Below are 63,935 nucleotides of genomic sequence, written 5' to 3' on the forward strand. Positions count from 1 at the left end.
TCAGTGAAGTAATTTAAGTATTGTGGGGGGGGGGGGGGGGGGGGGTTGGAACATAATACTTAAATGATTTATCTAAAAAATAAAACATCTTCTAACTATCAAAACAATTTTTCTTGTGGATTTAAGGAAGATTTTTTTATAACTTTATTTGAAATTGTAAAGTGAACTGTTAGTCATTCCAGTTCAGTTTGTACAGTAGACATACAGGGCAAATAGGAGTGGATTTCGGGAAAATAAAGAGACGTACTCTAAAAACGATGACGAACGATCCAGTGTAACGCGGTGATTGGCTGATCGGCCTGCGACTCAACCGAGTTCTCCGGAGACGGAAGGGGCGGGACAAGGCGTTAGAGGCGGGGTACAGTGGAATTATCATGGCGGGATGCATGAAAATCATAAACGGTTTTATTTCAGCAAACGCTAGATTCATGGTTCTTGCGGTGCTCCTTATGTGTTTACCTCAAATCTCACAACAGGATACGGGTAAGAAGCGGTCTTGTGAAGCAGAAACATACACCGCGAGTTACACGGGGGCATATTTCGAACTGGTTTTGCTCAGGCTAATTATTGTTAGCTTGTGTTCAGTCTTTGAGTCAGTGAGACCGCAGAAAGGTTATTGTATGGTGAACATTGGTGGCTATTTTCTAAGATTCCTACATCTTGATTATTCCCTGGCTCCGGTTGTGTGTTCGTATAAATAATAAATTAGACTAAACATTATTTATGCAGCTCTTTCAGATTTGTTAGGTTTAAATTTGTCGAACCGAAACCCTAGAAACCTGCATGAACTTGCCCGAAAAGAGGTTGCAGTTAACACTTGTATATTTTCCTTAACGGAAACAACTTGAATGCTTAGCCTATAATTTAAAGTAAATGCAAATTATTATTAACTCTGTCCCAAAACTGAAATATTTCCTGAGAAAAACTGAGTATTTTTTGCCGTGTGTCGTTTAAATAATGAGCATTGTTTCCATTATTACACTGCCATTTGCTATATTTTGTAACATAACTAGCGGATAATGCAACAGTGTGAAAACATATAGAACATCCCTACCAGCAAACAAAATCATTAATAATAATGATAAAATAAAAAGTCTCAACCACACATGGGTAATTGAGTACTTTTTTGAAAATTAAAGGGCAACTATGTTGGGTACCCTGACACCCGGTGGGCCATAGCACTGTGAAATATTAGAGACATTAAGTGTGAACTGATATAGTTGCAGGTTTTTGTCTTTTCTTGGGATTTACAGACACTACAATTTTTTTATAATGTTTGTATTATACTGTAAATGCTGTAAACAATGAGAGTTCAAATGTGTTCTGGTCAAAGGTTATTCTTGCACAAACAATATTGCTTATAAGGTACAATGGCAGTTGCAGTCTTACTATTTATTGGCATGCATCCCAGGTGAAGAACATGAAATAACTAATCTGCGGGATGGTGACGAGTATGTCATGTCAGGATCCAACCGGTTCTGTTACAGAAACACCGTATTGCCAACCTGGAGGCAGACATGGACAAGAATTCAAGTAGGTGAATCTGCCAGCCCACAACTGGTAAAATACTGAAATCCTTTCTTTCTTTCTTTCTTTAAAATCATCCCTCAGTTTGAGTATTTTAGTGGTCTAATGTAATCTACTCTAACATACTTCAAATTTTATTTACAGCTTGACAGTCAGCTAAAAAGAGCCTCTGGATTAAATTTGTGAGTGATATAATATTACCAATATCTGACAGGTCAAAGTGTGGAGTTCAAAGGTGTTTAAGGTGGACACTGTGGAAGGTGAGGAGGAGCTGCAGGAGCTTGATCGCTTCAGTTTTTGGGGCTGGTTCCAGAGCCTGCTGCGAGAGAAGCACAATGAGACTGTTATTAACGTCAGCCTGTTCAGCAAGAAGACGTGCTTCAAGGTTGATCCTATTGGCAATGCGCAATACACTGTCAAACCCATTCGCAGTAAGTGGGATGGGGGTATAGAATAAAACAAATTTGCTGGTTATTGGCAGTTAAAATATGGGTGTTTTACTGTTCTTCATTCCCTTGCAGAGTTTGATATATATCTATTCTTGTTATTCCTCGCTGGAGCATTGCTGTTTTTCTTTGCAGACTCACTAAGCAGGTAATTTTTTCTCATGGACTAAAGTTTCTTTTTCAGGTTTGTTGGGTTTATCATAGTAATTGATATATTTTTTCACCACCTGTATGAAGGAGTCAGGCTTTCTTCTATTCTGCTGGTATGAGCACTGGCATGATTGCCTCTCTCATAATCCTCTTTTTCATTCTGGCACGCTTTTTACCAAAGGTAAAGTTTTTAATTTTTATCCAAAATCCAAGTTTTTTAAAAATATTGAATATCTCTAATATGTTTGATATTTATACCATTTGTGTTTGTTCCTTCACACAGAAAAGCCCCTTTTATGTGTTGATAGTTGGAGGCTGGTCATTCTCTGTGTACGCAATCCAGCTTGTGTTCAGGAACCTCAGCATTATTCTTCGAGAGCACTGGCATGTGGCATTAGGTACAGACTCTTCATGGACAGGTTGTGACTAGCTGATAACTGAGGACCAAAGCAAATATCCTAATATTTAAAAAAAAAAAAATTGTGTTGTCAGTGTTAATCTAGTTAAAATGGCGTTAACGCCATAACTGCATTAACGCGGCAAATCTCTGTTAACGATTGCTGGACGGCGCCAACATGTTAAAAGGGGCGATCCGCGGTGACTCATTAACAGAGTCACCGCGGCAAATCTCGTTAACAGAGATTTGCCACGTATATACACACATACATATGTTTTTACAGCTTCTGATTATTCCGCTAATCAAAACTTAAAGTGATAGATAATTAATCAGCCATAACTTTCTACATGTCCGCTTAACCTTATAAAAATCAAGCATTATTTTTGAATTATTTAGGGTTTTAGACTGTTAAAAATATAACCTAAGCAACAAAGCAGCTCGTCGGTCATGGAGGAGTTTTCACTTGGGTCCATATGTTCTTTTGGTAGTGACGCACTTGTCATTGTTATCACCCCACTGGGCGGGTGGGGTAGGTGAATGTGAGAACAAGGCAACATACGAATGTAAACATGGATATGATAGCTGTATCTACCAAAAATCTCAGATAAGTTTGAATCTCAGTGACTTCAACCTCAAGGGCAAGGTCAGAGGTCAAGTTTTCTGAAAATCTTGTGAATGTTAATAATTTGAGCACAAGATGATGTAGGATTGGGAAATATTTGTATCTACTATGAGGCTGAGGGGTTGCACTGGCGGCTACCAGTATTTTGTCATTTTGCAGCTGCAAAATCAGTGACGGTTTGATTTTAAAGCAAACGATCACTATGTGATTGAAGTAGGGACTTTAAACTTTAATTCATGGAGTTTAAGAAAACTATTGTTTTAACTGTTTAGAAATTACAGCAATTTTTATTTGCATTTCTCCATTTTCAGAGGCTTAGAAAGAATTGGACAAACTAACAAAAATAAAAAATATATAACAATTTTGTATAATACTTGGATGTTCCATGAACCCATGGGGGCACCAAATGCTGTGTTTCTTCCCTTAAGATGTTCTGTTCGATCTTTACTGCAGCAGTCTCCAGTTGCTGCTTGTTTGTCAGGTTTTTTCTTCAGTAACTAAAAGCATGGTCTTTTAATTTGAAATCAGGTGACTGATGAATATCTAATTTCTTTGTGTTGAAAAACTTTTTCTGTGGGGCACTATCATTTTAACTGTGAAGATCTGTCTTACCAGTTTCTGAGCAAAAAGGAAAACCCTTTACATTCAGAAATCATCTTGCTACATCTATCAACAATCACAGCATCAATAAACACTAGTGACCCAGTTCCATTGGCAGCCTCTGCAAGTAATTTTAAATGTTTTGTGACACACTGACATCTGGCTTTCTTTTTCTGGACGGTAACCTGCGGTTTGCTCCTTGTTGTTAACCAGATTGAACCAGAGGAAATGGGTTTGACCTGGCCATGAAACTGTTTGCTTTCTCAATAATCCAATTACTTCATAGCATTTGAAAATGGGAAATTGTATAAAAATGGCTGTAATTGTAAAACTTTGTTCTAAAAGTAAAGCATATGGGCATTTGGTACATAACTTTGCAGTGATTTAACTATTTTTAATGCAGTGTAAAAACATCTCACTCTCTCTCTCTTTGTTTGTGTGCTTGTTTTTTTTTTTTGGCAGGTTATGTAGCAATTGTGGGATTCATCAGCTTTGCTGTGTGTTACCGTTATGGCCCTCTGGTTGATGAGAAGAGCATTAACATCCTGTCGTGGACCCTGCAGCTCTTTGGTCTGCTCCTGGTTTATTTAGGAATTCAGATTCAGCAAGTTGCCTTCGCTCTTATTGTAGCTGCTTTGTTTACCAAAAACCTGGGGTACCCAGTCTATCTGCTGGTTGCTGCATGGAGGTATGCATTTTAAAATGCTGACACAAGGTGGCGTAAGAGCACAGTGTACTGTGGATAATTGTTCCACAGGCAGTATAATCTGACTTCTGTGGTAAACACACACTTAGTTTCACAGAATAAATGAAGAAAAACACTTTTCTATTGCATGTTCTTAACACGGTAAATTATTTTATGTGAACTGCTGAACTTAAAAGTAGTGATACTGTGCTTGTTGTAGAATAAAGAACAATAGTCATATTAAGTTCATATAATATGGATTTATTTAAGCCATGAAAATACTCTTTTTGCAGAAAAATCAAGCAGTACATCTACTGGAAGCCACAGCCACGACGCCTGCTGACTGAGGAGGAGTATCAGAAGGAAGCTGAGGAAGAGACTCGGCGGGCTCTGGAGGAGCTGCGGAAATATTGTAACAGCCCAGAGTTCAGCCCGTGGAAGACAGTCTCTAGAATTCAGTCTCCAAAAAGGTGGGTTTATGCTCGTACATTTGTCATTTGCTAATTCAATTCAATTCAATTTTATTTATATAGCGCCAAATCACAACAAAAGTCGCCTCAAGGCGCTTCATAGATACAGAGAAAAACCCAACAATCATATGACCTATGAGCAAGCACTTTGGCGACAGTGGGAAGGAAAAACTCCCTTTTAACAGGAAGAAACCTCCGGCAGAACCAGGCTCAGGGAGGGGCGGCCATCTGCTGCAACCGGTTGGGGTGAGAGAAGGAAGACAGGATAAAAGACATGCTGTGGAAGAGAGACAGAGGTTAATAACAGATATGATTCAATGCCAATTTTGGCTTAACTTCCCCCTAATCCTAAAATAAAGAGAGGAGTGTTATATCTACTAATTGTTTTCTGATTCAGTTATGTTTCTTATAAAATAATTTATTTTAAGTTTTCATTTTTATTATTGCCTTGCAACTTTCTGAAATCATCTATACAAAACTAATGGGAGACAATATTGATCACCAATAGCTGACTGCTTTAGACACGGTTTATAATACAAACACCCCTTAATTACACACAGTAAATTGCTGTAACCATGTTTTTTTTAAGATCATTTCTAAAATCTGGAAAAAAAATATCTGCAATACAAAGACTGCAATAAATCAGCTAGTGTCACAAATATTAGGCTTCTTGTCTGGATAAATGACAACCATCAAAATTACTACTTTATGCCAGAAACATTACAAATATTGCTAAAATCATATAAGAACTTTCTATCTAGCTTATTTATCAGTAAGCCTTTTCTGCACTGCTTGTGCAATAATGTTTTAGACAACAAACCTGGGGGAAGAACATTTGAAAAACCCACTTTACAGACACCAAAGTAATGATTTGAATCAAACAGCATTTGCAGAAACTGCTTTAGTTCATGGTTTCTGCTGAGTGATTCATTTTCCCAGTATGCATATTCAAATGCACTTTATGAATGATATCTTTTGTTTTTCCTCACTTATCTAGAAGAAAAGCAAGCAAAACAGCATTTTCACTTTGAAACACCTATCTGTCAAATGATCTTCATTGGTTTTCCTGTCTAAAGGGGCGTCACTAAATCTATTAAATGACCTAAACTTCAGTAAGAATGTGCGACATTTCTCATATCTTAACATTACTTCCGATATATCGTGCCACAAAACTTTCTATGTAATCCAGTCATGACTGGCAAACACTCACACTACATTTGCAATTTTGAGTCAAGGGTTTAAATACAAGGTACATTGGTAGCCTGTCCTGTGTAAAATGTAAATAAATAAATGAATAAAGATCTGAATGCAGTCATTATAAACCATTATTGTATTTACAGAGCATGAAAAAATCAAGTATTTAAACATTTTGATGTCTGGGACATTTCAGTATTTCGTGAAATAAAATGCATGTCTCAAGAAAGTTGAGATGGGGCAAAAAAAGGCTGGAAAACTAAGTGGTACTTTAGGATTTGGCAACTAATTAGGTTAATTGGCAACAGGTCAGAAACAGGAGGTTGACATTAATAAGGGATAACTAGCGTGCGTGTGCGTGTGTGTGTGTGTGTGTGTGTGTGAGAGAGAGACATGTATAACAAAGACTAAGTATTGCAGCATGCTTTTGTTCAGTTTTGGTCCACGATGTCGTCATGCTTACCCACAGGTTTGCTGATTTTGTCGAAGGCTCCCCACACTTGATGCCTAACGAGGTGTCCGTCCATGCTCAGGAATACGGTTTTGGAGGATCTTTCTTTGAGGATGAACTCTTTGATACAGACGACGAAGATGACGACGATATTGTACCTGTGATGAAACCAGAGTGAGACGGCGCAGTGTTGGAAACAAAAACACTTATTACTGCCTTTCAGAAAGGTGATGGGAGACCAGCTCTCCAGGGCCGTCCAGACTGACTTTTAAATGGCTTCTTTGGAGACGGGATTAGCGGCATCCCTGAATTCCAGGATAAAGAGCCATTTTGTATCACCACAGGCAAAGTAAACAAAGTACTGTCAAAGAATGTGTAATACTTCTTTATTTCAGGGAATTAAGATTTCTGTTGGGAGGTTTAAAGACAGTGAAAGCTGAGACTTGCAGGTTTCTTTGTGCCCAGTTGTGGCCCAGATAAGTTTTCAGTTTTCTAAACATATTTTGTTTACAGCCTTTGGCTCTAATTGGATTTTCTGCTGTGGAATGTAATGAGATTATGCTTGTAGATCACTATTACCTGTTATTACTCTAGTTTCCTGCTTGGGAAGAGAAAGAGATGTCATTTTTTAAATTTGACTTATTTCATTTATTTTAAACAAAAACCATCAGTAGAAGTGTCCCCAAGTAATTTGAATAAAGATATATATATATATATATAAGTTTTGTAAATGTCAGCATGGTTTTATCATATGCCTTTGATGCAAAGAAAAGAAGTTATTTTTCTTGTTTAGTGCCGGTTGACACAATTGTCATTTCAAGCACCTTTATTTTAAGTAAAGACTCTGTAGTATCAGAGAGACAAGTTCAAGGATGCAATGAACTCTTATTAGCAGCATCTGGCATCAGTGGGAGGAAGATTTCGAGGGGCCAAGTTCGGGCTGGATGAAAATGAGTAATGCAATAACAATACTTATTTATCATATAAAACATTTTGTTGTGTTGCGCTTGAACAATCCTTCCATCACACCAACACATGACGTGTCATCATTAATGACATATTACCATATGTAGGTAAAGCCCCCGGTCAAACAGGCCTCTAGAAGGGAAAATTGTGTATTCCCTAATGCCAGATACCTGTGAATGTAAAATTTGAATTTTAGTCATCTAGCAGTGACTAGATGTTACAAGGATTTGGGGTCACTCGCAGGGGAATAAAGCGGCCTTTTTTAAAAAAAAAAAAAAAAGCAGGCATAATGTAAGCATTCGGTTATATGGTGTGAGTGTGGATTATAATTCTTGATTATTTAGGTTGTGCTACTGTCTTTCTTGGTTTACTTCTATTCACTTTTGTTTAGTAGGTGGCCTTTCTACCAGCTCTATCCCCGTCCTGGTACAGAGCCAGTTCTACCTTGATGCCTTTTAGGAAGCAACCCACATTTCGGTTTGAATTTGGTCACAGCAGTTTTGTGGTGCTGTGTTGGTGCCAGGTTTGTTTGGTGGTCTGGTCAAAATGCCATGACTTCGGTGAATGAAATTAGCATGGGAATCTTTTAAGAGGACCTGCTTGTTTTAATAAAATACTTCTTTTCCACCAATTTGATGTCGGAGCCCAATTCTGTCCTGCTTCTTTTTGACAACCAGGTCACATTTCAACAGGTTTAACAACTGATTTACTAAAGATCGGATCATTTTTTTTGAAAATAAAATCAGGTGGTGGATTGCACCTGGCAGGGCTTTTCTGTGTAGAGTTTGCATGTTGTCCCCGCACTCCAGCTTCCTCCCACAGTCCAAAGACATGTAGTGGTGTTGGGTTAACACTAGTTAACCTGCCTGCTGTTAGCCCCGCAGCAGGCTGGTGACCTGCCCAGGTTGTAGCATATTTTGCTCTGTGGATAGCTGGAATGGGCTCCAGCCCCTCAGTCACCCTGAATTGGATAAGTAGATTCTATCTGTAAATCATTGATGCTTCTTTTGGTAACTCCTGTCATAGCAGCAAACCCACTTTGCAGACAACAATGGAGTGATTTGAATCAAACAGCATTTGCAGAAACTGTTTTTGTTGTTTCTGTCGAGTGATTCATTTGTCCAGTATGCAGATTCAAATGTACTTTAGACACGATATCTTCTGTTGTTCCTCACTTATCTAGAAACAAAACAAGCAAAACAGTATTTTCAGTTTGAAACACGCATCTTTCAAATGATTTTCGCTGGTGTTCGCATTTAAAGGGGCATCTTTAAATCTGTTAAAATATGACCTTAACTTCAAAGAAACCACCACTCAGCTGTAAAGTAAGAATGTGCGACATTTCTCATATCTTCGCATTACTTCCGACATATCGTGCCACACAACCTTCTATGTAATCCAGTCATGACTGGCAAACACTCGCATTACATATGCAATGTTGAGTCAAGCGTTTAAATATACGGTACGTATCTTCAAGGTTTTACTAAGTTCACAATAAACTGAAAGTGGAAACAGAACAGGGAAAAACTGCAGTGGACCTAACTTGCTGTTAAAGCCACACAGTGTTATCTTCAATCAGGCAGCTTTAAGTATACGTTAGAGCTAAAACATTGTATTCATTCTTTCTCTCCCACTCTCTAGTTTCAGTGAGCCATTTCTGATGTATTGGGGACATTTTGACATTTAAACCCGACTGCCCTGTGCATTCCATCTCTGGCTTCTTTACATTATACGTCTGCCCTCACAACATTTGGAGACAGGGAACAACCCAAATACCACTTTTGCAAATGATTACACTCGATTACACAACTTGTTTGAAACAGCTGGCGTTATTTGCATGTGTTTCCCAGGCACTGTTTGGCAGTGTAATCACATTCACACGTCGCTCTTTTTTCTTTTTTAACTTCCCCAAAGAACGTCACAAACAGGGAAACCTCGCTGCAATGCAAACGCGACCACGGTGCATGTGGAAGGGGGAGAATCCCTTGGATATACGAGTATATTGCAATCTCTGTGATGGCCCCCACATGGCTGCTTCATGTAAAGTGTCTGGATTTCCCCGGAGCTTGTACACTGACCTACAATTGATCATTTATAATAGAGATTTTGGCAGGATTTGATTCCTGCACACCTCTGTACAATGGGATTTTGCACTTTTCCCACTAGATTCTGTGAAATAAAGATAACCCTGCTGTTGAATCAAACATTACATGATTATGTTTATCATGGCAAAATGTTTATTATTATTATGGGCATGTAAATGCATGCTGCATGTTAATCCTTCATAGTAAATTAAGAAAAAGAAAACTTTCAAGTGCCATGAATCAAAAATATTCATTTACACTCATGACAACAACCAACATCTGTAGAAAAGCTACACGTGAAAGCAGTGCAGTTATAAATATGCTCTTTCTCCAAGACAAGAGCAAACATGTCTGGCCTTTACATCGGGAATGTCATCGTTTACTTTGATTAAACAGCAGCAGTGCATTTACTTTCACCAGGCTGCAAGCAACTTTCATGTAATACTCCAAACAATGTGTACATGTTCAGACCATTTAAACAGATTTTCTTCTTTTGCAGCCTCTAAAATTGAAACAGTCCAGTGTTGAAGTTTAAAATCCAGTGTTCTGTCAGTACTTGTTGATCCCAAATATCCGTACTCCATGAAACTGAGGCAGCTTTGGGAGGAGGACGCTAAGGAGCGAGCACGTGTTGATGAGGAAATGCGTAGGATCGTATTTTGTGTAGAAACTTGCAAGAATATATCTGTAAAGAAAGAGAGTGAGAGAAAGAAAGCATCAGCATCAACATGAATTCTTCAGGATTATAACACACACACAAATACATGATAAAACAAAAGTACATGACACACAGAAAGTTCAGGCTGAGAATATTTGGCCTTAGCTTTTCAGTTTTTGGCCAACCTCAATCCCAGAAACTCATATTCATCACAACAATTTTAAACAAAATTACAAATCTAAAAACAAAAAGAAAAAAATTCTAACAAACTTCTGGAACCAAAGCCAAAAGAATTATCATTGGATTCAACCTATAAAAGGGGATCATACAAGTTTAACCTCTACTATAAAAATCATATAATATATACCGGTATATATATTTAATATATATGTTTTAAAAAAAACTGCATTTATTATAAATGACCTCTCATGCCCCATCGTCCATGCCTTCACAGCCCACACTTTGGGAATCACCGGCCTACGTCTATCACCTCAGACCTTTTCCTCTTAGTTTCACTGAACCTCAGTAGCGGTGGTTAGCATGAATGAATACATGCAAATTGCTTTTCCCGAGCGTCCCTAACTATGGTTTTGAAATCCAAAAGGAAAAAAAACAAAACAAAACAAAAAAAACAGTCACAGAATAAAACAGGGGAGTTAACAGTGAGTTGACAGATTTGTTTGCTTTCACTACCATCCCTGCTGGCTTACTAATTTGCTCAGCTGCAGTCAAAATTATATTGAAACTGGTGTACTTTTTTACTTTTACTCTTTGGAGAACTATTAAACTGCCAAATCTCTTATTTATTATAAAAGCAGACTACTTTTTAATTTAATTACTTTACACAAACACATGTAGGACTCATGTTGGCTACAGAACATAGCAAAGTTTAACTTTCTATCCACTGATAAGGGCAACGGGTAATTCTTGGGGTAGCCAGTCGCTATTTGGGCTGATATTTCTGTTTCTGTCGGCTGATCACTGTTAACAAATCCTTTAAAAAGCGGTTAAAAGCCCAAATTGTTGTCAAATAACATACAGCAGTTATGCAACCTTTACATGTTAAATTACTCATCCTAATGAAAGTGAAACTGTAAGCTATCTGTGACGTTCTGTTGTGAACAGTGTATGTACTTACAGAACAATTGGTGAGATGGTAAGAAATTTGCGTGAAGATGTGAACTGGACGCCGTAATCCATCTGTTCCCAGTGTGTGAGCAGACGGGCTTTGCCTTGGTCTGGTGTTTCAAAGGGAGTGCCCTTCACTGTGTGCAGAAACAGGTACATCACCTGCAGAGGAGACATAACAACAGTCATCTACAAACATTATCAGGGGGAAGAAGAAGTAATACTCCATGCAAGTTCAAGTGCAACGACGAATCAAGGAGACATTTCAGTCACTGCCCGGAGAGCTGATGTTTTCATTAACCCTGGAAGTGACCCAACAAATTTTCCCAGCTCTGACATGTAAGAGCAGTATTGTGGAGAGCAAAATTACCTCCCCCAGGTGCAAACCACACTGAAGGTATAAACCGTGGGAAAAGAAAAACAACATACATTTTGTCTGATGTGCACTGCAAAACTGGTGGTTTTTTTGGTTTTGTTTTTTAAAGAACAGCGCTTCCCTGAGATATTAAAACAACAACTAATACACTTTCAACAACAGCAGCAATTCAGCTGGTTTTTAGATTTTCAATCATACTGATGTAAAGCCAAAATGATTCTGAAACAATTGCCAATGTTCGCTAATTTTTAGTCACTGGAACTGAAAATGATGCTGTACATTGGTTGGCTCCAGTTTTAAATGATATGTTACCAGCTTGCCTCTTAGACCAAATTATTATTCTTAAACTATTCATCTAAAGTTGATGAAGTTGGGCTCTTATACAGATTTCAAATGTGACATTGAAATTTGACCCTTCAACTTCCACTCTGACCTTAGATTTGACCTTTCTAGTAGCAGGAAATCTAATGCCACACAGTAAAGTTACATGTTTTCTTAAAGCATATTAAAATATTAGATATAAAATATCTCACAAGTAATTTTTTTAGTTTTCTTTCACAATATGCTGTATAAAGTACTGTAAATAATGGAAATTGTACCAGCGAAATGCATGTAAACTTAGTACTAAGTAAATACTTTCTTTTATTGATCCCCTTCACTCTTAACCCTGTAATGCAGAGTGCATCACATTTGAATTCTTTCGTATCTCTTTATCCATCACACATCATCAGTGTGATGGATAATCCTACAGGGATCGGAAAATGCCAGGTGTAGTAAAAAAATATCCAAATTAAAACTCATAATGCACATTTTTATTCAGCTTTGTTTTAAATTCTCAGAAGAATCAATAAAGACTCCAGTTTCAAAACGATTGAATATTCTGGCAAGTACTTAATGGTTCGGGCTTTACAGCGATAAATAATTTGGTTTTGTTGCGGAAACATCCACAAACTATGTATAAAAATTGCAACAATTCCTAAACAGTTAATGCAGTTTTCTGGAACCCCAGAAAGTCTGCACTTCAATCACTGTTTGAGTTCAAATCCACTGTGATGGTGTACAGAGAAAACTACAAAAACTGAGTCTTAACTCAACAAATTATGGACATAACTGTATTAATATATAAAACTATAAACAGATGAGAAGACATAAGCTTACAATTTATAAGTAAAACTCATCTAAGCAGCAAATTGGTGAAAATTTAAAAAAAAATAACAACTGTACATGATTTGAATTTAGCATATCAAAATCAAAAAAATTTTTATCTCTGAAGCAGACGACTTCTGATAAACTGTTTAGCACTGTTATGAACAACCAAGATCATGGTACTTCACAAAGTTGTACTTTTCTCATTAACTCTGGACACCAGCACGCTTTACTGATATTGGGGGAGGGAGGTGTTAAGGAAAGTAGTGCTGTGTGCTGATCTGCAGATTAAATGCAAATGAAAGCGTGACCACAATTTCAGTTTCTTTTCACCTGAAAACAGATAAACCGATATTTTACGACACATACGCACCCTACAGTAAAACAGACAATGCCACCTTTCAGCATGTAAAATGGAATAACATCCCAGGATCACGCAATATTGTTAGGCGGGGGTGCCACACAAAAACATGTCAGCACAAGTCATGATAAAACTGAAGAAAAGCTGATTAAATATGCAAGTGTCCACTGTCTTTGACGTCATATACCAAAAGGTTTTACTGTCATCTATTTGTCAGTTTAGTGTAATAGCATTGTTTAATAATTTGATGTTTTTATGATCTCACAAAATATAGAAGCTAAATTATGAATTAATCAGATTAGATTCTGATATTATCTGTATCTATACCTGTCACCTGCTAGACTACAAATACTAGCAACTGCCAGTGATAACGCTCAGACTCCTAGTACACAACTATTGTATCAATTTAAAAATCCTATGTCGACTTGTCCCACAGTTATCAGTCGTGTCCAAATTCATGGGCTGCATTTGTAGGCCGATTACATCACAGCGACGCGACGAAGGCTGTCCAAAGTCGTACACTCCTCCGAATGCAACTGACAAATGCGTCCTCCTTTTCCCTGAATTTAAAGGATGGGTCAGGTGTATCCTTCGTGGCCCATCATATCCCAGAATTCATAGCGCGGCCCAGCCAATTCCAGTTATAAAATGGTAAATGGTAAATGGCCTGTATTTATATAGCGCTTTACTAGTCCCTAAGGACCCCAAAGCGCTTTACATATCCAGTCATCCACCCATTCACACACACATTCACACACTGGTGATGGCAAGCTACATTGTAACCACAGCCACCCTGGGGCGCACTGACAGAGGCGAGGCTGCCGGACACTGGCGCCACCGGGCCCTCTGACCACCACCAGTAGGCAACAGGTGAAGTGTCTTGCCCAAGGACACAACGACCGAGACTGACCGAGCCGGGGCTCGAACCGGCAACCTTCCGATTACAAGGCGAACTCCTAACTCTTGAGCCACGATCACCATAAAAAAATGGCGGCCACTAAGTTTTTAATATTACTCTTATTACTCTGGGTCACAAAATAAATGTTTAACATATTTTCAGGCGAGAATGTGGGTCTGTAAACTTCAAATATCTGCTCAGTTTATCAAGACATCGCATATTTGCAAAAGTGCTCTGACGTTTTCGGAGACGTCTGTTATCCACCAGCTCGATAGCTAGCCGGGAGCTCGAGGGTCACTAGAGCCGCCGAGAGCAGCAAACTCCCGGCAGATCATTTTTCAGATTATCGCGGTCTTTCGCTACTCAGGTTAAACGTAATATATAAGTCACTTAGATAACCTAAAAATGTTCTTGTTTGGCTTTTTTCAGTGTTTTATTTGTTCGTGAGTAAATCGGTTTGGCTGAGATTAAAGTTATTAGGTTACATAAAATAAAACTTTATTAATCCCCCGGGTGGGTTCCTCCTTGGTTTTCACACAGCTGACTAAACGTCAAACAGAAAACTTATTAAACAGAAGTATGAGACAGTCGAGAATTTACACCAGTGTCCTGTTATATTTTAGATAGCAAGGAGCAGACGGCTGAGTTTATTAAACTCCACCGAGACAGCGGCGACACAAATCTGAAGGCTAGACCGTCCAATTTCACAGCCGTTTACTTCCGGCCTACCCAACCTTCTGACGACCTCGCCCACGTAGACCGCGAAGGGCGAGTCCTCAGGAGGATGCAGCCCATGAATTTGGACACGACCATCATGTTCAGAAGACTCTCAGAAAACTTGACCTCTGACCTGTAGGTTGAGGTCCCTGAGATCTGAACTTGTCAGAGATTTTTAGTAGCTACACCATCAATTTGAAGCTCTCGTGTCCACGCTGCCTGCCCATCCGGAAGCCCATCAACCTTTTACGGCTGAAAGGTAAAAACTGAAACTAAGTGTGGAAAAAGATTTTAGTTAACTGAAATAAAAACTGAAACTAGGCTCATGAAAAAAAGAAAAATGAACTGATGAACTGCATGAAAATGTTCATTTCTACACAGCACAGCTGTTTAGGCTTTACTGACCAGATTGTGGATGACGTTAGTTAGTGTCCAGACCAGCGGGACAGTGAAGAAAGGGATGCTGAGCAGGACGATGTGTAAGACGACAGTGAGCAACAGATAGGTAAGCCATATCCCTCTGCTGTTCATCACCCGTGTGTTGGGGTTTACCTCGCTGTGAGCGACGCCCACATTCATCTAGAAAAGGAAAGAAAATGTAAATGGAAAAAAACCAAACAAAAACCCACATGCTTCAGAAGCACTCAAATGTAAACATTTGACCCCACAGAGTTCCAGCTTCGAGACGTAAGCAAGCAGAAACTTGGACAATTTAAACAGTAGTAATTTTATAACAGTGGCTAATTTCAGTTGCTTTTTGTTTTGTTGCTGTATTGCGAATCATCTTTTTACGTTGCGTTTTATTATTTTATTTAAATGTTCATTCATTTATCTCCTTTATTATATTTTACAGAACTTTTTTCTCTTAGGTCATTTTTATATTTTTGAGCTCATCATATTGTATTTATTTTTTTCAGCTAGTCTACTTTATTTATGCTATTTTATTATAGATTTTGTTTAATGGTTTGGCTTGTGTAACACAGGAATTTCCAGATATTTGGGATACCTAATGTAAATCTTATCTTCACATCAACATGCCTATTAGCAACAAAGGTATCTGTTTATGCAACAAAAGCTTCAAAAAGCTTTACATTACAGCAGTGACTACAACCTTTGCACGCAAGCTCAGTACATTGTTTGTTCCTGAGTTTTGCTTGCTGTACCTTTCATATAGACAACAATAACGTCAAGATCTTGATCTGCTCTGCAGCTAAAAGGAAGTTAAATCAGTGAATAATACTTTTAATTTATTCTGGGCCATTCCATGAAAAAAAAACCAACAACAATCCCATGTGACCTGTCAGAATCAGCTGGTTTTTTTTCTTCATTTTGTACAATCACTTTAGTACATTTCGTGCAAAATGTTACTTTCATACTATCAACATTTTCCAAGTTACAGCAGCATGAAGTATGCTAAGTAGGGAGAGAGATGAAATCCTTATTTTAATTCAAATTATTTTTGTATATTTTATAACTTCTTCAATATAAGAGATAAAATTACACACCAATTAAAAAGTACAAAATGTTTACCCTCCCACTATGTCCTCTATGACCTCCAAGGGTCTGTGACTGTTTTAAATGCTTTCATAATATGCTTAGATTATTTTAGAAAGATATTTTGCTGATTTTGAGGAGGTAAGGAGTGGGTCCATATTTTTTCATGGAAATGTTTTCTGTCATGTTAGCTACTCATTTCATTCATATAAAAAGAAGCAGGGCTATCAAACTAATTTTAGTTCATCAGTGCAGGACTGTGCAAACTGTATGTGACGTAATCTTGCAAATATAGCGCTTATAATGTGGGAAAATCCCCCACACAATTAACTGAATCTAATAATATTAAGCCCAGTCAACTTCATACAGGTAACAAGTAGGGCTGTTTGATATAACGATATATATCGGATGATGATATACAAACGTCTATGTTTCATTTTACGCTATCGTTTGTTTCGTGGTATTGCAAAATAAACTGTTTACGGCAATATTTTTTCACCGTTTTGATGGTCCCTGTAGTGGCTATATTAATTTCTTAAAGTTCTCCCTTTCTCTTATATTTAATATAACCACACTACAGACGGACAAGCGCCTGTTTTTATGCCTTGTGGTTAGCAACAACGACGGTAACACCATCTCGTGTCCGCTTGTTTATGTTCCACATAAACCTTTCACAATAAAGCTCAAGATCCTGTTGAGACTTTTCAAAATAAATTGAATCACGTGAAAGAGCAGATTATTTACGGATGAGAAGTAAAAAAGAGCCGACAGGTGCTAAAAAATAAACCTTAGACTCAAACGTTAGAACAGGCTTTTCCCCGCAGCACGCTGTGTAATAAATACTCACAAAGAAAACGGCGGCCGTTACAACTTATGTCTAAAAATATATCGTTTCATGCATCTGTTAAAACACTCGACTCCAGGTACATGACGCGCAGCTGGAAACACTTCACGCAAGTCGAGCTGCCCGAGATTCACAGAATTTACAGAAAATGTTACATTTTTGTGATTTATATCGTTATCGGACGATAGAATTCTTATATCGGGATATGAGATTTTGGTCATATTGCACAGCCCTAACTGTGGTCACATACAGGTAACAAGTATAAACTTTTCAATTAGAAGTTACTTATGGCATCGAAGAACAAGAACAGCCTAATAATGTGTAAAGAAGCTTATCTGCTTATCTTATTAACACTTTTTTTCTCCCTGCCTTTGAAGAGATGCTCTGTGAAATTATTTTGTTTTAGTGGACACTCATTAATTATTTCCTTTTACTGGAAGTAAGCTAGCTCACTTACAGTAGCACTGGTAAAAAAAAGTTTTTCGGTCATCTCAGAGAAGCCAATATCTCAACAATGACTCAAATCCACAAGCTTCAGGTTATCGGTTATCTGTTGAAACCTCTGAAATCAGTCTTTTTCAGGTTGTATTATATCTAGAACTGGCTATAACCCACCAAAGTGTAGAAATCCCCCCTGTGGGAGGCATTTAATTGGGGGAAGTCCCTCTTTCTTGAAGTCTAAATTTCAAGCAGTGGTTATGGCCCCTATACAGCCCAATCTGATCTGAAACAAGATAGACCACTACAAACAAATTACACATTCATCATCATCCAAATGTTCCTCTTTGTTTAAGCTGTAAAAAGTCCTGAAAATGCTCACATTATATGAACTATTCACATACAAAAACCCTTCACTTGGTTTCACTTTATTCATGTACCATTCACTTTATTAGGCACACCGTTCGAATACTGGTTGGACCCCTTTCACCTTCAGAACTGCCTTAATTCTTTGTGGCTTAATTTCAGCATGGTGCTAGAAAATATTCCTCAAAGACCTGAGTTCATACCGACGTGATGCTTCCTGCAGTTGCTGCAGATTTGTCAGGTGCATATCCATGATGTTAATCTCCATTTTTACCACATCCCAAAGCTGGTGTTTGCATTGAGATCTGGTGACTCTGGAGGCCATTTGAACTTTGTCGTGTTCAAAAAAAACCAAAAAAAAACAGTTGGAGATTCTTTTCAGCTTTTCTGGAAGCAGCTATCAGAGGAGGGGTACATTCTCTTTTGCTTATGTCATTTAAATGATGCTCTGTTACAGCGACCCTGAGAGGTCGAATGCAACACAACATAATAAAAGATCAGCAAATAGAGAAATTCTACGCAAGCACAGAAAAAGCACTGGAATTCAATCTCGCAATTGTTCTGTCATTTTGTCTTCCCCAAAACACTTGTGTTTTACAAGTTGGATTTTTTTTGGTTTCAATTTCTGTTGTGCTTTATTCAACCTTTGTGTTTTTGTGTGCTTTTGCAGCATTTTGCTATTCACTGGTGTTTTTTAGGTTGCAGTGCATCTGACCTGTCAGAGCCACCATATCAGTTGGCACAAATTAACCGAAATGTGGCATGAAAACACCCCCACACCAAAACACCAGCAACACCTCTCTGTGTTTAATTATTCGTTATTATTAATCCCCTGCTCTCTTCCACAGCGTGTCTTTGTCTGTTTTCCTGCGTGTTGTGGATTCAGAGGTGCTTTTCTGGATGTAGTAACTTGTTTTTTAAGTTATTGTTGCCTTCCTAACAGTTCAAACTGTTCTCCACTGACCTGTAGTATCAGCCAACCTGGCTGATGTCTGGCTCAAATTCAAGTTCAGATGTGACAAATTATTAATAACCTGCTATACAATGTTTTCTGGTAGGAAAAAAACAAACCCCCAAAACTTTCCATCTTCTACAAAGCCAGCTAAATGGCTCGTTAACATGCTTCTAGCATATTCAGACTTTCAAACCTGAGCAATGTTTGAACATGAATCTCTCAAAAATTTTAAAGATAGAAGTAAAAAATGTTCACTAGCCTCTTTTACCATCAAACTGAATGTAATTACTGATTGTAATTTTTTGTACAAGAATAAGTGCTGCAAGAATTCTAATAAAACTGCTCAATCCACAATGACAGTTGAATGAAAGTAGCATTGTCTTCATTTCTGTGACCTTTTTTATGCTAAAAAGTTTTATTTTGCATTATTGTGAAATTCAACTGCATACCATTCAGAGGTTCTCACTAGTTAATTTTTGCAAAGTGATTTTTGATTCATGTAGGACTTTGCAGGACTACTTGATATTTAAATGTATTTTATCAAATCGGAGATCTTAATTCAAGGTAACAGAGGCGAGTGAGCATTTCAAACCTTTGTCTTATTTTTTATATATCCATGTTCAAACACTGCCTTAGATCTCAATCTCAAATCGGAGCTGATTTAACAAAGAAATATTACAAAAAAAGTGACGATTTGAGATGGAATAACCCTACTTTGACATTTCAGTCAAGTGTATCAATTTGCCTTTTGTTTATAATCTCGTTAACTTCCAGTTAGTTTCCAGAGTGGGCTTTCTTGTGCAACTTTCGCGTTAATCTTTTTTTTTTTTTTTTTTTTTTTTTAAAAACATGCTCTGCAGGGGCATTTAAAATTTAAATTAAAGAAGTTCAGAGTATATGTCACATTGCAAACACAGCACTTTGTTGGTGCAGATGTCTCAAAGTCATGCAGGCATGACAGTTTCAAATGCACACAATCCCCAAAGCCTCAACTAGCATGATGAGGGTTTGGAAAAAAGCGCTTGGGGGGGGAAAAAAAACACTTAATACGAATTTTGTTTTGGTGGCCAAAATACACGCTTCCTCTCAAGTAGATGCACCAAAGGCTTATCGTGCTAGATGTGGTCAACGTAAGCAGCATGATGAGGCTTTGGGAAAAAGTGCTGGGGGGGAAAAATGACTTATTATGAATTTTGTTTCGCTGCCAAAATACACGCTTCCTCTCAAAGTAGATGCAACAAAGCACATGCACCAAAGCCTTATCATGCTAGATGTGGTCAACATAACTAGCATGTTGAGGTTATGGGAAAAATGACTCCACCCGACTGAGTTCTTCTGGTTACCAAAACACACGCTTCCTCTTTTAGCCGTCCCCAACATCAGTGGGCCAACATTCAGTCGTCTCACCGCAATTTTCAGACTCCTTAGACTCGAACAGTGTTAAATATACCACAAGAACAACACAGACAACCTTTCAGAAAATGCTCAGACTTTTCGAGTATATTATTTAACTAAATACGAGTCACGTGACGTTCGCGGGCTAGCTAACAGCCGCTACCTACAGGTTGACAAGCTAACACCAGTTTAAATGTACTTTAATTACAATTAATCGTTTCACACGATACGTAAGCACTGAGGACGTAAACCGATTCCGTCGTGCGGTGAGTAACAAATCTAGCTCGTGTGGTATTTCTAGATTTAAAGCGCTACATTTCACCGGAGAAAACTTTACCTTCCTGTGTTGTCGTAGCTCACCAGGAAATTCCTTGTTTTGTCTTCTTAACCCCGCCTTCGCTTGAGCTGGACTGGTTCCTCTGTCAAAACTCCAGCCTGTCTTTAACAACGGCAGGTAAACAGGTGAAAGGGGAAAACTGTGAGAGGTACACTAAAGATCAGCTGTCCAAGAAATTCCCGAGATGCCCCAGTAAATGTGTTGGCCACAATTTAGTGCTACTGTTAATTCCCATATAACTACCTAGATATCAGGGTGGCTGCAGGCATGCAGAAGCTTTCAGATCATCTTTCAGGAACGCACATGGACAAAAAAACAAAAAAAAAAACAAACAAAAAAAACCTTTATACACTTACTCGCTGGGCACTTCATTAGGTACAACTGTTCCACTGCTTCTTAACACATCAATGTAATTAAGAATCACGGCAGCAACGGCGTTATTTGAGCATGTAGAAATGGTCAAGACAACCAGAGCGCCAAAATTCAGAAAAAAGGTAAGGTAACAGACTTTGATGTGGTGCCAAACAGGCTTGTGTATTTCCAGAGCTGCTGATCTACTGGAATTATCACACACAATCATCTCAAGGGTTTACAGAGAATGGTCTGAAAAACAGAAAGTATCCAGTGAGCAGCAGCTCTGTGGGTAAATTCCTTCTTGATGCCAGAAGTTATAGGATAGCGGTCAGGCTCCTTTAAGCTGAGAGGAAGGTAACAGTGACTCAAATAACCACTTTGTCATCTTACACAGTTTTGTGGTTTCTGAGCTTTCACATTCTGTTTGTTATTAAATATCTTCAGTTGGTTTCTTAAGTTTGCCTTCCTATAATTATTCTGAATTATTATTATGCCTTTTATTGCCTATTATCGGAGAGCATTTGTTTTCTCTTTTGTAAGTTGAGTTTGTGAATTATATACTCGTGCAGTTTGATTTGCCATCTTGTTTTTTTCCCCCATGGTAGCAGTTTGTTAGTGTTGTATTCCTTCTTGTAGTTTATCCTGCCTCCCTTGTGTTCCCTGTATATAGTTAAGATCCCTGTATCCATTTTCCTGTTTAACTTTGATAGTCATGATTTTTTTGTGCCTTGTGTTCAGTTTGACCTTCTTGTCTTGTGTAATTAGTTTTAGCCGTATCTTGTTGCTCTCCAGCATCCACTTTCCTTGATTTCCTTGTGTTTACTTTTGTCTCAGTTTCTTCTCATGTCATACTGTTTGTCAGTTTCCCTCGTGACTCTTTTTCTTTTTGTTTAGGGATCTTGTTACCTGCTGCCTGCTGGACACTGGCTTGCCAAAATTGGATGATGAAAGATTGGAAAAGGTTTTCAGATGGATTGGAGGGGTCAAAAATAGGGTAAATAACTTAAACCTATGAGCAATTCAGGGTGGTGGTAATGTAATGGTGTGGGGGATATTTTGTTGTTACACTTTGGGCTCCTTAGTACAAGATGAGCATCATTTAAACACACTCTGAATCAGTAGTGTTGCTGACCATGTTCACCCCTTTATCACCATAGTGTACCCATCTTCTGATGGCTGCTTCCAGCAGGATTCACTGCATGGAAATTGCCTCCACAGTCACCAGAACTCAGGCCAGTAGAGCATCTTTGGAATGTGGTGAAATAAAAGTTTTTCACATCATGGATATGCGGCCAATAAATCTGCAACAACTACATTAAGCTATCCTGTCACTATGGATTAAAATCTGTAAATGTTTCCAGGAACTTTTTGAATCTCAGTCACAAAGACAGCAGCTCTGAAGGCAAAAGGGGCTCTGACTCAGTACTAGCAAGGTGTACTAATAAAGTATGTAGTGAGTTTGTATGCACTAATCTAAATATTCAGCACAATATCCTCTGCAGATTAACAATAACTCTCACACTAACAATCAACAAATGGGGTGAATTTAGGGAACATAAGATTGAAAAGCACAGTAATACTAGGTTTGGTTTTCTTGTCCGATGATTGATAGTGGAATGTTTTTGTTAAGCCACTAGAGTCACTATAATGTTCTCATCAGTGTGACATGACATGTTGTAGTGGTTAAGGATCAAAGAGGAAGTTGACTTTGAAAAGCAGAGGAAAATGACACAAGCTAGTTTTAATCAAATATATTACATAAGTGATTATAGTGAACATGATGAAACCAGTAAATTTTCTTCTTATCATCATCTCTATCTTAGGAACATGATATTAGATCATCCAAACCAAGTAATTATCACCCGTGCAATAGAAAAGTATTCAACAGACTCTATATCAGTGGGTCTTCATATGTGCCGACACCAGATCAACAACAAAAGGTTCATGAACTGGTTGAATGTTGTCAGATGAGATATTCTAACCCTCTTTTCAGGATTCATGCTAACTACAGCCATATTGGACCAACGTTACAATAAAATAATAACACTTGCTGGTGTAGTGAATAACACATTTGCTAGAAATCCCCAGGGGGTCACAAGCTAGCTTCTGGGCCAAGAAAGCAGCCAAAAGTACCTTCTCTCATTTATCAAATAAACAATATACAGGCAAAATACGAGCCAAAGGACCATGTCGATGTGACCCACTGCATCTTAAAAGGAACACCAAACAACCTCTAAAACAACAACAAGAATATAATTCAATTTCTAGTGCATATCAGAAAATCTGTAAGAAGTAGCCTTCTTTTATTATTCGTTTAATTTTATTTATTTATTTTTGAAATAATGCATCATGCCCATTGCAACTTCAGTTATTAGCATGTTGATTGGCCATTTCTCAGGTGGTTTTATAAGGTAATAATCTTTCCCCCATTCTGGGTTGGACAGGACACATATGATAACAGTGGGTCTTTCTAAAGTGAGGATGGAAGCCATGACATGACAAATACCTAGTCACACATCTATTGGTAAGAGCGTTGTTTTTACAGTAAAGAAATGAAAGTTGAGTTCAAATTCATAATGATAAAAACATGATTACATGAACTATTATGACCAAAAAACTATAAACTAAGTATGAACGGAACTGTACAAAAAAGTACTTAACCTAGTGTAAGCCAATGATAAATATCTGCTGTTCAAACCACCCAGATGTTTCCAAAAAAGTTTTTGGCTTAGGTTACACGTTCAGAATATGATATGATCATGTCCTTCTGAGACCCAGTCTATTCATTATGTCCTCTGTAGTGGACAAAAGAGTTAAACCGAAAGATTTCCTCAGTTCTCAGGAGGACATGATATGACCTTTTCACATCAAATAGATGAGGGTAATTCCATCTCAGTTCATCGTGTTTAATAAAAAAATTCCCTCCTCACAGCTTGTCAAAATATTGAAAAAAAGGGGGGGAAAAGTACATTTAATATGAATTGTAAAACAAAATAAACAAAAAGAAATAGGAAAAAAATGGAAGGTTTCCTGGCTTTATTAATGTGGAATCTTGGGAATGTAGCTAAAGTTACTGCAGCATGATTGATGGAAGTCCCTAAGATATTTGGATGTTTGGTCTTTGAAGGTGATTTGGATGCCTGTAGAAATCATAATTTAGTATGTGTGGGAATAATATTTAATAGACAATTCATGTATGGCAGCCAAAGATTATAACAAATTATATCATTTCTAAAATTCACAGATTTTAAGATAAAAGACCTAAATTATAACCAATGATTTTTGTTTACTAGGCAAGAAGGCTAGCTCTGATACTAAGGCTTCAAATATTAATTCTAACAATATGTAAAGTATTTCCAATATATAATTTTTAATCAGTAATATTTTCATCAACAGTGCTCGGTAATTCAGTTTATTTATTTTTTAAGGGAAACTATAGTCGGTACACAAACAACTTTTTTCCCTTTCAAGAAATCATCGACTGAATGCAATCGTCAGGTGTCATCAAAATTCACTTGACTTCCTTCAAATAAGTCATCCTCTTTAATACATTTATATATTTTTGTTTTGTGTTGTAATAGCAGGACGTTAAAATCTGTCCAAATCACCCTTAACCTGGATCCGGTCTTTTATCAGTTCCCAGAGTCAGAACCAGACACGGAGAAGCTGCATTCAGCTTTTATGCTCCTTATATCTGGAACAAACTCCCAGAAAGCCTCAGATCAGCTGAAACACTCAGTTTATTTAAATCCAGGTTGAAGACTTACCTATTCTCAGCTGCATTTGAATAAAGCACCAAATCCACACTTTTAAGCTTAAATTTCAAAACTTACACTAACTACTGATCTTACCTATTTCTGATTTTATCTGTTTTGATTTTATATACTGTTTTGTTTGTTTGTTAAGCTTAAATTTCAAAACTTACATTAACTACTGATTTTATCTACTGTTCTGATTCTATCTGTTTTGATTTTATATACTGTTTTGTTTGTTTGTTTGTTTGTTAAGTGGGTTTAGAGCTCTGGGTAGCTCCCCAACTGGGTCTAGACTGGGTCTAGAGAGTATTTTAAATTCAGGGAATTTAAAATAGAAAGTAGCTCGTCCACAGAAGGACTGGTAGCTCCCCTTACGATAAGGGTTCAGATTGCGCGAACAGGTGTGAAATGTGTGTGTTTAGTTAGTTTGTTTGTTTGCTTGTTTTAATCAATTTTAAATCATGCTTTTTATTTGTTTTTGTTTCTAATGTCTCTGTAAAGCACTTTGAATCACCTTGTTGTTGAATTGTGCTATACAAATAAATTTGCCTTGCCTTGCCTTGCCTTAATTAACCCCAAATTCTTATTTATTGTTTTACATAAATATTTACTTTTAGTGCTGTTTAGGAACGCAGTGAAACTGAATTTTAAATATTCATAGCTGACAGTGTTTTATGCAGTAAAACTAAACCACTCTGCCAGCAGATGAAATATTAGTCTAGTGTAAAAGTATTATGAAGCTAGTATTGGAAATTACTTTAAAACTATGACTAGGTAACCTTTGTATTCCTCTTTTCTACTATAGAGATGAATAATATAATCATGTTTTCTACAAACGGGTCTTGCAGCTCAGTATGTTTTCCATTTGTAACTCTGAGCTATATCTTTGTCTATTTTTTTGTACAAAGCCACCAGTGAACTACAGAATTATACTGTTAGCTTCTATGGTATCGTGGGCATTGATTAATTTTGCCATGAAATTAAAAATAATACATAAATGGAGTGAACTGACATTCATAGTCTTTTCTAGACTTTCTGACTACCCAGAATGCTTTATACTGTAGTATGAAGTGGCCACATTTAACCATGTAGTCATACATTCATTTGATTATACCGTACTTTGTTCTACACATTATGTACTTTATTTACCTCACATCCAGTTAGCCTCACATGAATGGACTGTGTAGGAAGACTGGACTACCTGAAAGGAACCTTGTGAATTCACAGGAAGGTCCCAGCTACTTTGATGTTCTTAGTTCACAGACTTATTGTTTTTTAATCCTTGAAAACAGGATGTCTTCACTTGGAGGATCTGAATTTATTCTGTGAAGAGCAATTGCTCAGTTGAGTCATGCAAATGGCCTGTTTTGATTCTCTGTTCCTTCTGAGCAGATACTTCAGTTTCAGTCCGGCTGTGAATGCACAGCACTCACTTGAGAAAGGAAGTGGTATTTTTTCCCTAAGACCATCAAGTTTATGCTGATAAATCGAGAGTTAAACTCGATATCTATTTCACTTTGACATCTTGTTAAGTTGCATTTGTTTTCTTAGTATCAAGTTTGTGAATTTGTTTAACAGTCACAGGTGTCGAACTCCAGGCCTCAGTGGCCGGTGTCCTGCAGGTTTTAGATGTGTCTTTGATCCAACACAGCTGATTTAAATGGCTAAATTACCTCCTCAAAATGTCTTGTAGTTCTCCAGAGACCTGGTAATAAACTAATCATTTGATTCACGTGTATTGACCCAGGGTGTTATCTAAAACCTGCAGGACACCGTCCCTCGAGGCCTGGAGTTTGACACCCCTTGTTCTTCTTTATACTGCAACTCTGTAATGAGTCTCTATGTGCAACGTTACTGGCCAACTCCCTTTCCAAACAGTGTGTATTCTCTCTTTGATAAGAGACTCCTTAGCTTAAAAATAAAGAAATGGCTTTTTGCTAAATGGAGAGCAAGGGGAAGCAGTCATCACTAACCTGCATTTTTGGTTTGAGCAGTCAAAAGGGCAAATGCTTTGACTCTTATAGCATTTATGTTATATTATAAATATAGTGAGAAAGAGAAATATGCTCATCAGCTGAACCCAGACAACACTGATTGTACAACTGATGATTGATTGTAAGACTGTCTGCAGTGACGGTCTTACAATCATCAGTTGATTCACCATGAGCTTGATTCACAGGCGCAAGCAGTCATAATCATCTTGACACATAAAAGGATAATTATTATTAGTATTATTATTAGTATTATTTTTACACAACACAGCTGCAAAAAAAGCTCTGGAAGTAAGCCAGTCACCTGACCATCCTTTTCTCTATTTAATCATTTATTTTTGTTTTTACATAAACATCAGTTTCAGGTCTCTAATAGATGCATATTTTTTATTTCATTTCCTTTAGTCAAGCTTTGTGATTCAATGCCTGCCCCTTCCACAGTAAGCAAACAGTTGGGTGAGTCGATCAGTTGGAGCGTATTTTTTGTGCCAGAGCCCCGTGACTTATTAATCCCACCAAGCTTCAAAAAACATAATTTTGCATAATGAGTACTTCTGATGATTCCAGTTGATATAGCCTATTAAGATTTTATTTATTGAATGCAGAACTCATAAAATGGGCTTATATTATGATTTATTAATCTCTTTTACTTTGTGAAAACTGAGTTAGCCATTGGGTAAACTCCAGTGCAGTCCTATTATAAAGCTGAAGTAAAGTAAACAGAGAATCTCTTTGTAGCTGCTGTTGATGCATTGTGATTTCAGAATGCTCAGAGCAGTAAAGTGTTTAAGTATAAGTGTGGCAATTCATTCTTAATTTAACAAGCTTGATTTTATGGAAATGGGAATACCTCTTAGGAGGGAAATAAGTAAGCCTATGCCAGTGGGAACAAAGTCAGAAGTACTGTTTGCTATTCTGTCACACTGAGGAGACTCCTCTTCAGTAGCACGAGAGCTGTGTAAAAAAGGAGAAAAAGAAAGTGATGTCATTACTGAACTGGCTGAATGTCTTGGATATTCTGAAAAACTTAAGCTTGCTGCGTCAGACATTTTTCTTTAGGGAAATTTAATATTTACCTCTGAGTCTTTTATTTGCCCTTATTATACAATAGTTGAATTGTCCACACAGAATTTGTCTGATCATCTGCAGCAGTTGATGGGTTATAATCACTTAGTACTTAACAATGAGCTGTAAACTCAAGTGTGGAAATTCAACCTTGATTTGATGAGTCTGATGGTGCAGTAAGGGAAGCGTCTTGGAGAGCGGGAATGAGTAGAATGATTGAAGAGAAATAAAGCAGAAGTGCTGTTACCTGTTATGTCACTCTGATGTGGTTGCTTCCCAGCATTGTGTGAAAACAATTAAAAAGCACAAATCATGTTATTCCTAATGACCACTGACTGAATGTTCAGGGTGTTCTGACAAACTTTTTTGAGTGGAAAATGTATATTTATCAGTATATTTTAGGGGATGATGTAAATGAGAAGTCATAGAGGGGCTCAGAATAAGAGAATTTCTATCCAAAAGCAAGCAGCTCTAAGGAACCTCTTCTTTGGTCTAGACTGAAATTTTGTAAAGACATTTATTGTCCTCAAAGAAATATGGATCAAATAACTAACAGCGGCGCTGGCTTGAATACTGAAGCCAGAGCTAAGGTGACCAGATGTCCTTCTCTAAGTGTCCCATATTTGGATGACCATGCACTTTTCTAAAGTCTGGCTTCCACCTAATGGTTGTGAAGGGAAGGATTTTTATTGCAGTAAAATGAAGGTTAGCCTCTCTAATGCTATGCCCATCGGTGAAAATTACAAGTCAACAGAAAGTCACAAACTTGGCAGATTTTGTTGAATATGATGGAAAGCACTGAAAGGAAAATGAAGCACCAAGAAATATACTGAGAAATGGAGGTTTTGTCATTTTCTGCTAGAATTATTTTTCAGTTTCACACAGAGGGGGGAAATGTTTGTTTCATAATTGGCCAAATTGTCAGATATGGCTCCATACCTCCTCCAAGGTATGTCAGTCTGTGCATGCATCTTTACTGAATCCCAGTGACTTTTATCATTTGAGACCACAAAAAACCCCTCAGTTTTCTTTTATTCTTATTGTATTAACATAGTAAAAAAGAGTAGGAAAGGTCAACACAGTCAAATATAATATGTATCTGACTACCTCCCAGCACTGTTAATGTGTCTGAGTTTGTCCAAGTCAAACACCATATTTAGGACAGGCAGAACCCCCCCCCAAGAAACAAACAAACAAAAACAAACTACTACTACTTATATTTACAGGTGGCCACATCATGGTCTCTGCTGCAATGTGTGGCCAAACTGTTCACATATATGCTAACAATTACCACTTGGAGATTTTCTGTTTTGGCTGCAGTGTTTATCTCCTTCTGACTCACTACATCACTGCACTCAAACCACTTCCCCCTTCCAACTCAGACTTGGCTTTCCCTTGCCAAGTCTGAGTTGGCCATCCCTAGTCATTTTCCCTTACTCTTCGCAAAAATCATTTGACCTATGCTGTGTCTCTCACTTGGTATCTACACCTGAGTTCACCTGGTTATTGTCCCTCTAACAGTAAAAGGGGGGGGGGGGGGGGGGTAGTGCTGGAGGATCCTGAGGATATTGTTTCCCGGTAGCATGTGCATGTTGTTAAATAAATAAATAAATAAAAAGAGAAGTGATGTCATTGCTATTGACCACACGATTACCGTACACTATGTTCTGATGAATTTAAGCGTCACACTTTTTTCACACAATTAAACAAGAAGCACTCTGAGAGCACAAATATCCGCCAACACAGGTCCCTTTCTGGGCAGTATTTACTTTTATAGTAGTAAATGAATTATTGTATTATGGACATGTTCATTTTGTTTTCTTTGTTCTTTTTACATATACTTTAAGGAGTTTGTAGTGCAGTAAAAAGAAGCACACAGTAGAAGCTTTTGTTATTTGCTCTGTTGAAACCTATTTTAATATACCTGACATAATTTTGAGTATATTTATTTGTTATTTTTGTGGATATAGTAAATGTGTAGCATTAATTTTAATGTTTAGTAAAATTTGCTTACATTTTTAGTAAATATCAGGTGAATAAAGTTTTTGATCACAAATTCATTTTGTTTTTTTAATATATCTGTATATATTGGCAAAAAAGTCTTACAATATATTTTGTTTTCAAATCTTTGACAAATAAATAAATTAAGCTGACCTTGAAATTCTCAGTGAATGTAAGCCAAATTTGAATGGATTGTTGAAACCCCACTCTCCAAAAGTTGATTCATGTGGACGTAGCGTTTTCAGTGGCAGAAATGTTTCATCACTCATCCAAGTGACTTCTTCAGTCTCACCTGACTGCAGGTTTCCCCAAATCTTAAAAACAGTACATTCGCATAGTGACTGAAACCAGCCCACTGAAGGAAGAATGGGCTGGGTGGTCAGTTCCTTCATCATGATTATGCAAATTCTCATGACCACTGATCAACAACCACTGACCAAACCACATTTTCTATAGTGCCATTATCAATCATATTATTAAATGGCAATGGGTGGCTGCATGTGGTAATGAGGATTTCTATGTGTCTGATCTCTTAGATGACATGTTTGCCTCATTTGACCAAGGTGAATTTCTCCCAAGGGAGACAATAAAGGCTAATCTAAGAATCCTCTGATTGACCAATCGACATAATCATAAACCAGGGGTCCCCAATCCTAGTCCGCGAGGGCCGGTGTCCCTGCAGGTTTTAGATCTCACCCTGGGTCAACACACCTGAATCACATGATTAGTTCATTACCAGGCCTCTGAAGAACTTCAAGACATGTTGAGAAGGTAATTTATCCATTTAAATCAGCTGTGATGGATCAAGGACACATCTAAAACCTGCAGGGACACCGGCCCTCGTGGACTAGGATTGGGGACCCCTGTCATAAACGACGAGCGTTTCAGAATCAGGGACACTGAACAGCTTATGTGTTTGTAACATAATAGAGCACACTCACAGTATGGACAAAAAAAAGAAAAAAAGTGGATCATGAGCTGCTGTTTTGACAGCTGCTGTTTGAGTTTAAATAAATAAAAAAAGACTGTACAATATGTTCCAGTATGGTCAAACATCTTTACACAGCCATCTAGTTTTTTTGTTTTGTTTTTGTTTTGTTTTTCAGCAGTAATTCTATTGATTAACTTGAGCTGTCCTTTCCAAAGGTGGGAAGGAATAACTGAAAATCTTCAGTTTCTGCAAAATAACAGACGCAAACAGTTGCTGTTTTGATACTGGTGCAAAAGCAAAAAACAAAAACAAAACAAAACATTTTGAGTCACATTGGCAGCTCTTCAATCCAGACTGAAATTTTTAATATTTACATTTTAGATTTTTATCATAAAGCAATGGACTTAGGGGGAGAGAAGACAGGAGTTAATAATATGCATGATGAATGAGGGGAAAAGGAAAGAAATGCTCAGTGCATCACTGGAAGTTCCCCAGTCTGTAAGCTTTATCAAAAGGAAAAGCTTGCATTATTGTATATAAATCATGTGATTACATCTGATTGCCATGAGTATATTGTGTCGTATTTGGTGATCTTTTCATTTTGCAATCTAATTGGTTCAAGATTTTTTTAAAGGAAATAATTTTGACCTAATCCCTTCAATACACCGCCCAGGATTTTTTTAAATTATCATAACCGTAATTACAAAATCTCTCGAGTGACTAATCGTAACATTTCTGAACTTCCTGATTGCATCACAAATCCTCTGCAGAGTAAACGTCACGTCACGTCTCATACAATAAACCATGCAGGTGATTTAAAAAAAAAAAAAAAAAAAAAAAAAAACTGATCCTACCCACAGGCATCAAAAGCATCCATTGCTGATTAGTGTAGCACCTTAAATGCTGTATGTGGGTTCACATCTGTTATTTTTCTTTGTGTGTTATATTTGACGTGATTACTTATTGAACATTTTTCAGTTTTTGCAAATGTGCTCAATAGGTAAATAATTTCCTCATGTGCTCCGAGAGCCAGGAAAATAAGTTGTGCTCTCCAGCAGTGGATGGAAACTGTAGAGTATGGAGTTTCGAACTCACAAAGAGTGCAGGTGGGTGGGACACGAGGGAGGCGGAATAATTTCAGGATATCAAATCACTCACAGTAGGAGAGACTTCCTTGTTGAGCAGCCTATACGCTCATTAATACTTCCTCTTCCCCTTAAAAACGTGTCACATTCTCTCTCTTTTCCCCTTTCTTTGAATTACCGCTGTACATGCGTTGCATCATCTGAATGCAAACAAACAGGTCTGAGCAGAGGCGTTGACTGGGAGGAAATATGCAGGAAGTAGTGCAGCAGGAATGTTTTAGGAAAGCACAGCTTCCTTTTAGCACCATAACATTATTATTCAAAATTATTCAATGAGAAGAGGGATACCTCAGCGCAGGTAACTTCATAAATTTCCTGAATGAGTAAGCATTTATTGTGATCGTTTGGGCAAAAAGAACAATCGCCATAGGATAAATAATATATATCTAAATAAATTTAAGGGTCAAAACACGTTATCATGCGTAGCAGTTTTTATTATAATAAATATTGTATACAGTTTGAATGAAAAATACAGTGGTGAATACATTAAGTATTCATTGATTATTATGAATAAAAACAATAAATACAATAAATAAAAACTTTAATAAATATATCAAACCTTTCGGAAAGATCATTAAAATCGATAAATTATTAACTACAGAAAACTGCACTACAAACTGCGATCACTGTGATCAATTTAAAAGATGCTCAATACATTGAGTATTTAAAATACTGTGAGGTTCTACATGCATTTCTGAGTCGTTCCGTCTGTGTGGTGAGCCGGATCTCCAACTGAAAGGACGCGAGCGGTGAAGATGGAGAAGGAGAAGAGTCTGTCCAGAATGTAGTGACACAGATACGGCTTCTCCCACTCCGGAATTGTTACTTCTCTGACGGCTAGATCCTGCAGAATCAGACCGATCAGCAAGCATGCTGTATCAGTGCTGTTGTCAAAAGCAAATACTTTGATGACCAAACTTACCACTGCTCCCCATTCTCCCTTCGAATCAGCGCACTTCGTCACGTCAGTGTGCAGCTTATTTATCACTGGCACCACCTGGCTGGCAAACTCTGAGCACCTTTCAAATTCAGAAATCCTCCTCACCAGACTTCTGTAACGGTCAAGGACTTTGATGATCTTCCCAAAGCATGGCTAAGGACGAAGAATAGACAAAAAGGATTAGAAATCGCACCTAATCAGATAACATATCGTATTTTGAAGTCACAGATTTATGTCAATATCAGTTCAATTAAATTCATGTCACAGTTTATAATTCTTATAGGTGATATTACCAGAGATTCCTGTTTGAGGGTCCCAGGATCACACATGTCTTTTGAGTTCATCCACACAAGTAAGGTGCTAAATTGTATCTCTTCCCTCGTAACTAATCCCTTTCGTGCCTGCAGAACATTTGGAAACAGTCGGTATGAGCACATCGTGGTACAATGTAATGTATCTCCTGTGAGAAAAACCTTTCATACTTTAAAACTAGACTTTTTAAATGTGTTTATTGCCTTGGCATCGTCTAAGCATGCGTTTGAGTGAGCAAAACATATTCCAAATGCGCAGTAAAAAGTTTGTTTTCCCCTCCACTAGTGGTTAAAAAGGAGAAATTAAGAAATAGCTTGGGAAAAAAATTGAACAACTCACCTCCAGAGATACATTTCTAGCAATTTTATTAAGTTCCAGCGAACTGGTCTGTACGTCAACGCAGGATTCTTGATGCCCGGCTGGAGCAGCAGACGCGGTGGAAAAAAACATTAAAGAGAGAACAGCAAAAGTAAAAGAGTGCGCCATGGTTAGTTAGTTGTCTCCTGCTGTGAGATCCTTTCTGTGAGAGAGGTGCTGGGACCTTAAATATCGTCTGTTAAAAAGAACTCGCCCCGTCTGAGTGTGATTTGAGAATGAGAGCGCGAGGGATGCTTTTAACGTGTCAATGCAGGGTTTCCCAAGGGCTTCCCTCTCAGGTGTGAGCCAATTAACTACGCAACAGGAAGACAGGAAACGCATTAGGTAATTCAGGTCGAATTCATTGGAAGAATGCGAAACTCCGATCATAACAATGATATTCGTCGGCTTGCAAAATCCACGTCTTTCCCTTTTTTAATTATTGAGTTGCTCTAATTACACATCATATGAAATTAGTCAGCGCCACCACAGTTTCATGCTTTACTGTTTGTGATAAGGCTACAAGCGAAAAAGGCCAACTCGCTTAAACATTTTCTAATCAAAGTTTCACATCGGGGCACAGTCATGCTGTTACCCTCAAAGGGAAAACTGCATTCACCGGTCACTTAACTGGGGACGCCTCACTCGTACCAGCCTTGTGCCTGCTGAAAGTGATTTGCGATTTTGTTGTTTCTAATATCTTTGCTCATGTTAATAAATGCCATGTATATATGTTAAATATATATGTTATATATAAAATAAAGAAGTTACCTGTTTTGCAAGTTTAGCTATTTGTGACTGCGTTGTTGTACAATACCTACTTTTTAGGTTTATGATCAACCAAGCCTTTTTGGGCACATAAAATATCTTTATATGAATTCCATATTGCCGCCCTCTTGGCAGGATCTCTCTTGAAAGAAGTATTTTAACATCAATTTCACTTTTTACCAGATAAATAAAAACAATATGTAAAACTAACTGGCTGGTGATAGGAATGTTCTTTTTGATTAAAAATGGCTTGATATCATTCATGAGAGATGTGTTTGGCATTTGTTTGACAGGTTATAGGACAACAACGTCATTTTTATTTTTATTTGCAGACTGTCACTCTTTGGCACAAGACCTGGTTGAGCCCTCCGTTGTGTGCCTTAAGCACAGTCTTAATTCTTCGTGTCAAACCTCAAGATGAAGGTGACATTTATCAGAGATTGTGGTTCATATCGGCATGATAGCATCAAATAGTTGTTGCGGCTGCTTAACCACGATGTGATTCTCCATCATCCCGAATCTCGACTTAGATCTGGTGGCTGTGGAGGCCATTTGAGTACAGTGAACTCACTGTCATGTTTCAGATAAGGCTGCTGCCATCAGCTATCAGAAGATGGGTACACGGTTAGCAAAAATACTCGGGTCGGCAGGCTGTGGGCTTTAAACCATGACGCTAAAGAGCCCAAGATGTCCCGCGCCGTATACAATACAATGAAAGAAAGACAAAAGAAAAAATCCAGGTTAGCAACAATGTTAATCAGTCTGACAATGTTCATGTCTTCCCCTTTATGGGTCGCTTTAATCGTGTAATATCAAATCATTCACAATGACCACATTTTTCACTTATTATGTGCGAAAGATTACAAGGAAAAAGACACCAACTAAAGTCTTTCTAATCAAAGTTTCACATCTGGCGAGGAAGTGAGAGTAACCTTTGTATTTCAGAGCGATAACGAGGTGAGTTCTTATTGGGCAAACTTTCCGTTTGTGTCCATGATCTGCCCCTCTTCACTACCAGAGAAAAACCAAATAGTCTGTTTTTTTTCTGAGAAAGAAAAAGTTCAGGGAAGACATAAGATATACACTTCCTTTATCTTTCCCATTTCTGTTCAACGTTATTGCGAAAACACACAAACACTAATGATTTGGTCCTGCTATTACATTTACTGACCATCTATGTGTTTATTTGTCAATTAAAAAGCTTTGGTTAGAGACTTTATTTCAGATTAGCAGAAAAATGCATTAAGCTCCTACCTCTGTCAAATAGCTCATCCTCAGCTGATAGGATAAACACATATATGGCGTTTTTGTCCAATCAAGAAAGATTAACACGACAGAGGATCCGAAAATTGCGGGTCAACCATCTCTTTCACACACTCTCTGTTGCTTTGATGTTCTCGCTGCTATGGGAGATTTCCCCCTGAACAACGTCAACATACGCTGCTATGTAAACCCCTGGATCACGCACAGTCCCACTTCTGTGTGTCCTAGTTGTTGCTGGGATTAATCACTTCTAACTTGTGGCTGCGCAGTTAAACCACGCGATGCTATAGGCACTCACTGTGACACGACCAGGGGGAGAATATAAACTGAAACCAAGCTGATTAAACTTATGATATAGGAAATAAACAAGAGTGTGTTGGTGTAATCAAGGCGACCGTTATCATTATCATTATTATTATTATTATTATTATTATTATTATTATTATTATTACTTTTAACTGTAGGGGGAGGGAGAGGACATGCCAGAAAAGGTTTGAGAACCACTCAAAAATACGGCAAAGACATGACCAATAAAAGCATAAACGTTATAGCTCCTCACTTTAGGCTTGTGAGAAAACCATATTATGCACATAATTCTTATCACACTTTGTCCAGGAATAAAAGTCCAGAAAAAGCTCCTGCTCAGGTCGTTTATAGTCGGTTTGTGCTGTTATCAAATGGTGCAGTCCTCTTTGTTATTTTCAGTAGCAGCGAACAATTACTTTTATTATCCACACTAAATATTTCGTTTAGAAATAATTTGTATGGCAATAATTATTTATTAGAAAATATTGGAACACATCCGGTAGGTGCAGGTGTTTTACCAAGGCAGTAATCCAAGATTCAAAGATATTTAGTTTAATATGATTTTTTTTAAACAAAGAAAGAAAGAAAATCGGAGGGAGTTCTTGCATTTCACAGAGTTTGCAAGTGATGGATCATAAACTCGTACTTCCACAGTTTATCGACACATGCAGGTGAAACACCACGGATACCTTTCTGTAAAAAAGAAGAGCCATCATGGTTCCATCATAACAGTTTATATTAACTGCCACATTTGATTATTTCTGCGCCATTCATTTTAATATCTTCACTTTAATTTGATACAAATGCATATTTATTTAAATATATAATTTCTTTTAACACTCCACGTTGATTTCTGATCGACTTCACTATTCACTTTCTGTGATGGCAAGCTCCACAACTCACCACTAGTTGCTTCACTTTAGTTTACTCTGCAGTCAATACTTTAAATATATTTAACTTATTGTCCAATATATATTTTTTTTATTAAATGTATTTTTCTCCATCACACCTTCCAAGGTTTATATGGACTGCGCACATATCAACACTGCAGGGCCAAAGTTCTGTTTTATGGTATAGTACAGCAGCTTTCTTTGGCTGAGTTACCTGGGGGTTCTGTTTCTCCTTTCCAGTTGGCAAAAGGTTTGGCAAAGGGCTGGGGGATCTGAAATACCGCTGACAGCCTCATTGGACTAAACCACATGCTTCATTGCCTCGGGGGTGTTTGGAGTTTGTTTAATTGTTTTGTGTTAATTGGTTATATGGCAACCACTTTGTTTTCCCCTTGTCTTTCATATAATTTAGCTAAGCCAGTAAGTTCCCTTGCGTCATTTCAGGTGACCAGTTTTTCTTATCTTTGTTTGAGATTTTGTTAGTGGTTATTTTGAGTTTAGTTTATTGAGTTGTCCTCTTTTATTGGTCTGCCTATTTAAGGTTTTGGCTTTGTCAATTATTTTTCATATTTTTGGATAGATAAAATCCAATTTTTGAATTAAACACATGTGTCTTATGCCTTGGTCCCTGACAAGCAGTATAAGAAATAAGCGTAAGAAATAAGAACTTTTGAAGCACAAGTAGTTCTTTAATCACCTCAATTACCCTACAAAGAGACAAGATTTATTTATTTATTTTAAATAAATGATTGCTTTTCCGTGGACACGAATTATCACTTTTCCCCTACGTCTTTAGTGTCACTGAACACGCTTTGTGGGTTGCGTCACCATGATAACATGATGATTCCCAAGTTTAAAACAAAGATTTAAAACTTGGGAATTTGTTGAATTTTAATATTCTCTAAGCCCAAGGTAGCATAGTTTTTAATTCCTAAATTTAAACAAGCGACATATTTTTAATTCATTGCGTAGTCGAATTGATACAAGCCATGTGTGAACATCTGTGTATGAGTCTAAATCCACCGCCTCCAACCTCATCATATGGAATTTTTGACATCATTTGGAAAATATTATTTTTATGTCGATGGACACAGATAAGAGTGGATTGATGAAAAGTCCCTCATCTTGGGGGAAAAGGTCGTGATTATTTCCCGAAGTGCGCTGAACGGCTGGCCATCAGTGAAGTGCTAAAGAATTATTTTAAACTAATCTTTACATTGAAGAAAATCGTGTTATAAACTCTGCTTTTTATGTTAGAAACAGCCCATGTTTAATAGCAAGGTTACATATATTTCACTGAATATAATTTACACATTTATCCCAGCTGTAGATAAAGAAATACCATATTTTGAATTATTATTAGCTGTTTTTAATATTGCAAATTTGATTTGACATAGCAAACGATAATTGAAACTATCAGGATGAGTAATCACTGGCAAATCCCAACGAAAAACAACCAAAACATGATGTTAACACTTTCATTGACTTCAATATGTTCATATTTCCAGAAATGCCTCATGCAATACAGCTACTGGCTTTGACTGGCTTTGTTTGTTAATGTTTGTTCATGACCTTATGATATAAAATTAGCCTGAATTGTCATTACACCCATGATGGCATGGAAATTTGAGTATAGAGAAAAAAAACCTTTTAATTGTCACCTTTCTGATGATGAAATAAACAATGCGTAATTTTAAAATTTCCCTTGAACTCTGGCATACCTTAATCTGATGGAGCGTTTTCGCAGTTACCATAGTGACCATAGTAACCCAACATTCACAGCTATGAGAAATTTAGAATCAATCAGTTAGTCTAACCCCGCTAATTGGATGTCTTATCACCGTGGGAAGAAGCCGGAGTACCCTCAAAGAAAACACGCAAACTCTATATAAAAGGAACCCGACCTGAGTCGAACTCAGGAACTCACAAACACACACGGGAGTTCACGGTGCATTCACGTATCATGCGGCGCTAGGGTTAGAGAGCTAGCCATACAAAGAGAATAATTGATGTTAGTATTAGATTAATATATATATTTTTAGCGCTGTCAAGTTAGCTGTCAAGATAACTGAGATGTTTGAAAACAACTCCAAAAGGACCTATAAATCTCATGTGCTTGTGTTTTTGTCAGTGAAAAACATAAACTATGAACTATGATTAATAAGATAATTTACTAGTGTTTTACTGAATGACTAGCTAAATCAACTTAAAGACTTAATGAATAGGCCTACTGTACTCTTAAAATGAAATGTGCGTCTGGCATAACAACGGAAGCCTACGCTCCAGCGCGGTTCCTAAACGCACCAGAGGTGCCCCGGAAACGTTTTCCAGTATCCGTGTGTTTGTTGTTGTGAATGAAGTGTGAGCATGGACACCTTTGCAGTTCAGGCTTAGGTAGGTGATGACCTTAAATCGGTATATTTTTAAGTTTAAGAAATGGGTGGGCCTGTTTAGTATTACAGGTATCGTACAGTTTAGCATGAACGATTCAGGTTAGCCACAACGCTGCTAACATTAGCTAATTTAGATACAGGACACAAACAGCGTTCAAACACGGCTGAATTAGACAATACTCTTGTGTGTGAGATATTTTATTTTACTTTTTAGATTATCTACCCTATTTATGTTTTAGAAATGGATACCAGAGAATCGTCTTTCGGGTCTTTCCCCCTGTTAGCTTACAAACGCGAACTCTAAAGCTACGTCAAAGCTAGCATCAAAGCTGCAGGATGTTTTTGCAGATTCTCAGTAATCCAGGTCATTGTAGTAGCGCCTGCTTTTAGGACTACTGGACTTCTTCTTAGGTTTTTTAAGATGTTTCACCTCTCATCCGAATTCCTTCTCCAACTCTAAAAGTATGATGGGATATTAAGTCAGTGTTAAGTCAAAGAAACAACCTCAGATTTTAACCAAAAAGAAATAAAACAAGACTACCGTCTTGGAAAAGGAAAAACTCGAAAGAACCTTCTCCAAGCCTAACATCCTAACATTAGAGCACTTCAGACCCAGCAACAAAAATACAAAGACAAACTGGTTCCAATCCAACACCTTAACATGACCCCGGTGTCACTATTAACATGCGTTGGCGTTTCTCTTTAGGTTGATTTAACTGAATCCATGATGAACTTTGACGGTCTTGACCCTGGGATGGGTGAATACTCAGCCAGCCTTCATGGAACTCTAGATGCAGGCCTGGAACCCTCCATGGACCCACACCTAAACCCAAAACTACTCCAGGGTGTGGAGCTATACCCAGAGGGACAGGCTGTGACCGTCCCGGAGCCTGTACACCTGATGGAGGGGATCTTTTCTGAGCTGCACAGTGTAGTTTCAGAAGTTGGCATCCCTGTCACTGCAACACATTTTGACCTGCAGGAGGAAATGCTCTGGATGGGAAACCACAGAGTGAGAACCAGAATTATATTGGAGGACAGATCGTTTCGTCAGCCGTTACACTTTGTAATATTCCTTTTTTGTGTTCTTTTAAGGGTCATGTAACATCATTCTTTGGACCAACAATGGCACGCTACTCTTCTTTCCAAGTCCACGCAACCGATGACATCCGACATATTCAGAGTTTGGAAACAGGCGTGCTGGTCCTCTCTAAATGCAACCTGAGATGTTACACTCGTGGAGGTCTCGTCATGTTTGATTATCCGTAAGAGTTTACTTTTACATTGATTGTTGATATGTTGCACAATATTGGTGAGAAATTAGAGAAAATACAACATTAAGTGTCCTGGTGAAGTTTTCTGCAAAAATACAGAAGAAACACTGTCAGTAGATATTATTGTGAATCCTACCTATCTTAAATAGGGGTGTGTTTTTCCTCTATGTTTTTGTGCTCATAGTGATTGTATATGACATGGAGATATGAAAATATTTTTACGGTTATGGAATTAATGGCCATTTTTGGTGCTTTGCAGGATGGAGGAAGGAGCTGATATGCACAGCCTCCTCATGACTGATAACAACACGCTGCTCATGGGTGGATTGCAAAACTATGTGGCTGAAGTTGACCTGAATACAGTCCAAGAAACTCAAAAAGTAAGACATCAGGCTTGCATTTATCAAGCCTGATATAAGCATAGACCACTGGCACAACATAGCACTTCACAGCGAGTGTCTGACTGTCTGCTGTTTTGGTTGTACTTCCAGTTCACAGTGGAGGTACCTGGAGTGGCAATAATGCGTCAGACCAATCGTTTCTTCTTCTGTGGACACACTTCTGGCAAAGTAAGTCTCATATGATTATATCAGTTTTGAAAAAATATATTTGTTTGTTTTACATGACTCTCACATTTACCCTTCGTTCAAAACAGGTGACCCTTCGTGACTTGCGTACCTTTAAGATGGAGCATGAGTTTGACGCATTTTCTGGCAGCTTGTCAGACTTTGATGTTCACGGAAACCTTCTGGCTGCATGTGGATTCTCCAGCCGAGGCCTGAATGGGTTGGCATGTGACCGTTTCCTCATGGTGTATGACCTCCGCATGATGCGTGCTGTAACCCCCCTTCAGGTGCATGTGGATCCCCTCTTCTTGCGCTTCATTCCTACCTACACGTCACGGCTTGCAATCCTCTCACAGACAGGTATGAACTAAAGAGTCTAGTCAATTTTAGAGTTCTTTAGTCTGATTGCTTGTTAGTTTCCTTGGTTTGTTTGGTCAACATAAGTGAAATACCAAGAAATACCAAGACGAAATTTCGTCATTACAGTCAAATGTATTTTTTTCTCTTTGTAACTATGGTATCATAAGTGAAAAGGGGTTGAGTCTTTTTCCCACCTGGAGTATGTTGTCCAGCTCTTAGTGCTATAGAAGAGTGTGCTCATGACACAAGCAATGTACACAATTATTTTCATTTTAATGCTGTACAGTGAGGCCAGCAAGAGCTGTTGTGGCATTCCTGATGTGTTTGTTCCTCTTTCCAGCTGTTGCACAGGACCTCATGCAATGACTGTAGTTTTCTGGTCTTGTATGGTTTTAAGAGCTAAAGCAGAACACTTTGATGATAGGAGTCATCATTTAGTTTTTATATATTATCATTAGGAAAGTCAATAACAAAACTGACATCTGATAAGTAGTTTACCGCAGTCTCTTATGCTTCCAAAAACTGGTACATGTAGCCGGGCAACATGGTTATGTGGGGGTTAGCGCTAGTCCTGGGTATGAATCCGCCTTCTGGCCAGAGTTTGCATTCTCTGTGGCTCCCTCCTGCAGTTCAAAGACATGCAGTTAGTGGCATTAGGTTATCTGGTGATTCTCAGTTGACCATAGGTGTGAATGTGAGTGCAAATGGTTGTATGTCTCTCTGTGTTGGCCCTGCAACAGTCCGACAGCCTGTCATCCTATGATAGCTGGAATATGCTCCAGCCCCGCTGCCTCGTGATCCTGAATTGAAAGTGCAAGAGAGTGGATGGATGGTACATTTAGCTTCACTATAACCGCCTGTATTCTCTCTTTTTCCAGGTCAGTGCCAGTTCTGTGAGCCCACCGGCCTTGCCAACATGGCAGATATTTTTCACGTCAACACAGTGGGCCAGTTGCTCATGAGTTTTGACGTGTCAACAAGCAAACAAGCCTTAGCCTTTGGGGATTCAGGGGGATGTGTGCACCTTTGGTCCGATGCTCCAGAAGTTTCATTCAACGACTACTCACGGGAGACGGAATTTGCCCTGCCCTGCCTCGTGGACACACTGCCTCAGCTGGACTGGAATCACGACCTGCTGCCCCTCTCTCTGATCCCCATGCCGCTGACGAGCACTGAGCCTCTGCTGTCAGACTGGCCCACTGCCCTGGCTACACCCAGCCCCAGGTAACACAATTATTAACAGTATATACAAAACTGTTGTACTTAAATTAAAAACAAATAAGTCACCAAAAACTGAACTGAAACACACACTCTGGAAAGTAACTCGGATAGAAAACCAAACTGTTTTTGTCTTTAAAAGTTCATCGGGGTCACTATAGTTTATCTCAAACGAACTCCACATTACACTGTCACACTTCTCAAAATACAAAGAAATACATCAAAGGCAGAAAGTGGTTCCAAAAAATACACTATTGCCAAGACTTTAAGTTCCCAGCTGTTTTAGGAATTTATTTAGCCTCGGTGGAAAATTAAACTATAGGTTTATGACGTGTTTTTAAGAAATTTACATTTTCATCAGGAACCTGTGGGCTCGGGGCTGGATGCCACAGACAGAATAAGGAAGTTGGAAAGAATTGAGAGACAGAGTAAAGCATTGTTGACTTCAGTTTTTTAAGGATCGTTTTTCTTTACCAAAAAAAAAGAAGAAAAAAAGTTTTTAAACAGTGTGGAGAAATATCAAACATTTTCAAGCTTTTCTGAATTTATATGGTAAAACCAAACCAGGAAAGAGAAGCTGGATCAGTGGAGATGTACGATCTCATGCATGACATAACTGTTCATACCATAAACATATTACTTGACAATCTGGAAGTGGTTAATTTCTCTTCTCTGCAGTCATAGTTGATAACATTACCTATGAAAATGATGACATCTGTATTTGAAGCCATATATTACACACTTTATGTGAAGGGACAGAGACACGCCATATTTTATGACACTAATTAAAACATGTAAACTATGGCTTGAAATTGGTTGGATTTCGTGTTCAGATTTTGTAAAGTTTGTGATGCAGTTTTTTTTTTTTTTTTTTTTTTTTGAACGAATATATTAATTTACTCCTGTTTCACTATTAAAGGCACTTCAGAATGAGAAGCATGGCTTGTAGCTGCCCCTTCCCCCTTTTCCCCTTAACTGCTTTACAATCTAAAACGTGTGGGTTTTTTTTTTTTTGGTTTTTGTTTTTTTCTTCTTTTTTTTTTAAACAGACGAGCCCCTCCGGTGGACCCAGAAATCCTCCGCACTATGAAAACTGTTGGCTTCATTGGTTACGCAGCAAATCCTCGTACCCGCCCCAGGAACCAGGCATGTGAAGAACTTGGTTATGCTAATTTAAATGGGGAAAAAAGATTTTTAATTGTCCTTCTTCACAAAATCCTAACAATCTTTCTATTTTAAGGTTGAAAACCAGTTAAACACATGGTTTTTAACATAATTTAACATTTTTTTGTGGTCCCTGTTTTGGTTTCAGGTTCCTTATAAGATTAAAGATGTGGAGCCTGATTATGATAATTACAACCAGGTCCCTGAGTCACCAATAGGACGTGATGAAGAGCCACATCTTTACATGGTGCCCAAAAAGTATAGAAAGGTTGGACTTTATTTCATTCTCGTTCTCATATAGAGATGAGATTTATTGTTGACGTATCACAATCTATAAAGTTTTACTGTAAATTTAGATTTCCAAAACACGTGATGAAGATGTCTTTGTTCTGCTTCAGGTCACAATTAAATACTCTAAACTTGGATTGGAGGACTTTGACTTCAAACATTACAACAGGACCTTGTTTGCTGGCCTGGAGCCACACATTCCCAATGCCTACTGTAACTGCATGATCCAGGTAAGAGACTGAAGATTTACAATGTGTTTGGTAAAAATTTATTTTTTTGATATGAGACATCATCAAGAGTTGCTCTCTGGTTTTTTGTCTTAGGTGTTATATTTCCTGGAGCCGATTCGCTGCCTTGTTCAGAATCATTTGTGCCAGAAAGAGTTTTGTTTGGCCTGTGAGCTCGGCTTCCTCTTTCACATGTTAGATTTGTCACGAGGAGATCCATGTCAGGTAAGTTTTTTCATTCATTTCTCTGAAATAACGATTCAGCCTCTTGGGAAATACAGAACCCTTAAATTGAATCCTCATTTCTTTGCAACTGGACAATAATTTATTATGTAGCTTTCCCAAAGTACCATCTCCTATCATCTTCCTCAAGGCCAGTAACTTCCTCAGAGCATTTCGAACCATCCCTGAAGCCTCGGCGTTGGGCCTGATCCTCTCAGACTCGGACGAGCAAACGGGGAAGGCTAGGCTTGGTCGCTTAATCCAAAGTTGGAATCGTTTCATCCTCACCCAGCTTCACCAGGAGACACAGGAGCAGGAGGGTCCGCAAGCCTACAGAGGTGCTAGCAGCAGGTATAATACATCAGTCTGGATGTGTTCTAGGCTGCTTAGAGAAAGAGCCCTGGGTCTGTGGGTTTCCTCTGGAGCTGGTGTTTCTTCCATCCTTAACATGGTTACTTTACACTTCCCGTCACTGTGGCCTTGGCCAAAGCACACACATATGGGTGTTGTGCCTGGGGACCAATGCTTGGAAATAGTTCAATTGTTATGTTGTCATTATCCTTTGAGAAATTCTCTTTCTGAGTGTGGTGATTATTCGATAAAGACAACCACATCAAAAAAGGCATCACAATTACAGACATAATTACATACATCTAACAATTAAGTGACAGTAACATTACAAAACACCTCATATCACCTGGATTTATTTAACATCCAGTTTATTGTTACGTGAGACTGTATAAAAGATCAGACGAGTACCTTGACAGGAACTTGTACCTCTGTTGAGAGAAAGTGAATCATTTGCAGGATTCCTTACTCTTTCCCCACCGCTAGTCACTCACAGAGCAAAAACTGCTCTGAGTCTAGAAAGCCCTGCAGTCTTACTGAACATATTTCCAGTCTTATTAAGTTTGTTTATAAAAGTAGAAACCGTTTAAAAGATAACATCTGCGTAACAAATGTGACTGCTCTGTGTTTGTGTTGCAGTTGTCTTGGCTCCTCTGGTGAGTCTGTCATTGGAAAGCTGTTTGGTTGTGAAGTTGAGAACAGTAGTTTGTGTCGCTGTGGCAAAGAAACGGTCCGCTCCTCCCTCACGCTGCTCTTCACCATGCATTACCCCGAGCAGAACACTCAAGGTCAGTTTGAGAGCACTGAGGTGTGCATTTCACACTCATAATATCTCCTCTTTCTTACACGTGTATATATATATCATATGCTTACATTTAAAAATAATAATGATAATTTTATCTTATCAGTTTCCAATATATGTTTTTTTAATCCTGTATTTAGAAATTTAATTATCTTCCTCTGTATATCCTTTTCCAGAGCTACTATATTTTATTGTTCTGTATTTGTAGCTTTAAATATTTGAATGTCCTCCATTACAGATGGGTAGTTTTAATGTTGAGTGAGCAGTAGGCTATATCTGTTACCAGTATATTCATTTGACTCTGATATTTTTCAGAAAAAACAATAAAGGAGTATGACTTTGCTGAGATCCTGAAGAAAAGCATCTGCCTGGAGCAGAGCACTCAGGCATGGTGTGAAAACTGTGAGAAGTATCAGCCCACAGTGAGTTACAGCTTTTATTCACTCATATTGTCAATACATAACAGATTGTTAGCCATGCTGCAGAGTGATAGTGTGTTTGTGTTACACTGTAGGTGCAGACACGAAACATTCGATGTCTACCAGATGTTTTGGTGATAAACTGTGAGGTGAACAGTGCTAAAGAGGCTGAATTCTGGAAGGTTCAGGCCGAGGTAAGCGACATTGATTCTGTCATTAAAAAGATAAAAATTAAAACCAAGATGGTCTTCTTCAACTTGTTATTAATTACATGAATGTTTTTTATAGTATGCTTTCAATAAAGCCAAGCAGAAAGAGAAACCAGCAAAACCTAAAGAACCACCTCCCATGCCCACTGAGTGGTGCTTAGAGTAAGTAGAGTAAGACCCCTTTTCATTTTAAAGAAATAGTCACACACACACACACACACACACACACACACACACACACACACACACACACACACACACACAGCTGTACATTGGAAGGAGCACTTTGAGAAGCCTTAGGGGTGTCAAACATAAGGTTTGGAGGCCTTAGTTGGGCCAGAATGAGCTTGACAAAGACTCCAATCTGGTCCGGTAGACAACTTTGGAAAAATGAAGGTAGGTATAAATTATTGGACTTTTAACTGTGTTTGTTGTGTTATAGTTTTTCCTCCCGATAAAGACCTTCCCCTGTGTCCATTCATACTACACCAAAGTAGTGAGGATTGGATAAACAATTAAATGACAGAAAAGTTTCAGTAGGAAAAAAAGAAACATCAAATATGGGACAGTCTTTTGGCACTGAGCTATCAGATCTTTTTCTGTAATTTTCTACATTGATCATGGAGAAAAACTGAAATGTGCTGTTGAAATTGCACTTCTTTATCTTAAATTGTGATTAAATATGTTGTTGAACTTTACACTTTAAACTTTGTGCAGTGGGGAGGAGATTTGCGGTATGGAGGGCATCACCTTTGACACTCGCACAGAGGATCTGCGGCACATCTGGATCCCCGCCACTCTCAAGATGTCCATCAGCAAAAGTCAAGGACTAGAGATCAGCAGGTGGTCTGAGACCGAGGAGGTGAGGCCTTTAGAGCTTCTTGAGCTAACAATAATTTGAAATAATTTCAGTCTGTAATTTTCCTCCCTGTCCACTCACTGCAGTATCCCTGAGCAGTAAATCTGCTGGCCACACTTAGACATTGTTTTATTGAGCAACTTTGCTGCACTTTTTTCCCCATTACATTTAGTAAGACATCTTTATTCTTTCTTTGTTAAATTTATATCTCTTATTTTGTTTTACTGTACACACACACTTCATTATATTATATATTATGTAACTTTTTATATAGTTTTTTTACAACCCCTGACAAACTGACACCTTATTGATGAGAGAGGGATTTGCACATCCCTTTGATCCAGGGATCTGTTTCATGTTCCAAGGCTAACTGCTATCAGGGCAGGGATAAGAGACTAAGAGAGATGTAGAAAATCCACATTGCCGGGCACTGAGCGAGGCAAAACCTGTAAACAGATCTGCCCCTCTATGGACCCACCACATGCAGGGAGAGACGCTGGGCTCAGGTGCAGTGTGACCTGGGTATCAAGGTATCAAGAAAAGACAGGGGCTTGGATATGTTGACTCGAAGCATCACTGTCTGTTCATTGGGATGTGGAATGTTCCCTCACTGGTGTGGAAGAAACCTGAATTAGTGCAGATGTAGCTGGGGTGGGTATCTGCTTTGGGAAGCTCAGAATAGCATCCCTTTTTTTTGGTTCTGCGGGCTTCATCTGAGTGAGACTGTTAGCATGTACTGGTGTGGTTTGCAGTCAAGTTGGAAACAGCTGGTATAAGCACCTCCAAGTCACCTATGGTTATTACCAAAAGTGTTAGTTGAGGTGAATGGGTGTAGTCCGGGATGTCTCAGAAACCATTGAAAACATTATATATCTCATCTGGCCTGCTCTCCCATCTGGGGACTTCAGGAGTAACTGGAGAGTATTAGGGGAAAATCTCTGGAATAACCTGCTGCCATATTATTATTTTTTATATATAGCATTTAGCTATATTTTATTTCAATTTTTAGATAATTTTAAACCATTATTGTCTTTAACTTAAGAGTTTTAGATCTCTAACCCCTGTATTTATTTTACTTCATTTTTTTTTCTGTTCATTTGTGCTCCTTTCTGTTTTGGTTTTTTTTAAACAAAAACAGAAAGATTAGAGTTTGAGTTACTGAGATATTCTATTTTAACGGTTATTTATCTTAAATTGGGTGTACTGTTTTGGCTGCTGTAACAGCATGTGGTTAAAAAAAAAGTTTATCTTCTCTTTATCTCGTACTTTATCTGTTACTAGTTAAGTGCTGCTGAAGAGGCGGAGGGAGCTTCTCTGTATGACTTGGTGGTCACGGTGCCGCACATCCTGGATGCTCGCACGGGTGGTAATCTGGTTGCACACATTAAAGTGGGTGAGACCTACCATCAAAGAAAAGAGGTGCGTTAGTCTTAGATAAGAAATTGCAGTCTGAGATAAACTCACTTTGAAAAGTTACATTTTTAACATTTAAAATGATTTTATTATTTCAGGGAGTCACACACCAGCAGTGGTACCTTTTCAATGACTTCCTCATTGAACCGATTGATAAAGTAAGGATTTTACTGCTTATTTATTTTTGCTAATGTAAACGTGTGCAGTCACCTAAAGCTATTTATTATTTTATCTGTTGATTTATTGTTTTTGTTTTCAGACTGAGGCTGCACAGTTTGATGTGAGCTGGAAAGTGCCAGCCATTCTGTATTACGCTAAGAGAAACTACCACACCAAATACGACCTCCGCAGTAAGTTTCAGCATAATAAATCTGAAGGTTTTCTTTTTATTGATCTAACTGCTCATGCTCTGCTGTTTGCCTCAGTTAAAAATCCCATAGATGCTAGCGTGCTGCTCACAGAGGCGTCACTGGCTCGGAAGCAGAGGAAGACACATGCCACTTTTATCCCTCTCATGGTCAGTGAGATGCCGCAGGCTGGTGATCTGGTGGGGCTGGACGCTGAGTTTGTAACACTCAATCAGGTAACTCTAACCACAATACCACTGTGTGAATACATTACCCTGTAAAACACTTGTAACCACATTAATCGGGTTGTCGTTGCTTGCTTTACCGTATTAAAAGATCCTTCCTCTTCATTCCGCATACTTCTGCTTTGTGTGGCTTTGAATTTTTTTTCTGATTTTGGATGAATTTAATTCAAAACCCATTCAAGTTTTATCCACCCACTCCATTACAACATTCCCCATCTTAAAGGAGAACTATTCTAACCATAATGCACTGGTGTTAACTTGAAACTGAAAATAATATATTGTGTGGGATTTCAAAGGAGTGAAATTGCCAGATATTTGTCACATTGTTTTGTGGTTAGTGTAAACACTTTGATAATAAAGAGGAATCCATGGGATTAAACCACTTCTGCTTTTCCTGTAGCAGTGTGACTTCAAAGCGCAGTGTACTCTTTGAAGTTTTTGTTTGGAGTTGTTTACCTGCGAAAAGCTGACAATAAAGTCTACACAAATCTCCATGACATGGAAATTTACAGTGACCTGGAGACATCAGGCCCTTTTTAATCATGATCTGATTATGATTTGTATCGTCTTATGTTAAACCAAATAACTAAAAAAAAAATTGCTTCCAGGTTGAAATCTATAACACTAAATATTAAGTATTACCTGTAGCTGATGACCTGGTTATGAGGAAAAAGTGTTACAGAAAGAATAGGATTAGAAATGAGTTCATCAGAGGGGCTGCTCAGCCACGACAAAGTTAGACAGGCAAGACTGAGGTGGTTTGGACATGTGCAGAGGAGGGATGGTGGATATATTGGACAGCCTGGTGGAAAAGAGGAAGGCCACAGAGGTGGTTTATGGATGTAGTGAAGGAAGACATGGTGGGTGTTATGGGTAGGGTGAGATGGAGGTGACCCCTAAAGCCTGCCGATTGAAGAAGAAGGTGGGAAGACATAATCTTTCATGATAAAAAAATATTATAGACATTTACAGGGAGCTCTTTGTCACAACAGACTGGTCATAATGGTTAACTCGTGAAACTAATCCAGGTGTCCAGTTAATAAGGTTAGTAATCTGTGCTCTCCTAGGTTAGACTGTGTTAAATGGAATGCTTTTTACCCATAAGCAGTAAAAAGCTGATGTATTATTGTGAAAAGGTACTGGGTTCGAGTCCACTGACAACCTGGAGTCTTTCTAAAGTAATCTTGTTGTTATTAAACCCAACTCTTTAATGTGTGCGTCTGCAGGAAGAAGCAGAGCTACGCAGTGATGGCACCAAATCAACCATTAAGCCCAGTCAGATGTCTGTGGCCAGGATCACCTGTGTGAGGGGTCAGGGGCCCAACGAGGGGGTCCCCTTCATCGATGACTACATCTCCACTCAGGAGCAGGTGAGAAGCTGCAGAGAGTATGATTACATAATGTTTAAAGGATCCACCTGCTAACTGGTCAATTTGTTCTTCCAGGTGGTCGACTATTTGACACAATACTCTGGCATCAAACCTGGAGACCTGGATGCCAAAATATCGTCTAAGCATCTGACCACTCTGAAGTCAACCTACCTAAAGTTGCGCTTCCTCATTGACACAGGAGTTCGCTTTGTAGGTCACGGCCTACAGAAAGATTTTCGTGTCATCAACTTACTGGTATGTTGTTGCTATAAACTAGTGTGTATAATTTAGAGCTCAGTAAAGTCAAATTTAGTCATCTCACAACTTTTAGAGTGATTAGATGTGATTTTTAAGGTTTTTCTTTTGTTTTTTAAGGTTCCAAAAGATCAAGTTGTTGATACTGTCCATCTCTTCCATTTGCCCCGCAAGAGGATGATTTCTCTTAGATTTCTTGCCTGGTATTTTCTCGGTAAGTCAAGGTTAAAATATAGAGCTTACTGTAAAAACAAACAAATCAAAAAATGTACAAAAAACAAAGGTTAGTAGTTAACACATTTGGCGATGCCGTGGTGCAAGGGACCAGCTGACATTAGCATTTTCTACAAAAGCCCATGAGCCTTACCTGCAACTCACGTCTATGTACAGCATTAAAGTCTTTGCATTCAATGATCTTCAGACATACAGATGAATGCCTCAAAAAATAATCCTGTACTTTTTATTTAATTAAATTAACTAATTCAAATATGTGTGAGTTTTCCTTTAAATCTTGAAGTCTTAAACCAACCAATCAAAAAATTTATAAATTAATAAATAAAATCACAACTTCCAACATACACGCAGTGTAAAAAAATCCCAGATGGTAGCAGATTACAGTACACTGATGTATGAGTGTCGGAGACCTTTCTGTCAAGGTTATAGACACATTTCAAGCTGAAACACTTAAAAATGTATAAAGATAATCATTTTATTTCACTCGTTATCAATAAATGTAATTCTCTTCTGAAATCTGAAGATAACAGTTTACCTTAACTCATTTCTGATTGTTTTCTTCTTGATGTCCACAGACCTCAACATCCAGGGGGAAACCCATGACAGCATAGAGGATGCACGCACTGCCCTGCAGCTGTACAGGAAGTACCTGGAGCTGAGTCATGGCGGCGGGAATGATGAAGTGAGGAAGGTCCTTAAGGGACTCTATGAAAAAGGGCGCCAACTGGACTGGAAAGTCCCGGAATCGGACACAGGAGATGGTCAAGGTAGCCCAAAAAGTACGAGACTGCGCTGAAGTAGACGCAGACTGATTTTGACGTCGTGTGAGTTTAGATGACAGGGGTTAATGAGAGACATTGTGAATGGATTGAATGCACTCTCCTTCCTTCCACAGGTGCTGCTGTGTTTCCCTCTGTGATGGGGCTGTGAGCAACACCGTGACCGGGAGATTCTCTTGCTTATTTTCTTCAGATGTGTCACATTTTATACTCGTTTGCTTTGTGTACAGTTTTCATGCAGGTATGTCTGCATCTGTAAACAGACTGAGTCAGTGACTGATCATTTTTAGTCATGAATAAATTTGGGCTTTTTAGGTCAAAGGTTTTCAAAAAAATTGGTTTGTATTTTATCTTTTTGAAACATTAAATAAAAAAGATTTTTGTTGCTGTAAACGAACGCATCCTGAGCGTGTAAGATGCTTTTTTTATACCGGGAAGTGGGAAATGTACCGTAGTTTTCGGGTCATAAGCCGCTACTTGTGAACACTGCGGCTTATACTGACGTGCGGCTAATGCATTTTTTTTTTTTTTCATGTGGCCAAAAACATTTTGCCTGGTAACAGTAGACCAATAAAATTGATAAGTAGTGTATATATACGGTATATATTTTTACCGGTTGTTAAGAGATGTTTTAATGTTGTTTGTGCACTGTTTCGTAAAAAAACCATAAGCAACGTAATTTGTGTGTTACTGATACGTACGTATACTTAAAGGTAGCCGTGTTACAGGCGCTGTTCGAGGAAAAAAAGCATTTGCAGTATGTATTTTTGTATGTTACCATAACGTTTATGTTACCTTACGGATTAAATTAAACTTTAAAAATCCTCACATGTAATATTTCTGTGTAAATATCTTTTATTACAAGTGAATTAAAATCCGGTGCGGCCTGTACAAGTATGAAATTGATTTTCTTTCTAAAATTAGAGCATGCGGCTTTTAATCAGGTGCGCTCTGTAGTCCGGGAATTACGGTACATGAATACTTGTCAATCTTGATTAAAATCGAATAACCCAAACTCTGTGACTGTTCAGAGAAATCTATTTACATCTAACAATGACTTTAGTTTGGTCTTTTCCCTATCCTTCTGTGAAATCTGCTATCATTGTTAATTTTCCAGGTAACTTCTGGAAAATAATTTAAATGATTTCTTACAAATCTCAATGCAGAACTATTTTTTCTTTTCCTGTTTTAGTACAGTTTGTTCTGCTAAAGTATGAAAAAATGTATTCAAATGCAACTGTGACCAGAGAGCATTTCCAAACACAATGGATCACTGAAGTTAGTCAATACCAATAAGCTAAAACTACATTACATCACATCTGGCCCCTCCACCTTTTTGTCTGGATTTGTCAGAATTAGTTGTGATTTAAATAAAGTGAAGTTTCATTGCCTTTGTTCCCCCAATGCAGAAAAAAACAAAAAGGGTACCCTGTCTAGTTGGACTCCTTTTCAAGTTTCAGACGTGTGTTGTGTTAGCTGATCTACTACAGAAACATCTTCCCTCTAAACTTCTCGTTTTTTAAACAAACCAAGACCTGGAAGCATCAAATATTTTAACAGCAGTTACTGGAAAACTGATTTGTAGATTGTTTTTGCTGTTACATTAAATTCAATTCTATTTTATTTTTTCAGTGCCAAATCACAACAACAGTCGCCTCAAGGCGCTTTATGTTGTAAGGTAGACCCTATAGTAATGCATACAGAGAAAAACCCAACAATCATATGACCCCCTATGAGCTTTTCCAACAGTGGGAAGGAAAAGCTCCCTTTTAACAGGAAGAACCCTCTGGCAGAACCAGGCTCTTGACCGGTTGGGGGAGAGAGAGAAGAAAAACATGCTGTGGAAGAGAGCCAGAGATGAATAACAAGTGTGATTCAGTGCAAAGAGGTGTATAAACATGTAGTGAGTGAGAAAGGTGACTGAAAAAGAAATACTTGTGCATCATGGGAATCCCCCAGCAGCCTACATCTATTGCAGCATAACTATAGAAGGATTCAGGGTCACCTGGTCCAGCCCTAAGTTTGAAGCCTAATCTTGAAAGTAGAGATAGTGTCTGTCTCCTGAATCCAAACTGGAAGCTGGTTCCACAGAAGAGGGGCCTGAAAACTGAAGGCTCTCCCTCCCATTCTACTTTTAAATACTCTAGGAACAACAAGTAGGCTTGCAGGGCAAGAGCGAAGTGCTCTAATGGGGTGATATAGTACTACAAGGTCATTAAGATAAGATGGGACCTGATTATTTAAGACCTTGTGTGTGAGGAGCAGGATTTTGAATCCAATTCTGGATTTAACAGGGAGCCAATGAAGGGAAGCCAATATAGGAGAAATATGCTCTCTCTTTCTAGTCCCTGTCAGTACTCTTGCTGCAGCATTGAAAAGACATTTTATTCTTTATTTACCGTCACATGTACTTTGAGAATTGAATGCATGTATTAAGCATGTCCAAAGTATTACATAATGAGGCTGGTGTATATAGGCTTAATCTCTGTGAATCAAAAGTTGAGTCTGTAGACTGCTCTAAATGTGAGCAGTGGGCAGGGTTTAACTGGTTAAAAGAAAATAACCATAAAGTGTACTAAACTGATTACCTCCAAAACAAACAAAACACGGGGAAGGAGCACCACCCAAACCAAGAATAATTTTACTGATAAGTGGCTTCTGGAGCTTTAAAGACGACCGCGAGTCACTTACTTAGACATATATAGCTTAACTTTAATTTCGTGGAAATGTGCGTCATAAAGATCGCTCGTATAAAATCATGGGTCCGATGTCATTAAAAAGGAAAAGAAAAAATTATAGATTGCTATAATTGTAGATAAAACATCTCTTGAAGAAGGGCAGGTTTTTAAACATTACATGGCCTGACCCAGTCAGGCGGTGATCAGATCCCAGCAGCGACCTGCTTGGAAAAACTCCGTTTTGATTGGTGAAGCGCTCTAAATCACATTTAAATGTAACGGTGCCCCCTGCTGGACAATCTGTGAACTCTTAACGTTTCCACAGGGGTGTTTTAAAATATGGATTTATTGAATGCCAAAGGATTGTAGGACATTTTCTCAAAATTTCCTCATTCTTTAAGAGCCGTTTGGCATCTTTTAAAAGGACCTGCGGTTTGTAGCATAAGAAAGGTCTATGATGTACATCTTGAAATTCCCCAGTCACTTTTATGTTGCAGCTGAAGCCATGGGCCGGGCTAAGGAAAGTGAGGTAAAATTCAGACTTTTTAGTCTGAAAACCCCAGTGCAGTGGTAACACTACAAGGCACCATGGTTATTGCTGAATATGCATGTTTTACATATTTGGGTGTTGCACTTTGTAGATGGTCCCTGCACACTATTCTCGCAGTGAGCAGCAGATGAGCTTGTAGCTTGTTGTCAGCCTTAATTTGTGGGTGTTCTATAAAACTATATTTACTAATTATTTCTACTAGCAGTTCAAATGTCTACATTTTTCCATTATAACCTTGAAAATAAAATACATAGATCTTACTCCTTGACTTAAAATGTTTAGACTTTCCAAAAGAATTTTACAGATATTTGTCATAAATTTCCAAACTGTCTTTTCCCCCTAATATAGTATAAATTAGACACCGTTTTGTGAGTGAGTTGATTTTTTCAACGTCATACACACACTCACACGCCCCGTGTGAGTACGGGGAAACTTGTGAACACAAAAAATAAAATAACAATAATAATATTTGAAATCCATAAATGACAGCCAGTGACAAAAATAGAAACATGATGATTTATTTATTTATTTCTAAGCCACACTTGCAGACACATGTTCTCTTTGTTAGAGCACAAAATATAAATGTTTGTACAGGAAAGATACAATTTAAGGCACGTTTTATTTCCCACGCACAAACCGCAAAACTACAGAAGAGTGTGAAGCTGCTGAAACTCAGAACGAACGATAAATTATATTTACAGAGCCACAGACTCACACCAGACTTCAGAACAGTCCTCTTTATTCACAGGTTTAAAACACACACACGGCTGCAGGTCTAAATCTGAGGCGGACCTGCAGTGTGTTCATGTCTCAGTTTTGTCTTCCAGGCTTTTTGCAGAAACATCTGTGAACCCGCAAAAGCAGAGGACATCACGTGCATTCAGGTGCACCTGATGTCTGTTTGCTCACTGACGCCATCGTTAGAAGGTTCATTAGCTAATCGCTGACCTTTGTTTACTCACAACGATGCAGCCATACTCAGCCCCCTAAGCATTTTCCCTTTCCAATTCACAATCAATTCCACCCCTAGGTCAAAATATGTATAGGACAATTGGCCTCATCTAATATTTTGTATGAACCTGTCCAGCTGTCCAGTGATTAAATGACAAGATGGAGGCAGGACTCCACAGCAGGGGCATACTCCATAATGTGTGAAGGAAATTGCCTTCCCGGGTTTCCTCCGTGGCGTGAGCGATAAGCAGAGTTCTGTCCTTTCCTTCTAAGATTCCTAATTATTTAAAGTAACACTCAGGTATGCCATTCAGCGTGTTAGTACGAGCTCGGGAGCAGCTTGGGAGAACAAGAAAACAGAGACTGCTTTAGGTTGCCTTCCCAATCGACTCAAAGGTTTATTTGATACACAGCAGTTTATATAGATGAAAAAAAAGGTTCGTGTGTCAGCTTTCCCAGTTCAAACCGGTACAGACCAAATAAGGAAACGTCTTCCTGCCTTCTGAGCAAAGAAGTATCCTGTGTGTAGTTTATCAGTTCAGCTATAATTTATGATCATCCCAGCAAAATACACTCCTAGACATAAAATACAGAGTTCTTTCATTAGTGAATTCTGAAACGAACCACCTAGCCTTTAACGAGCCTTTTCCAGGAGATAAAGAAAAAGGGAGGATGGGAGTAAGGAAGTGGTCTCATCTCTGTGGTGTTTTCGACCTTGAGGTACCAGCCTGTAAGTCTTACACATTAATTCTTGGGTCACAGAGAAAGAGAAAAACAACTAGTAGATGGGCCATATTGAGTAACAGTTTTCCTGTATAAAACAATATCCTGTAAATGCTTACCGTGGTATCAAAATATCATAACAGTTCTCCCCTTTTATCATGTAATGATAACATAGTATAAAGACAGAATGTAATAACATAATATAAAGATAAATCATAAATGTGAAACAAATCATAAATGTGAAACAAATCATAAATGTGAAACAAATCATAAATGTAACTAGTCCTTCGAGTGAGCTTAATATCAAAATCTTAAAAAGAAGAAAAGAAAAAGAAGAAAACGTCATTCTCTTCTTTGACAATCGAGTAATTCACAATCTAATGCTCAATACATACATCAGGATCATCATTGATGACATCTGACACATAATCTGGGTCAATTTGTGCCAATTGCAAATACATTGAAGTAGCTGTACTAGTAGCTATACGGGTTATCATTGAACGTACACAGGGTACCACACAACAGACAATAATCATCAAAAACATGCTGCAACGGTTACAAAGGCTACAATTAGTTCCTTCCATCTTCCAAACGTGTCCTGTAGCCACTTATGTAGCCACTGACCGTGACCTGTATTGGCAATTAGTTCTATCTGCAATGCTTCAAGTTTATTCATAGCTTGTGTGAATGAACCGTTAGGAGCGGTATTATTGGGAATGAAAGTACAGCATACATCAACGGTTACTAAACCACAGGTACCGGTCCAATTAACAGGTAAAGCTAATCTAAGAGTATTATTGCACAACCAATAAGCATGTGGGATTGGTCTAGTTAGGCGCGTGACCATGTGTGATTTAACTAACTCCCCCCAGTCAGTGTCATTTAATACACCGTCTGGGGGAACAATGATCGATTCTCTGCTCGAACTTGAACTGTGTGTGTGTTCCTCCAGATATGATACAACTTCAGCCACAGAGACAGCTAGCCATGTCTCATTACAGCGTGCACCTGGGGAGTCAGAGAAGAATGTATAGTTATCCTTTGTATAATCTATGTGTGTGTCTGGGCCAGTTAACTTTAGTCTGCGCAGACATATCATACTAGTATTAAAATGGAGAGGGATCTGTCCTAAGGGCAGTGAGGGCTTTAACCTATTCTTAGGGCGTTTCATTGGGGCGCAGGTCCCTGCGGTGTCATTAGATAACTTCAATAATTCGCCTAATGGAGTCTCAGGGTTAGTTGGTGTGTGTGTGTGTCTAAGTAGGCAGTCGAGAGGGCTCAGAGTCAACTGTAAAGTGTCTTTTTAAAGAGAGCATTATCTCCGCCGATTTTCTCTAGTCCCTCAGTGAGGGGGAAACCGGATATGGGGTATCCTACTATTACCTGTTCTGGATTAGCCTTTGAACAGACATAACAGTTACTGTTTCCTAAATCACGAGCGGCTGTTCTGGCATTTTCATACCAGGCGTTAGCTCCTGCTCTATGGGGTGCATAAAAGGGTTTATTAGTGGCGTCTATGTTGCTATTTACTGATTTTAGGGAACGTGAGGAGTGCATTAAGTAGGTGTCTTGCAAAATGGAGCATGAGGTATAGTCAGCAAAATATGACCTGCAGAAATGTGAACATGGTTGCAGTTTACAATACAAAATAGCAAAGAGAAATCCTAAGGTTAATGCGATAGATATGATAAATAACCTAAATATATAAGACAATATATAAGAAAAACAGTTCTTCAGTTGTCTCCTGGCCTGGTCCCAGGTTCGAGAGACAGAGAATAAGCGTCGTATGATGACAATGGGCATTTCATTTTTTCCATTATCAGGATGGAATGAGTCTGGCTTTATCAGGTTAGACATCATGTGGTACTTTTGGCTTTCTGTTCCTGCTGGATGTTTGAGTACCTTGTTGTTGTTCTTTCAGACGTTGTGTGTTAATCAGTGATTGCGTGTGTGTATGTAACTTTTGGATCCGGGCGCTGGCTCGCCTGAGATGTCATCTACCCGTGTGTTTATTTGCTCTAGTTCCGGGCGCTAGCTCGCCGGAGATGTCGTCTGCTTGATCCGACGCCTGAGATGGTCCGATTGGGCTGGTCTTAACCCTGCTGGCATGAATCCACTGAGGTTGTCCGTCTGTGAGGATGCTGGTTCTTCGTCACTGCCAGTAAAGCCTGGGGGCTGGAACACGCGGCCTCCCAGAGTGTCCTTGGTTTTAGTGGCTTCTCCAACATGCATCTCCTTGTCTCCACTGGTGGAACTGTGGAGGGGAAAGGCTGAGAGAGACAAACTTTCTGATAGTTATTATTCAGTTTTTCTACCAGGTTGTGAACATCAGTGGACAATGCAATATACATCACCTTCTACTAGCGGTGCCCCTCTGGAAGCTGACCATGGTCTTGGAAATAGTCTTATTTCAAATGGAGATAATTTGGTTACTGCAGATGGAGTCATTCCAATCTCACAGAGGACTTGAGGAAGTAATTTGACCCAGGTCATTAAAGTTTTAGCACACTTTTGAATTACTTCTAATGTGAATGAAGGTCCTCTATCACTGTTAATCTGGTGAGGTATTCCGAATCTGGGTATTATTTCATTGCTCAACTTTTGACAGACTACTTCTGCAGTTTCTTTTGAGGTTGGATAAGCTTCTACTCATTTACTAAATTGATCCACTATTACCAGTAAGTACTTGATGCTTCCTTGTGCTGGCATATGTATAAAATCAATTTGTAATGTATGAAATGGAAAATCTGGTTGTGGTAAATGCTGATGTTTCGCTTTTGATTTTCCTACATTAGTTCGTGCACATGTTAGGCAGGTTGCTAATATGCTTTTTACTGCATGTGATGTTTTCTCAATTACAAATCTTAATTTTATTGCCCCTATTACCCCTCTTTGTCCGACATGACTCACACAGTGAAAATGTCGGGCAAGGACTGGCATCAGGGAATATGGGAGGGCAATCAAACCCTTAAGATTTTGTATAAGCCATCTCTGTCATCTAAGGTACAGTCATTATTCTCCCAATAGGTGTAATCACATGCAGAGGCTTGCTCTTGTATGAATTTTAAATCAACATTTGTTTCTAAATAGTCTGGGAGTGTAACAAGTGGCAGCTGTAGGGGCACAGACAATACTTCCTGCGGAGGTGGGAGCTGTGATGCAGCTGCAGCCTTGGCTGTCACGTCTGCTAAGGCATTACCTGTTGCTTCGTCTGTGTCAGCTGTACTGTGTCCTTTCGTTTTTACAACTGCAACGGCCGATGGCAGCTGTATAGCCTGAAAAAGTCTTTGAACAAAATCAGAATTTAGCAATTTATTTTCCATCAGCAGATCTAAATCCTCTCTGTCTCCACAATGTGCCAAAGTCATGCACAACGCCAAATGCATAGCGGCTGTGTGCGTAAATTGTCACATGCTTATCCAAATGTAGCTCACAGGCGCGTATTAAAGCCATGAGCTCTGCTTTTTGTGCTGAGTGAAATGGTAATGAGTGAGCCTCTAGTATGATGTCAGGCACTGTTACCACTGAATAGCCACAAAGAAATGAGTTGTCACTCGGCCTTGAACAGGACCCGTCCACATAAACCATGGCTGAGTCTGGGATAGGTGTTTGCTCTAAATCTGGACGTGGTGCTGTGGATTCCTGTATACGTGTCATGCAGTCATGAACGTCAAGCCTGTCTGAGCCATCCTGTCGGTCAGAAGAACACAGCATAGGATCAATAAATGTGCTGGCGAATCAGGTGTGCTGCTCGCTTTTATAGTGAGATTTGCATATGTTGTTTAGTTATGTTTGCTACAATGGTCGTGACCTGGTGATTGGTGTGTAGAATAGTGTCATGTGAGAGTGTGAGCTTCTCGCAGTCCCCTATCATGATAGAGCAGGCTGCTACTGCCCTCAGGCAGGCCGGCATTCCTGAACAATTCAGGCAGCACCTTTGAGTGGCGGAGGTCAGCACTCCCTGTAATGCATTGAAAGAGGCAGTCATTTCTGTGGACCACAGTATTCGAGGAGGCTTGTCTTTTTTACAACAGTCACGCAGAATGTGGTCATGAAAAGAACAGTCTGGTATCCACTGTCTGCAATAGTTCACCATGCCTAAGAAGGACAACATTTCCTTCTGTGTAGTGGGACGAGGGACGGAGGTCACAGCTTTGACCCTGTCTGCAGTCATGGAACGTTTTCCGTGAGACAGTGTGAATCCCAAATATTGAACACAAGTCTGACAGTACTGCATTTTCTTTGCTGATGCTTTGTGGCCAGTCTTTTGGAGGTGCTGGAGAAGCATGTGTGTAGCAGTTTGACATAGTTTTTCACTTTCAGCACAGAGGAGGAGGTCATCCACATGTGGATCAGGGTGCAGCCCTGGAGGAGTGAAGCACCATTGAGAAAGCAGCAGAGCTGTCTATCATGCCTTGGGGCAAACGAGTCCAAGTGTACTGCTTATTTCTATGTGTGAATGCAAATAACGGCTGTGTGTCTTCATGAAATGTACTGAGAAAAAGGAGCGGAGCATAAATCCACCACGGTAAAATGTGTATGCAATGCATGTCAATATGCTGTGAACATCTGAAACGAGAGGTGGCAGAGGAATGTTGACTGCATTAATTTGCCTTAAGTCTTGTATGAAACGCCATACGCCAGGTTTGTTAGGCTTTGGCACAGGATTGACAGGAGTGTGGGCTTTATTACTCCTGTAGTCAATAAATCTCCTATCATGACATCTAGGGCTGCGGCTTTTTCGGCAGAAATGGGATGTTGCTTGACATATACTGCTTGTTGTGTTTTAATAGGTGTGCGTGATAAAGTGTACAGTCAATAAATCCTATATCATTCTCACTTTTTGACCATAATGTCATATTCTGGTATTCAGCTGGCAACGTAAGTGCAGAAATAGTACAGTGGATAGGGTAGGTTAGATCTATGTGTCGACATATTTCGTAACCTATGTCTGAGTTATGTGACAAAATCACTGTTTGACCTTCACTTGTGTGAGCAGTTATCATGTTGTTGAACAGTGTGAGAGAAACAAAAGTGTGGCTCCCAGTCATGGGATTACCTGGTAGTGGCGTCTGTACACGTTTTTTTGGCACAGTGTGTGACACAGAGTACCGGACAAAAAGGATGTTGAGTTCATTCTCTGCTGAGGGTCCAGCTGACACAGAGGATGTTCCTTCTCCATCATGTCGGTACATAGGGCAGAGAAAACATAAGCTGTTATCAGTGTCAGCAAACATTTCACCCTTTGTGTTAAATTAAATACACAAATTCATTTTTGCTTTGGGTGTCTGCGGCTGCTGGAAAACTGAGCTAAATTTGCACCTCTAGCTTGTCCAACAGTGCATAAAGCGTTTTATGAATACTAGGATAGATTCATCAGGCTTCTGTTTACACATAGTTACTGCATTTAAGTCAATTTTGTCTCTGGACATTGTTAGCAGGAATTTCTTTAGATTCTTAAAGAAATCGGCGACTTTGTCATTATTTACCCTCCTTTTGTCCATAGCGGTAACATTTGATGCATCACGTCGCGGCATTCTATCATATATTTTCTACAGGACTTTTTAAGCAGACTACTTTTCTTATCACAAATGATATTCAACATTTCTACTGACCTGTTTTCTGGCGATAATCGTTCGGGATAAGGCTCCGAAAAGAAATTAGAATGCATTGAACTTCTTAAGTTGTAAACAAAGTCAGTCACATAAGCACTCCCGCATGTTCTGGATACGTGATCATGGACGTCTTCACCGATTCGCGGACGTAGGTTACACGTAACCGGAAATGGGAGTTATACTGAGCCGTTATTTGAGACTTTATTTTGTATTTTATTAATTTTTGGTTTTACAGGTACTTTAGATTTTTTTATCGGACCTGTCTGTGGTCTTTGAATAATTCTGACCCATGTTCAGTGATTTCCAGAGGGGTTTACACGCTAGGAGGATTTAGGTTAGTATTTTCGCTGCGGCACAGCTGAGGTCACTTTAAATTTATTGCTAGCAATTTTTGTTTGTGTGAGCAACTCTCACTTAGCGAGCAACTCCTCGCAAAACAACAGGCAACTCCCTGTGTCTTTCTGCTTTTAATTTACTGCTTTTAACCCTTGAGACCCGTGTTTTTTTTGTTTTTGTTTTTGTTTTTTTGTTTTTTTAAAAGAAAAATTAAACAATTAATTATTATTATTATTATTATTTTTTTTTTACGTATAAATGTGTTGTGTCTTTCCACTTGATTATAACTGATTTATTTATAACATTTTATATAAGAGAAAAACGAGAAGCACATTAATTCATAGTAATTTAACATAAAATTGTTTGATAGTGTTAATTTGGAAAGCCACAACTCTAGCGGGTCCACCAACACCACACAAGGGTTAATTTACTTTATTCGGGGACTGAGGAAGTCAGTCAGTGTATCTCTCTGGATCACTAAGTGAAACTTCGTCAGCATATCCCGTTTTTTTATGGATCGATCACTGAGAGAGGTATAATAGGTCTTTATATAAATATGAAAGACGCATATTTACCTTCTGTCAGCAATCCCACTTCTGACACCAAATTGAAGGAAATTGCCTTCCCGGGTTTCCTCCGTGGCGTGAGCGATAAGCAGAGTTCTGTCCTTTCCTTCTAAGATTCCTAATTATTTAAAGTAACACTCAGGTATGCCATTCAGCGTGTTAGTACGAGCTCGGGAGCAGCTTGGGAGAACAAGAAAACAGAGACTGCTTTAGGTTGCCTTCCCAATCGACTCAAAGGTTTATTTGATACACAGCAGTTTATATAGATGAAAAAAAAGGTTCGTGTGTCAGCTTTCCCAGTTCAAACCGGTACAGACCAAATAAGGAAACGTCTTCCTGCCTTCTGAGCAAAGAAGTATCCTGTGTGTAGTTTATCAGTTCAGCTATAATTTATGATCATCCCAGCAAAATACACTCCTAGACATAAAATACAGAGTTCTTTCATTAGTGAATTCTGAAACGAACCACCTAGCCTTTAACGAGCCTTTTCCAGGAGATAAAGAAAAAGGGAGGATGGGAGTAAGGAAGTGGTCTCATCTCTGTGGTGTTTTCGACCTTGAGGTACCAGCCTGTAAGTCTTACACATTAATTCTTGGGTCACAGAGAAAGAGAAAAACAACTAGTAGATGGGCCATATTGAGTAACAGTTTTCCTGTATAAAACAATATCCTGTAAATGCTTACCGTGGTATCAAAATATCATAACAATGTGCTGTGCATTCTCATATGTATATTATATATA

General features: G+C 38.6%; 4 protein-coding genes and 2 long non-coding RNA genes across 9 annotated transcripts; 3 read left to right on the forward strand and 3 right to left on the reverse strand.

Moving 5' to 3' along the window:
- The first annotated feature begins 325 nt into the window (after positions 1–325).
- Positions 326–8,139, forward strand: nemp1 (nuclear envelope integral membrane protein 1). 2 transcript variants are annotated; one of them, XM_026153932.2, is made up of 9 exons: positions 326–483; positions 1,412–1,533; positions 1,742–1,958; positions 2,049–2,121; positions 2,211–2,304; positions 2,407–2,521; positions 4,205–4,430; positions 4,721–4,897; positions 6,561–8,139. In XM_026153932.2, the coding sequence occupies exons 1-9, from the start codon at positions 375–377 to the stop codon at positions 6,718–6,720; spliced, it is 1,293 nt and encodes a 430-aa protein (XP_026009717.1). In that variant the 5' UTR covers positions 326–374; the 3' UTR covers positions 6,721–8,139. The 2 variants fall into 2 exon arrangements, with proteins under 2 accessions (XP_026009717.1, XP_080151121.1); XM_080294995.1 differs by having other exon boundaries at positions 6,581–7,260.
- A 1,583-nt stretch (positions 8,140–9,722) lies between these two features.
- ormdl2 (ORMDL sphingolipid biosynthesis regulator 2) lies at positions 9,723–20,807 on the reverse strand. 2 transcript variants are annotated; one of them, XM_026153933.2, is made up of 4 exons: positions 20,706–20,807; positions 15,282–15,455; positions 11,389–11,540; positions 9,723–10,277 (listed from the first exon to the last, which is right to left on the reverse strand). In XM_026153933.2, exons 2-4 carry the CDS (start codon positions 15,453–15,455, stop codon positions 10,142–10,144), a joined length of 462 nt encoding a protein of 153 aa, XP_026009718.2. In that variant the 5' UTR covers positions 20,706–20,807; the 3' UTR covers positions 9,723–10,141. The 2 variants fall into 2 exon arrangements, with proteins under 2 accessions (XP_026009718.2, XP_026009719.2); XM_026153934.2 differs by having other exon boundaries at positions 20,729–20,781.
- LOC113013214 (uncharacterized) lies at positions 20,331–22,374 on the forward strand. Its single transcript, XR_003270801.2, has 3 exons — positions 20,331–20,634; positions 21,954–22,053; positions 22,217–22,374. It is a non-coding gene; the product is annotated as an uncharacterized LOC113013214 (long non-coding RNA).
- Positions 22,375–32,363: 9,989 nt separating this feature from the next.
- Positions 32,364–33,841, reverse strand: LOC145422965 (uncharacterized). The gene is made up of 4 exons (XM_080294997.1): positions 33,539–33,841; positions 33,181–33,288; positions 32,870–33,040; positions 32,364–32,791 (listed from the first exon to the last, which is right to left on the reverse strand). Exons 1-4 carry the CDS (start codon positions 33,683–33,685, stop codon positions 32,630–32,632), a joined length of 588 nt encoding a protein of 195 aa, XP_080151123.1. The 5' UTR covers positions 33,686–33,841; the 3' UTR covers positions 32,364–32,629.
- Positions 33,842–39,022: 5,181 nt separating this feature from the next.
- On the forward strand, positions 39,023–52,610 carry pan2 (poly(A) specific ribonuclease subunit PAN2). Of its 2 annotated transcripts, none has more exons than XM_026153975.2 (26): positions 39,023–39,177; positions 39,883–40,188; positions 40,272–40,441; positions 40,710–40,830; positions 40,942–41,019; positions 41,106–41,376; positions 42,255–42,600; positions 43,644–43,740; positions 43,907–44,026; positions 44,157–44,276; positions 44,370–44,498; positions 44,647–44,846; positions 45,483–45,631; positions 45,961–46,067; positions 46,160–46,258; positions 46,353–46,435; positions 46,991–47,135; positions 48,414–48,551; positions 48,644–48,703; positions 48,805–48,895; positions 48,971–49,128; positions 50,364–50,507; positions 50,583–50,762; positions 50,883–50,976; positions 51,572–51,775; positions 51,892–52,610. In XM_026153975.2, the coding sequence occupies exons 2-26, from the start codon at positions 39,901–39,903 to the stop codon at positions 51,924–51,926; spliced, it is 3,627 nt and encodes a 1,208-aa protein (XP_026009760.1). In that variant the 5' UTR covers positions 39,023–39,177; positions 39,883–39,900; the 3' UTR covers positions 51,927–52,610. The 2 variants fall into 2 exon arrangements, with proteins under 2 accessions (XP_026009760.1, XP_026009761.1); XM_026153976.2 differs by having other exon boundaries at positions 51,572–51,763.
- A 3,711-nt stretch (positions 52,611–56,321) lies between these two features.
- LOC113011095 (uncharacterized) lies at positions 56,322–62,909 on the reverse strand. Its single transcript, XR_013903982.1, has 2 exons — positions 62,293–62,909; positions 56,322–59,081 (listed from the first exon to the last, which is right to left on the reverse strand). It is a non-coding gene; the product is annotated as an uncharacterized LOC113011095 (long non-coding RNA).
- Between the last annotated feature and the right edge of the window lie 1,026 nt (positions 62,910–63,935).

This window comes from Astatotilapia calliptera, chromosome 20, assembly GCF_964374335.1.
Source record: "Astatotilapia calliptera chromosome 20, fAstCal68.1, whole genome shotgun sequence".
Taxonomy (NCBI): Eukaryota; Metazoa; Chordata; class Actinopteri; order Cichliformes; family Cichlidae; genus Astatotilapia; species Astatotilapia calliptera.

Excerpts from the sequence above, each read along its gene's own strand:
- nemp1 (XM_026153932.2), top strand. The coding sequence starts at position 375 with ATGGCGGGATGCATGAAAATCATAAACGGTTTTATTTCAGCAAACGCT. Across the intron at positions 484-1,411 it reads AATCTCACAACAGGATACGG|GTGAAGAACATGAAATAACT; the intron begins GTAAGAAGCGGT and ends CATGCATCCCAG. Across the intron at positions 4,898-6,560 it reads AGAATTCAGTCTCCAAAAAG|GTTTGCTGATTTTGTCGAAG; the intron begins GTGGGTTTATGC and ends GCTTACCCACAG.
- ormdl2 (XM_026153933.2), bottom strand. The coding sequence starts at position 15,455 with ATGAATGTGGGCGTCGCTCACAGCGAGGTAAACCCCAACACACGGGTG. Across the intron at positions 11,541-15,281 it reads CTAACGTCATCCACAATCTG|GTGATGTACCTGTTTCTGCA; the intron begins GTCAGTAAAGCC and ends TCTCCTCTGCAG. Across the intron at positions 10,278-11,388 it reads ACCATCTCACCAATTGTTCT|ATATATTCTTGCAAGTTTCT; the intron begins GTAAGTACATAC and ends CTTTCTTTACAG.
- LOC145422965 (XM_080294997.1), bottom strand. The coding sequence starts at position 33,685 with ATGGCGCACTCTTTTACTTTTGCTGTTCTCTCTTTAATGTTTTTTTCC. Across the intron at positions 33,289-33,538 it reads CTAGAAATGTATCTCTGGAG|GCACGAAAGGGATTAGTTAC; the intron begins GTGAGTTGTTCA and ends AATGTTCTGCAG. Across the intron at positions 33,041-33,180 it reads CCCTCAAACAGGAATCTCTG|CCATGCTTTGGGAAGATCAT; the intron begins GTAATATCACCT and ends CTTCGTCCTTAG.
- pan2 (XM_026153975.2), top strand. The coding sequence starts at position 39,901 with ATGATGAACTTTGACGGTCTTGACCCTGGGATGGGTGAATACTCAGCC. Across the intron at positions 41,377-42,254 it reads TGCAATCCTCTCACAGACAG|GTCAGTGCCAGTTCTGTGAG; the intron begins GTATGAACTAAA and ends CTCTTTTTCCAG. Across the intron at positions 50,508-50,582 it reads ACATCTCCACTCAGGAGCAG|GTGGTCGACTATTTGACACA; the intron begins GTGAGAAGCTGC and ends TTGTTCTTCCAG.